Raw genomic sequence first — 72,089 nt, forward strand, 5'->3', positions numbered from 1 at the left:
TTTAGCCATTCCCCAACTGATAGGAAATTAAGAATTTCCAATTCTTAATAGTGGTATTGCTGGGTCAAACGGTGTGCACAGTTTGATAGCACTTTAGGCATAGTTCCAAATTGCTCTCCAGAGTGGTTGGATCAGTTCACAGCTCCACCAACAATGCATTAGTGTTCCAATTTTTTCCACAGCTTCTCTAACATTTAGTATTTTCCTTTTCTGTCATATCAGTCAATCTGATAGGTATGAGGTGGGACCTTAGACTTGTTTTAATTTGCTTTTCTTTAATCAGTAGTGATTTAGAGCATTTTTTCATATGGCAATAGATAGCTTTGATTTCTTCATCAGAAAACTGTCTGTTCATATCCTTTGACCATTTCTCATTTGGAGAATTACTTGCATTCTTATAAATTTGATTAAGTTCCCTATATAAAGGCCCTCATTTTAGAAATGAGGCCTTTATCAGAAATACTGGCTGTAAAAATTGTTTCCCAGCTTTCTGCCTCCCTTCTAATTTTGGATGCATTGCTTCTGTTTGTACAAATACTTTTTTTGTTTTGTTTTGGTTTGGTTTTGGTGAGGCAATTGAGGTTAAGTGACTTGCCCAGGGTCACACAGCTAGTAAGTGTTAAGTGTTTGAGGCCGGATTTGAACTCATGTCCTCCTGACACCAGGGATGGTGCTCTATCCACTGCACCACCTAGCAGCCCCTGTACAAATACTTTTTAATTTAATGTAATGAAATCATTCACTTTGCTTTTCATGATATTCTCTATCATTTGTTTGGTCATAAATTGTTCTCTTCATAGATCTGAGAAGTAAACTATTCCTTCATCTCCTAATTTACCTATGGTATTATCCTTTTCCTAATTTACCTATGGTATCACCCTTTATGTTTAAATCATGTACCCATTTTGAGCTTATTTTAGTATATGGTGTAAGATGTTGGTCTATGCCTAGTTTCTGCCATGCTATCTTCCAGTTTTCTCAGCACTTTGGTCAAATACTGAGTTCCTATACCAGAAGCGGGAGTCTTTGGGTTTATCAAACAGTACATTACTATAGTCATTTACAACAGCGTCTCCTGTGTCTAACTATTCCATTGATCCACCACTCTAATTCTTAGCCAGTACCAATAGTTTTGATGACTGCCGCTTTAGATTTAATACAGCTAGCCCACCTTCGTGTTCATTTTTCTTTTTTTTTCTTTTTTTTTTTTTTTAGATTTTTTTTTTTTGGTGAGGCAATTGGGGTTAAGTGACTTGCCCAGGGTCACACAGCTAGTGTCAAGTGTCTGAGGCTGGATTTGAACTCAGGTCCTCCTGAATCCAGGACTGGTGCTCTATCCACTGCATCACCTAGCTGCCCCTGTTTATCTTTTTTGTTTTTTTGTTTTGTTTTGAGGGGCAATGGGGGTTAAGTGACTTGCCCAGGGTCACACAGCTAGTAAGTGTGAAGTGTCTGAGGCTGGGTTTGAACTCAGGTACTCCTGAATCCAGGGCCGGTGCTCTATCCACTGCGCCACCTAGCTGCCCCCATGTTCATTTTTTAAAATTAGTTCCCTTGATATTCTTGACCTTTTCTTCTTCCAGATGATTCTCTTTTTTGTGAGGCAAGTGGGGTTAAGTGACTTGCCCAGGGTCACACAGCTAGACAGATGACTTCTGTTATTATTTTTTCTTTCTAGCTCTATAAAATAATTTTAGGTAGTCTGATTGGTATGGCACTGAATAAGTAAATTAGGTAGAATTGTCATTTTTATTATATTAGCTTGGCTTATCATGAAAAATTTATATTTTCCCAATTATTTAGATCTGATTTTCTTTGTGTGAAAAGTGTTTTATAATTGTATTCATAGAGTTACTGGGTTTGTCTTGGCAAGTAGACTCCCAAGTATTTTATATTGTCTACTCTAAATGGAATTGCACTTTCTATCCCTGTCTGCTGAGTTTTGTTGGTCATGTATATAAATGCTGATGATTTATGTGGGTTAATTTCATATCCTGCAACTTTGCTAAAGTTGTTAATTGTTTCAAGTAGTTTTTTGTTTGATTCTCTAGGATTCTCTAAGTATACCATATAAAGAGTGATAGTTTTGTTTCCTCCTTGCCTATTCTAATTCCTTTAATTCCTTTTTCTTCTCTGATTGCTAAAGTTAACATTTCTAGTACAATATTAAACAATAGAGGTGATAATGGACATCCCTGTTTCACTCCTGATCTTATTGGGAATGTCTCTAACTTATCCCCATTACATATAATGTTTAGTGATGGTATTAGGTAAATTCTGCTTATTATTTTAAGGAAAGCTCCACTTATTCCTATGCTCTCTAGTGTTTTTAATAGAAATGAGTGCTGGGCCAATACCAGTGGGCAGCAGTGTAGGGGGTGGCTGTGTGGTGGCATGGCAGCTAGCACAGGCCCAGGTGGGGACCTCGAGGAGCAGAGGCTGTGGCGGGAGATGGTGGCCTTCCAGGTGAGCAAGCACAAGCACATCTGATACAACCCACTGCGGGATGAGTAGTTGCTGGTGTCTGCCCACCACATGAAGCACCCCTGGCAGGGGCAAGTAGACCCTGTCCCCACTGATGTCATACCTCAGCATGACTCCCAAAACCCCCTTTGCCCTGGGACAACTCGGGCCAATGGCGAGGTGAATCCCCACTACGAGGGCACCTACCTCTTCAACAATGACTTCCCTGCCCTGCAGCCTGATGCCCCCAGTCCTGGACCCAGTGATCACCCACTGTTCAGAGCTGAAGCTGCCAGAGGGGTTTGTAAGGTCCTGTGTTTCCATCCCTGGTCTGATATCACACTGCTTCTGATGTCTGTACCTGAGATTGGAGCTGTCATTGATACATGGGCCTCAGTCATGGAGAAGTTGGTTGCTCAGTACCCCTGGGTCCAGATATTTGAGAACAAAGGAGCCATGATGGGTTGTTCCAACCCTCACCCCCACTGTCAGGTGTGGGCTAGCAGCTTCTTTCCAGATGTGGCCCAGTAGGAGGAATGATGCCAGCTGGCCTATCAAAAGCAGCATGGAGGCCCCATGCTTTTGGAATATGAGCATCAGGAAGCTGAGAGAAAGGAGTGAGTGGTCCTAGAAAGTGAACCAGCTGGTGCTGGTGCCCTTCTGGGCTGTCTGGCCTTTCCAGATGATGTTGCTGCCACGGAGACATGTGAAGAGACTCCCAGAGCTGAGCTCTGTGGAGCAGGATGATCTGGTCTGCATCATGAAGAAGCTCCTGACCAAATATGACAACCTATTTGAGACTTCCTTCCTGTACTCCATGGGCTGGCATGGTGCCCCTACTGGGGCTGAGGTTGAGGCTGATTATGACCACTGGCAGCTCCATGCCCACTACTATCCACCACTACTTCGATCTGGCACCATCCACAAGTTCATGGTTGGTTATGAGATGCTGGCCCAGGCTCAGAGGGACCTGACCCCAGAGCAGGCAGCAGAGTGTTTAAGGGCACTACCAGAAGATCATTATAGGCTTCAACAGAAGGACTCGTCCTGACTGGCTCTCAGTAGGAGGCCCCAGTTAGGACTGCTTCCAAGCAGCTCTCTACTTGTCCCCCAATTTGCTTCAACCCCTAAATCCTTTGGACCTTTAAAAAAAACAAAAAAGCTCTCTCTGCATCTATTAAGATAATCACATGATTTTGATTAGGTTTGTCATTGATGTGCTTGATTATGTTGATAGTTTTCCTAATGTTGAACCAGCTCTGCATTCCTGGTATAAATCCCACCTCGTCATAGTGTATTATCCTGGTGATGAATTGCTATAATCTTCTTGCTAATATTTTATTTAAGATTTTTGCATCGATATTAATTAGGGAAATCGGTCTGTAATTTCCTTTCTCTGTTTTGGCTCTGCATGTTTTAGGTATCAGCACCATATTTGTCTCATAAAAGAAATTTGGTAGAACTCCTTCTTCACCTATTTTTCCAAATAGTTTTTATAGTATTGGATTTAATTGCCCTTTAAATGTTTGGTAGAATTCACATGTAAAAAAAATTTTTTTAAAAAAGAATTCACTTGTAAACCCATCTGGCCCTGGAGATTTTTTCTTAGGGAGTTTGTTGATGGCTTGTTCAATTTCTTTTGCTAAAATGGGCTTATTTAAGAATTTTATTTCTTCTTCTGTTAATCATGGCAGTTTATATTTTTGTAAATATTCATCCGTTTCATTTAGATTGTCAAATTTATTGGCATAGAGGTAAAATTGGCATGTTGGTAAAACAGCTCCTAATTATTGCTTTAATTTCCACTTCGTTGGTGGTGAATTCACCCCTTTCATTTTTGGTACTAGTAATTTGGTTTTCTTCTTTCTTTTTTTTTTAATCAAATTAACCAAAGGTTTATCTATTTTATTAATTTTTTCATAATACCAGCTCTTAGTTTTATTTATTAGTTCTATAGTTTTCTTACTTTCAGTTTTATTAATCTCTCCTTTGATTTTCAGGATTTCTAATTAATATTTTTGTTTGTTTTTTGTTGTTGTTGTTGTTGTTGTTGTTTTTATGGGGCAATGGGGTTAAGTGACTTGCCCAGGGTCACACAGCTAGTAAGTGTTAAATGTCTGAGGCCGGATTTGAACTCAGGAACTCCTGAATCCAGGGCCGGTGCTTTATCCGCTGTGCCACCTAGCTGCCCCTCTAATTAATATTTAATTGAGGATTTTTTATTTGTTTGTTTTCTAACTTTTTTAGTTGCATGCCCAATTCATTGATCTCCTCTTTCTCCATTTTACTCATGTAAATATTTAGAGATAAAAAATTTCCCCTAAGAACTGTTTTGGTTGTATCCCATAAAGTTTTGGTATGTTTTCTCATTATTGTCATTCTCTTGGATAAAGTTATTGAATGTTTATATTTTTTGTTGTTTGACCCACTCATTCTTTAGGATAAGATTATTCAGTTTCCAATTAATTTTCAGTCTATCTTTCCATGGCTCTTTATTACACGTAATTTTTACTGCATCATGATCTGAGAAGGATGCATTTACTATTTCTGCCTTTCGACATTTGACTGTGAGATTTTTGTGCCCTAATATGTGGTCAATTTTTGAAAATGTGCCATGTACTGCTGAGAAAAAGGTATGTTCCTTTCATTTTTCTCTATATGTCTATCATATCTAGCTTTCATAGCATCCAAATTCTTAGAGAAGTTAAATGAGTTACAAGAGGAAATGGACAGCAAAACAATACTAATGTAGGGTCTTACGCTTCCCTTCTCAGAACCAGATAAATCTAACCACAAAATAAATAATAAAGAAGTTAAAGAAGTGAATAGAATTTTAGAAAAGCTTAGCATTGATATTACTTCATTTTCTATGGTACCTTTTAGCAATATGTAGTTTACTCCCTTATTTATTTTAATTAGATATATTTTTCCTTTTGCTTTATCTGAGATAAGAATTGCTATCCCTACTTTTTTGACTTCCAATATATTCTTTTCCAACCTTTTGCCTTTAATCTGTATGCATCTCTCTGCTTCAAATGTGTGTAGGATTCTGGTTTTTAATCCACTCTGCTATCTGCTTCCATTTTAATGGAAAGTTCATCCCATTCACATTCACAGTTATGAATATTAACTGTTTATTTCTCTCCATCCTATTTTCCCCTTTCGTACTTTTTTTCTTCTTTCAGCCTATTCCTTCTCACCAGCATTTTGCTTCTGATCCCTGCTTACCCCAATCTGCCCTCCCTTTTATCAGCCCCCCTCCCTTTTCTTTACCCTTTCCTCCCCTGCTTCTTCCCTTTCTTCTGTCAGTGCCCCCCACCTTTTCCCTAAAGGGTAAGCTAAATTTATTTATCCAAATGACTATATATGTTAGTCCCTCTTTGAACCAAATCTGATGAGAGTAAGGTTGAAACAATGCTCATCCCTCCCTTCTTTTCCTCTATTGTAATAGGTTTTTTGTGTCTCTTCATATGATATAATTAACCCCATTCCACTTCCCCTTCCTCTTCTTCCCATATGCTCCTTTTTTCACCCCTTAATTTTCTCTATATCACCACATCAAAGACAATTTATACCTATACCTTCTATGTGTACACCTATCTGCCCAAATAGAGATACAGTTTCAAGAGTTATAAATATTATCTTCCAATGTAGCAATGTAAACAGTTTAACCTTATTGAATAACTTTTTTCCTGTTTATCTTTTTATACTCCTGAGTATTATATTTGAAGATAAAATTTTCTGTTCAGTTCTGTTTTCATTTTTCATTTCATCAGGAAATCTTGAAACTCTCCTATTTCATTGAATGTCCATCTTTTCCCCTGAAAGAGAATGTTCAGTTTTGCTGGGTAGTTGACTCTTGGTTGCAGTCCAAGCTCCTTTGACTTCTGGAATATCATATTCCAAGCCTTCTGATACTTGAAGCTGCAAGGTCCTGTGCAATCCTGACTGTGGTTCCATGATATTTAAATTGTTTCTTCCTGGCTGCTTGTACTATGTTCTTCTTCACCTGATAATTCTGGAATTTGGCTACAATATTCCTTGGAGTTTTCCTTTTGGGGTCTCTTTCAGGAGGTGATTGGTGGATTTTCTCAATGACCATTTTATCCTCTGATTCTACAATATCAGGGCATTTCTCCTTGATGGTTTCCTGGAATATGATGTCTAGACTCTTTTTCTGATCATGGCTTTCAGGTAGTCCAATAATTCTCAAATTATCTCTATTTTCCAGGTCAGTTGTCTTTCCGATGAGGTATTTCACATTTTCTTCTATTTTTTCATTCTTTTGATTCTGTTTGACTGATTCATTAGCTTCCATCTGCCCAATTCAAATTTTTAAGGCATTGTTTTCTTCAGTAAGCTTTTGCAGTTCCTTTTCCATTTGGCCAAATGTATTTTTTAAGTAATTGTTTTCTTCAATCAATTTTTGTGCTTCCTTTTCCAAGCTGTTTGTAAAGAATTAATTGTGATTTGAGGTTTTTATGACCCCATCTTTTGACTAGAATTAAAAAAACCACAGTGCACGCACTGGCCCGGGGCTCAGGCACTTCACTTCTTCAATGGCACGGTGCTCTACCCACTGGCTATAGCCATTGCCATGGCACTGGCAGCTCACATCATCACCACTCACCACCGCCTACATGGGCCTAGCAAAATTATAATCACTGGAAGCCCAGTGAGGGCATTCATGTGACTGTCAGTCAGGGCTGCCAGCAATTAGCTTGGGGCTGTGTGTGGACAGCCTGGGGTCTGCTTGGAAGGAGAAGGGAGGAGATTTGCCATTCTGGCATTGGAGCTGGAAAGAGATAGGATGCAGCTGCATGTTCTGCTGAGCCCCAGGTGGTGGTGTGATTCAGGTCATATTATTTTCCTTCCCCATTCCTTTTTTTTCCTTTCCCTTAATTCTACTAATCTTACTTGTGTTTTTAAGTTCATTCTTGTTAATAAACCCTGTTCTGTTTTTGTTTTTGTTTTTTTGGTGAGGCAATTGGGGTTAAGTGATTTGCCCAGGGTCACACAGCCAGTAAATGTCAAGTGTCTGAGGCCGGATTTGAACCCAGGTCCTCCTGAATCCAGGACTGGTGCTCTATCCACTGTGCCACCTAGCTGCCCCAAACCCTGTTCTGTTTTTGAAAGAGGCTGTTAATCTCCTTCCTTGCCCCAATATTGTGGTGAGCCACCTAACACTCCCCAATTAAAATTTGGCCCCTACAGATTGATTCTTTGTGCTTCCTTTTCCAAGGTATTGATTCTTTCTTCATAATTTTCTTGTTTACCTTTCATTTCTCTCATTTCTTTTCCCATTTTTCTTCTACCTCTCTCATTTGATTTTTTTAGATCCTTTCCTTTTTTTTTTTTTTTTTTGGCTTGGCAATGAGGGTTAAGTGACTTGCCCAGGGTCACACAGCTAGTAAGCATCAAGTGTCTAAGGCCAGATTTGAACTCAGGTCCTCCTGAATCCAGGTCTGGTGCTTTATCCACTGTACTACCTAGTTGTCCCCTAAAATCCTTTTTGAGCTCTTCCAAAAAGGCTTTTTGACCAAATTATCTTCCCTCTTGAGGCTTCACATGTAGGAATTTTGACAGTATTGTCCTCATCTGATTTTGTGTTTTGCTCATCTCTGTTGACACAGAAGTTCTCAGTGGTAAGGGCCCTTTTCTGTTTCTTACTCATATTGTAGCCTTTTTTTTTTTTAAATTTAAGTTGAGGTCTGCTCCTAGGACACAGGAGCCACTGTTTCAAGCTTCTTGTGTTGAGGGATAGTGGCCAGGTCACTGGCTTTCTGCTCTGAGGCCTTTGTGACTTGTGGATTCCTCACCACCCTTGGCTTATTCCCTGCACTTGCTCCCTGCACTGGGATGGCTTGGCCTAGTTGCACCTGTCCTGTGGGTGGTTTTCTATCTGGTAATTTGTCCTCTCAGCCAGTGTTGAAGGATCTCCCAACTGGCCTGCTGTGCCACCAGCTTGCTGAGTCAGGATCAAGGGGCCTCAGTTGATGTACTGTGGCCAAGAGTTTCCTGCTGACTTGCCCAGACCCCCTCCATGCTGCACTGCACAGAGCTGAGCTACACTCCCCTTTTGCCCAAGTGAGACCAACCTTTCCTGAAGTCTTAATTATTTCAAATCGGAAGATTGTGTCTCTCTCTCTCTCTTTGTAGGTTCTGTGGTTTCAGAATCTGTTTAGAAGCTTGATTTAATGATGTTTGTGAGGGAAATGAGAGCTCAAGCAACTTCCTGGCTTTTTTCCGCCATCTTGGCTCTGCCTCTCAATGTTTTTTACCTTGCAACTACTAGTGATCTGTGTTATTAATGTTTCACATTGAGTACAGAGTAATTTCAGATTCTATAGCTATACTTACCATGTTAATTTTTTTTACTGAACTGAATAGTTGATCAAACAATTCACAAAATAACAGCCTTTTTAATTTGGAAAGGTCCTTTATCAGACAAAGAAAAAAAATATCCCTCCTATAAAATGTCATTCATCCTCTGCTATCCCACAACAGCTCATTCCTCCTTTGGAGTTTTCTAATTATTAGATCTTCCCTTAGATAAGCTCTAAATTTGTCTTTTTGGAACTTTCAACATTTATCCCTTATTCTTTCCTCTGAAAACAAACAGAACAAATGTAACCCCATGTTTCAACAAATCATCTCTTCCCCAGAAAAAAGCCCAAATAATTCATTTCCTTAAACTGATCTTTGTATGACAGGAATTCAAGGTGCTTCACTCTTTTTTTTTTTACTACCTTTGGAAGATTTTAACCTTATTGATGTCTTTCCTTAAGTGTGGTACCTAGATATAAACAAAGCATTCCACATATACTCTATTATACTCTACTATAGCAAAGTTTAGGGGAACTATCACTTCCTTATTCCTACAAGTTATAACTTATAGCCCAAGATCTCAATAGTTGTTATGTTTCCTGCCATAGCATACTGTTCATTCATACTGAGCTGACAATTAACTAAGTTTCCAGATCTTTGTCACACAAAATGTTATCTAAACAGAAATTCCCCATCTCATTTATGTTAAATACTTTTATGAACTCTAATGTAAGTTCTTACTTTCTATTAAATTTCATCTAATTTATTCAGCCTAATATTTATTCTAGTTCGTGAGGATCTTTTTGGCTTCTGACTCTGACCAAAAGTGCCAACCATCCCTCTGAAGCTGGTGTCATCTAAAACTCTGATTAAATATAATTTGTGCCTTGAGCCAAGTCATTGATAAAAATAATAAATTTTATAAGATCAAGTACACATCCCTAGGGCACTTTACCAGTAATCTTGGCATGGAATGATCATTGATTACATTTTGATTCAAACAGTTCTAAAATCATATAATTTTACTATAACTTGTGGCAGACCTAGGCACTAGAACATCCCCCTGAACTACTTATTTAATGATTTCAGTCTCATATGTGATATAGTCACACTGGCCATTAGCAGTTACTGCTTCTTCATAGAGATATTTATATTTAATAGTGAGCTCAAAAATTTTGCCAAGAATGAAATTCAAGCTCACCAGCTCCTATGTACAGACTCTTATTTTCTTTTTTTGAAAATTCAGGCAAGATTTCTCCTTTGTTAGTTCTGATGTAACTCTCTATAATCCTTCAAATATCACTCATCAGCCTCATCTGTCAGTTCTTTGAGATTCCAGAGATAAAGTTTATCTGGGGCAGGTGATTTGTTTTTTATCAAGGGCACCAAATAATGTCTAACAGCTTCCTTATTTACACTGTGTATCACTATTAGTCTAAATATTTCCCTTTTGCAGAAAGAACCTGCTAAATCTTGTATTATCCTGGCAGTCATTTAATCTCTTTAAGTAAATTATTTAATCTCTCTCAACCTCATATTCTTTATCTACAAAATAGGGATAACAATAACTGCTACTTCAAAGGATTGTTGTGGGGCTCAAATGAGTTAACATGAAAAGTACTTTGTAAACCTTACAGCACTATATACATACTAACTATTATTATTATTGAATTTTATTACTCAACTAATCATTTTAGAATGATGAAATATGGCCCATTTGAATGTTTTGATGTTTCTTCCACCTACTTGGATCATGTCTCTGGTGCTCCAGCTTTCTTTTATTTATGGTTCATCAATTTGAAAATAGAGCAATTTATGAGTTTTTCCACATCTTCATTTTTTTCCTCTTATGCTTTATTGTCTCTCTTCAGATCAGGCAAAATGAAATATGGATGGAAGAAACCAAACCACAGTGACAGAATTCATTTTTCTTGGTTTTTCTGGTGTCCAACAACTAAAGATCACACTCTTTGTGTTGTTCCTTACTGTGTACCTACTCTCCCTCACTGGAAATGCCCTGATCATCATCATTGTCCTCATGGAACCCATGCTCCACACTCCTATGTACATTTTCTTAGGAAATCTTTCCTTTCTGGAGATTTGGTACACCACAGTCACAGTGCCCAAACTATTGGCCACCTGTGTATCACAGATTGTCACTATCCCTGTTGCTGAATGTGTAGCTCAATACTATTTCTTCTTCTCCCTGGGAGCTACTGAGTGTATCCTCCTGGCTGTAATGGCCTATGATCGTTACCTTGCCATTTGTAATCCTCTGCACTATGCAATCCTAATGCGTCCTCAAATCTGCCTTCGGTTTTCAGCTTGCTCCTGGGTAGGTGGTTTTATTGCCCCACTGATGCCTACCATTCTCATCTCCCAGCTCTACTTCTGTAGCCCTCAGAAGATCAATCATTTTTTCTGTGACTCAGATCCCATCTTCAAGCTCTCTTGCTCAGACACCTTCATAGTGGAGGCTGTGGGCTACACTTGTAGTTCTGTGGTGATTTTGAGCTCTTTCCTGCTCACAATGTCTTCCTATGGTCAAATAATAATTACCATCATCAAGATGCCTTCTCAGGAGGCCAAGAAGAAAGCTTTCTCTACCTGTGCCTCTCACCTGACTGTTGTCACCATTTACTATGGTACCATCATATTTACCTATGTGCGTCCCCCAGCTAAATACAATTTCACCATTGGCAAAGTCATATCTGTCTTCTATTGTGTGATTACCCCACTGTTAAATCCACTTATCTATACACTGAGGAATAAAGATGTGAAGAAAGCTCTCAAAAAAGCTCTGACCAGAAATAAGTTGCTTCTGGCCAAAAATATGTAATGTTTTTGAATGCCCAGTTAAAATTTATTCTCATTTCATCATTTGCAAAAAGTGGTGAAATGAGGGAAGATGAAATGATAATTTTAATTCTATATACTATCCTAAAAATTATTTTACATGTCTTAAAAAATCTATGCTTGATTTATGTCCTTTCTTTTTACATTGTAGTAATTTACCCCACCTCCAATTGATTCCCCCTTTGTAACAAAGAAAAACCATTAAATACAACTATCTAATAAAATGACCATATCCAATATGTATATGAAGGTATATATGAAATAATATATGATATATGCATGTGTGACACACATATTTTATATACATGATGATGTACATATAACAAATATACAAATGTCCTAGTAGTCCTCCCCATCTGTCCCTTAATGTGAGGGGTGAAGAACTATTTTTTATCTATTCTTTGGCAACTTAATTAATTCTTCAATTACTCAGAGTCTGACTTATACTTTTATTAATCTTTTCATGTACATCTTAGTCATTATGCATACTGTTATTTGGGTTCTGCTTATTTTCTCTGCATCAGTTGATACAAATCATGCCCTTTTCTGACTTTCTCATATTTGTTATTTATATTGAACAATAATTTCCTTCATATATAATATTTGGTTTTCCCCCATCTATTTCCCAATGAATAGTTACCCAATTTGTTCCAATTCTTTGATGCCACAAAGGAATATTTTGGTACAAATTGGGCTTTTGTTTCTATCCTTGACTCCTTGGGTTACTTATCCAGTAATGGGGTTACTGGTCAAAGGAATATTGCAATGGGAATAATAATAATAGCATTTACTTCATGATGTTGTGAAGTATATAAAGAGATTATATAAGAATATATAAATATATAATATGCATATATAACACATATATGCATGTAACTTGTATGTAAGGACACATATGTATATATGATCATGTGTTTATCTATGTGTATATTGGTTTCAGTCCATGAAGCAGGAACTCAGGAGGCTGTTTCTGGTTATGGGGTGGCATGATGTTGGGTGCCTTTGACATTTTGGTATGACACAGAGCCTGGAGGGTTTCTGAGGACTTCCTGCTACCCTGTGATGTGGTGGGGAGGAGATGGAGGTGAAGCTATGTCATTTAGAATAAGAGATAGCTTCAAGATCAGCCTCTTAGTTTAAATCTCCTATAGGACAAGTAGTCCACTTAATCTTTAGACTCTTTATGAAGGAAGGTGGGGATGGCCAGGAATCTTTTCCTCTAGTCCACCATTGCTTCTATAAGGAGAAAGGACTCAACTAGACAAGCTTCTACTTGGGTCCTTTGTTGTCTTTTCTGCTTTAGGTTGTTCTCATGGAGTTGTTGTTCATTTTCAGAGACCAATGACATCATGAGAGTGAGGTCTTGACTTGTGGGTAAATTGGATTTAAGTGAGACAGTTACACAAAATTGTCAGACTTAATTTCAAAGTCATTGAAATCCAGTGGCAAGACAAAAATCAAGATGCCTGCTGATGGCCCTAGATGCAATGGATGACCTTGAACCCTGTAAGGTCTTTTTAATGACCCTATCTTGCTTGCTTGTCATTGTATTCCAAGAGCTTAGCATAGTGCCTGGCACTAGTAAATAATTTTTTAAAATCTACCTACCAACCAAGTAAAGTGTTAACAAGTAGCACCTGCTAAACATTTGTTCATTTAGGTAAATTAAAAATCCATTTGCAATCTTGTTTACACTGATAAGAAGTCCTTTCTTGACAGAGTTAAAATAAACTTTTTCCTATCCTCATGCTAAATTATTTGGGATCTAAAATTAATGAAGATTTTATTATACACTGATTAGAACAGCCTGAAAAAATAGTTTTCTTTGGGCACCAGCATTTCTAATAACATGAATTCAACAACACAAATAGTTTAACCTTAGTAGAACTTAAAACAAGAGCAGAAGGTAGTAGGTGAGGGGGAGGAAACAGTTGTCTGTATAGGAAGGAGGTTTTAAGTGTAAGAATTAAGCCTAGAAGGTTTTGTGTGTTTGTATTACATCTGAAAAGCGATCTGATTTAAGAACAGCTCACCAAACCACCACCTAAGAAAACTACCAGCAAAGAAAAAAAAAAGAAAAGAAAAATAAAGGTTAGGTGACTTGCTTATGGTTTCACATCTAAGACAGCTGAGCCTTGAATTTAAATATTCTGACTCCTAATCCTTGACTTCTCCACTACATCACACTTCAGTTGATGACTGTTGAGTCCTTTTCTGCACCACCTTAACCTTTCATAATTACTGTGCTATTTCATAGACTGTTTATATTTTACCCTCCTCTCCCATTTGACCCCTACTTGAGTCTTTAGTTCCAGGATTTCTTAGAAGTCCCCCCAACACACACACAACCCTTCCTAATTCATCCTCTCCTTCTACAGAGTTCCCACAGAAAATTCTGAAATTTACTCCTACAGAATAAAAAAAAATAGAATCCAAGATAGCTCTAAGCCAACCACATAACCAGGGAACCGATTTGGTTGTATATGAAGATTTTTTTTTTTTTGGCAGGGCAATGAAGGTTAAGTGACTTGCCCAGGGGAACACAGCTGGTAAGTGTCAAGTGTCTGAGGTTGGATTTGAACTCAGGTCCTCCTGAATCCAGGGCCAGTGCTTTATCCAATGTGCCACCTAGTTGCCCCTCACCTAACCTTTCTAAGGCACGATTTCTAAGGTCACTGAAAAAAGATACTCAATTCAACAGATACCTACTATATAAACACCTACTACATGCAAAGCATTAGGAATACAATGATGAAAATAAAAGTGTCTGCCCTCAAAGACCATACATTTATTTTCCTAGGGTGGGGTTGGGGTAGGGCAAGAAGGCACCTGCAGCTGCACAATATGTATTAAAGGGAATCCATCAGTGCAGAGTTCCCAAGATCTTTCTGGAGAAGAATCCCTTCTACTGTGGTTCATTTGAATGGAGGTCAGTAAATTGAGAGGCAAAAAAGTATCAGCTGATGGGAAGTTACCCATGGGTTTTACACAGTGACCCTAAAGTAGCAAAAGGAGATCATCAGGTAAAGCTGCTCAGCCACTTCCCTTATTTGGGAAACTGAGTAATAGGGATGTCAGGTGATTTGGGGAAGGAAGTGTTCACCTTGGGGGTCTCAAGGATAGCAAACATCAGGTCTGTTCTAGTGCGATAATGCATTTCTTCCAAGAATGGTCTTATCAAAATATCCTGATGGGGCAGGAAGTCTCGAAGACAGTGGAGGCCTCCTTCAGGAGAGAAATAAATAAGGTTTATCCTGTCTTTGCTAGATTTAGGGTGTGTCTCTGTTTATAAAATGCTGTACCTCTGTTTTACCTCTAAGGTTATTTTTTTCCCTAAGGAGACAGTATACTCCCCAAATTCATTGCTCATAGGATTTGTCCATTTCCTCCATAGTACAGAAAAAAGTATGAATGTATATATACATATACATACATATAATAAATACTTATGTACCTATGCATTTATTATGATGAATTATGGACCACCTGGATTTGATGGAGCTGCCTTATTATCCAAAAGGATTTTATGAAACCCTGTATTAATAGGAGCAAAATGACCTTCAACTTCAACTGAACTTGAAACTTGAGAGTGAAATGTGCTCTTTTCAGTAGACAGATACATTATTCAAATCCTGGGGGCTTCTTCTTACCCTCCCCACCATTCTCTTCCTTTTCCTGCTGAACTAGCAGTTACAATTGAGAGAAAACAGTGTTCCTCTTAGATAGGGCAGGCTACATTGTTTAGGTCCCAGGGGCTTCTTGCCCTTCCCAAAATTCTCTTCCTTTTCCTGTTAAGCTAGCAGTCAGCCATCTAAAATACTATATATATCTATATAGATAGATAGATATAATGTTAATATGAATATATGGATCACCTGGATTTGATGGAGGTACCTTATTATCCAAGGGGAGTTTTATAAAACCCTGGATTAATAGGATTAATAGGAGCAAAATGTCCTTCAACTGAACTCCAAACCTGAACCCAGATGGCTAGCAGATAAAAGACCCTACCTAGTGACTTCTTTTCCCTCAGGATAGTAAGTCCCTATCTTATGTAACATCTGAGCTTCCTCATCCTTGCCAAACCCTTTTTTGGAATCCTATAGTCTTATCATGATGCTTCTATATTTCCTCCATACTTGTAATAACTGAAATTGTTAAACTACTTTTTGCTTCTGGGTTGATTTCTGTATCATACTATTGAAACTGACAAAACCCTGTAATCAGTGGACTAAAACCATATATACCCTGAGAAATGGGGAGTCCTCTGAGCTTCTCTCTTAGGAGGGAAGTCTCCACATGATCATGTTTTGTTAACTTTCTTCTTGGGCAATAAAATATTAAGTTGATATTTATGGTTTTTTTCTGTCTCTGATTTATTTTCATAGGAGAAATTAAACATTATTTCTCTGATCTGTAGGAGACAGACAGATATAGCATGTTCTCTGATCTGGTTCATTGTAGGAGATATAAGATGTAATTTCTCTGATCTGTTTATTAATTTGTAGGAGAAATTAAACATTTCTCTGATTTGTTTGTAGGAGGCAGGCAGATACAAAAGCTATATTTTAATATTTGACCATATATACATATGAATATATATATGGTTAAATATATATAATAGTGTTTCTGTTAAGTCGAATTATCAAACTGATTGGTATTTCCTACATTCTCATTATAACTGAAATTGTTTTGTTTTGCTTTTGGGGGGGGGCAATGAGGGTTAAATGACTTTCCCAGGGTCACACAGATAGTAAGTATCAAGTGTCTGAGGCCGGATTTGAACTCAGGTCCTCCTGAATCCAGGGTCAGTGCTTTATCCACTGTGCAACCTACCTGCCCCCTGTAACAGAAATTGTTAAAGCGATTTGCATTACATCCATTCTTGTTATAGTATTTGCTTTTAGGTTCATTTGTATCATGCTAATGACACTGATAACACCCTGTAACCAGTGAGCAAAGAAACCCTTAAGAGAGAGGGAGTCTTCAAGTTCCTTCTTTGGAAGGGGTCTCGGCATGATTCGTGCCTGCTTGTTCTTGGGACAAATAAATTGTACTTATGTTTTTCCCTAGCAGTTTTCTGATCTGTTTTTTTTTCATTGGAGGACAGGTACAGAAACAAAATTTTACTATATATATGTGTATATATTACATGTATAATATCTAGTTATCCTCTTGTCATTGACCATCTTGTTTGATGCAGAAGCTTCCTTTAACACTAGCCAGTTCCAAACCATTGGGACTGAGGACCTCCAGATCTCTTGAATTCACAAGGTCACCTCCAAGTATAGACATGCACACCATAAAGCCCCGTTTAAGAACCCTGTTCTATTAGGCTGAAAGTACAGTGTCTTGTTACACTATGGGAATGGTGATAGCAGGAGCCCCAAAGAGTTAATTCTGCATCAGAAATCTTGGGAATATTTTTCCCCAGTTGATTTGACTGTATTATTGATCAGTGCAAAGTTAGGAGTGAGTTCCTCCTTTTGGGGAAAAGAATCTTCAGTTAGAGTAATTTAGGCCTCAGATTAGACATTTGAAAACTAGTTGTAATGTGATTTGGAAAAGACAGCTCTGATTCAAAGGCTTTTTAAAGAAATTAGGTAGGCAGAGCCACGGATTTAAATCTCAGACCCCTTGGGGAAAATTCTGCAAAGGGGCTCCCCCTCCTTTTTCATCCATTGCCTAGGAAAGCCTCCTTTCTATTTTTAGTCAGCAGTCCTTTCTCTAAACCCCAGACTGTAAAGTGCTTTATCCACTGCGCAACCTAGCTGCCCATATATGAAGATTTTTAAAGAGAAATGAGAATTGAAGGCAGGAAATGGTCTCAGGAGGCAGCACTGCTAAAGCTAAAAAGATGACAATAAGATCTAGCAATGCATAGTCTTCATAGCAGATGTCTCCTAGGAGAAGGGTAATGAATTGCTCTGGGACTGAAACAAGAAAAACCTGATTGTAATGGAATGTCTTTAGGCTATAAAGAAAAGCCTGAAATTTTCCATGATTGAGCAGTACCATTTGAACATCATAGTCACATGGGTAAGGGCAATCTTATATAGGCTATGTATGTAAGGTAAGTATTCTTAGCAATGATGGCAGAGAGGGAGCCTTCCTGCCAGTTCAGCAATGTGAAAGAGAACATTGTTAGAATTGGAGGCAAAAAAGGTTAATTGTGTCAGTCATGGAAGTACCAGCACACTGGCTCCAGAGGTTGCAGCTAGAAAAAAAAAGAAGTTAGATGCCCAGTACAACAATAACAAATGCTGGATCAAACTGTTATAGGGGAAATTGATGGGAGTGTTGGGGTTGGGAGGCCTTAGGAACTCTCACACACAAATCCAATTAGAATAAAATATTTTATTTAGGTGCTAGAGAAAGAAAACCTTGAAACAAGTCTCAAGGGGAGGTAGATTCAGGGATGGGGTTCTCTGAGATATCTATCTCCTCAAGCAGGAGAAAGGCAAATACTTTTGTGGAGGACCAATGGTGGAGGAACGATCATCTGACTGTGGAAAGTTCCCTTATTGGGGACATCACCCACTGGTGGTGGATGGGGGAAGTTGGATGAGAGGCAGCTCTGATCTCTCAAGCTATCTCCATTCCCCTGACTCAGCCAGGCTTAGCTCCCTGAGGGGTGGGGGAGACTGGAATGAAGGGTGGTGGTCCTGGAATTAACTCAGTGCATCTTATCTCTTTAGGTGTGTCTGTCCTTTGGTTTAGATGCTCAAGATGGTTCCCTTAGTTCCCCCAGAAAACTTCTAAGGTACCCCAGATCCATAACAAAACCAATTATTTGAAATCAATATCTAGAAATGATATGGGGACAATAAATACTGTGAGTGTTTAGACCTCATTGCTAAATGTTTTCATCTTTGCTGTCTTCTTGAACTTCTCATGCAGAAAGGATGTTTGGATTCTGATTTCTAAGCTTATTATCGTCTTCTTATAAGAAATATTTATGTTCTCAGTTTCATTAAAAATCCATTTTATTCCTTATAAAATTCTTAATTTTAGTGGGTATTATATATGTATATATATATATATATTTTGCTGTAAACTAGATTGTTTCCTTTCTGAAATATTGTCTTTTAAGCTCCCTGGTTTTTATATTGACAATTATTAAATCATGTTGACTGCCATGTTGACTCCACCTACTTTTTTTTCTTTTTCTTTCTTTCTTTCTTTTTCTTTTTTTTTTTTGCAACAAACATTTATTTTATTTTTTCCAGTTACATGTAAGGGTAGTTTTCAACATTCATTTTCATAAGATTTAGAGTTCCAAATTTTTCTCCCTCCCTTTCCTCCCTGCTCCACAAGACAGGAACCAGGTAATGTATGTACAATCCACAGGTGCTTTTTTAAAAATCAGTCCTTTCTATGGGTGTGGATAGTAAGCTTCATTAAGTCATTCACAATTACTCACTGAACAATACTGCTGTCATCATGTACACTGTCCTCCCTGCTCTGCTCACTTCACTCAGTTCATGAGTCTTTCCAGGTTTTTCTGGGATCATCCTGTTTGTCATTTCCTATAGCACAATACTATTCCACCACAATCATATACCACAGCTTCTTCTGTCATTCCTCAATTGATGTGTCCATCAATTCCCTCGATTCTCAATTCTTAGCTGCCACAAAGAGTTGCTATAAATATTTTTTGTACAATTTTTCCCCCTTTTCTCTTTTTCATGATTACTATTGTTAACCATTCCCCTTCCATCCTCTTCCCTTCCCCATGATATTTACTTTATTATCCATCTTCTTTCATCCTATCCCTCTTCAAAAGGGATTTGCTTCTGTCTGTCCCCTCCCCCAATCTGCCTTTCCATCTTTTGTCCCTCTCCCTCTATCCCCTTACCCTCCTATTTACTGCAGGGTTAGAGAGATTACTCTACCCAAGGTTTTGAGCCAATTCTGATGACTGTTAGGCTCATTTATTGCCCAGATTAAAGAGATTACTCCACCCAGTTGGGTGTGTTGATCCCTCCTTGAGGAAACTCTTATGAGTTTAAGGTCTTTGAGCCTTTTCTGATGAGTGTAAAATTCATTTACTTCCCTGCTCCTCCCCCATCTATTCCCCCACTCCATAAGCCTTTTCCTGTTTCTTTCATGTAGGATTTCACCCCTACCTCTGTCCTTCCCCTTCCCCTTCCCCTTCCCCCAGTGCATTCCCCTCACTCCTCAATTTAACCCTAAAGATGTCATCATGGGGCAGCTAGGTGACACAGTGGACAAAGCATCCACCCTGGACCCAGGGGGATCCCAACCAAAACCTGTCCTCAGACACAAGACAATCACGCACTGTATGACCCTAGGTATGTCCTCCAGCTCCAATGTTTTATGGTTCTCTACGGTCTTGTATTTGAAAGTCAAATTTGCCATTCAGTTCAGGTCTTTTCATCACAAATACCTGAAAGTCCTTTTTTTTTTTTCATTAAAGTCCCATTTTTTCCTCTGCAAGATTATGATGAGTTTTGCTGGGTAGGTGATTCCTGGTTGTAATCCCAATTCCTTTTACCTCTGGAATATCATATTCCATGCCCTCTGGTCCTTTAATGTGGAAGCTGCTAGATCTTGTTCTATTCTGACTGGGGCTCCACAGTACTTAAATTCTTTCTTTTTGACAGCTTGCAATATTTTCTTCTTGATCTGAGAGCTCTGGAATTTGGCTATAATATTCCTAGGAGTTTTCCTTTTGGGATCTCTTTCTGGATGTGATTGGTAGATTCTTTCAATTTCTATTTTATCTTCTGCTTCTAGAATATTAGGGCAATTTTCCCTGAGAATATCTTGGAAGATGATGTCTAAGCCCTTTCTTGATCATGGTTTTCAGGTCGTCCAATAATTTTCGAATTATCTCTCCTGGACCTATTTTCCAGGTCAACAGTTTTCCCCAGAAGATATTTCACATTGCCTTCTATTTTTTTATTCATTTGGATTTGCTTTATTGTGTCTTGGTTTCTCATAAAGTCACTAGCTTCCATTTGTTCAATCCTCATTCTTAGGCAATTATTTTCATCAGAGAGCTTTTGTACCTCCTTTTCCATTTGGCCAATTTGACTTTTCAAGCTGTTGACTTTTTTCTCATGTCTTTCCTGCATCACCCTCATTTCTCTTTCCATTTTTTCCTCTACCTCTCTAACTTTATCTTCAAAGTCCTTTTTGAGTGCCTCTATGGCCTGAGACCAATTCATATTTTTCTTGGAAGCTTTAGATATAGGGGCCCTGACATTGACATCTTCCTCTGAGGGTGCACCTCGATCTTCCTTGTCACTGAAGAAACTTTCTATGGTCCTCACCTTTCTCTGTCTGCTCAACTTGCCTTTCTTTTACTTGGCTTTTAGCTCCTTTAAGTGGGGCACTATTTCCAGGCTGCAGTATCCCAAGCTTCAAAAGTCCCAGGTGGTATGATTTAAAGGTTCTTCACTCACCTGGCCTGTTCCCTGGTCTGTAGATGACACCAGACCAGCTGGCTAATCAACCAGCTTTGTGTATTGTGGTTGTTAGCTCCGATGAGCCTGTGCCCCTTCCCCACCTGTGCCACTGCTACTCAAGCCTACCTCCTGGTTCCCAGCAGGGGTAAAAAATCCAAGTTCTGCCTCAGCACCAGCATAGACCCCTGGAGTCTCCCCACTGCCAAGGTCTCAGCCCTCTCACCAGACTGTGAATCACAGACAACACTGGCACTTCAGCTTATTCAGAGGCTCTGGGGGGGTCTCCTTCTCTGGTTAGGTCTTCCTGAGACTGGATCTGTGTCAGGGTGACTTTGGGGTTGGGCTCCACTCCTGTCTCAGCACAGCAGCTCCCTCCTTATGACCTTCCAAGCCATTCTTGGTTAGAAGATGATTTCAGCACATTCTTCTGTGGGTTTTGCTACTCCAGACATTGTCCTATGGCATTATTTGGTTGTTTTTTGGAGCAATTGTGTTGTGAGTTTGAGAGCTCCTCTGCCATCTGGGCTCTGCCCTGGAAGTTGACTCCACCTACTTTTTGTTTCAATACATGGTACCAGATGTGCATATAGTAGAAATAGAAATGTAACCAAAGAAATCAAAGATAGAGAAAGCACCTGGACTAAACCCAGTATGCAAAGGTGGAGGTCCACTCTGGAGGTGACACAATATTGAAATATATCTGAGAGAGTATAATTAAAAATACATATGTAAAATTCTTCAATTACATAACACTTATTAAGAGTACTTTATGGGGCAGCTAGGTGGCACAATGGATAAAGCACCAGCCCTGGATTCAGGAGGATCTGAGTTCAAAATCTGGCCTCAGACACTTGACACTTACTAGTTGTGTGACCCTGGGCAAATCACTTAGCCCCAATTGCCATGCTTAAAAACAATAACAACAAAAAAAGAGTAATTTACACATGCTTATCAAGAGCATCCTCAATGATGGTAAAAGGGAGAAGAAAGATTTCTACAGTAGACCACTAATTTACTATGACACAGTTCACAATAAGATGTCAAAGTACAAGACACCCTACACCCTGTGCTTATTGTTTGTTGGGTATTGTTTTTTAAAGCACTTGGCTCAGGGAAGGTAGATGGCACAGTGGATAAAGCACTGGCCCTGGATTCAGGAGGACCTGAGTTCATTTCCGGCCTCAGACACTTGACAGTTACTAGCTGTGTGACCCTGGACAAGTCACTTAAGCTCACTGTCCCATTAAAAAAAGCACTTGGCTCAGTAGAGAAAATAAGGGTTTACCCATGCATATTTAAATTATGCAAGATTCCTTGAAATATATAACAGATAACTATTTCAGCAAACTATTTCAGCAACTTTCTATTCATTACACTTTCAAGTGAAACATAAAACATGGAGTCACTCATTTATCAGATCCAGTTCAGAATCCAGTGACATCTTCTAGATACTACTTTGGTGAGGTCTTCCAGATATTACTCTTTCCAGATAATGATGACACCTTAGTGGACAACCAAAAAAACTCATCCATCAGGCATCAAAATGAAGAAAAGGATGAAGGCAAACTGGATTGTCTTTGAGAGATTTTCACAGTCCCTTTAATGACACCAAACCTCTCTAAAGCTCCTCTTTTAAACAGAAATACTTTCATCTGGAAGAACAAAAGCTCAAGAATATTTCATACTGGCTAAGAAATATAGTGGTGGATTGGTGGAATAGGTTAGACACAAAACATAGCAGTCTCCTGTTTGAATGAATGAATATTTTAATTTGAATGAATATAGCAGTCTCCTGTTTTATAAACCTGAAGATTCAAGCCTTCAGGATAAGAACTCACTATTTGAAAAAAATTTCTGGGAAAACTGGAAAATAGTATGGTAGAAACTAGGCATAGATGTTTCTTACACCATACACTAAAGTAACATCAAAATGAGTACATGATCTACACATAAAGGGTGATACCATAGGCAAACTAGAAAAGGAAGTGTGGGGACCAATTTTTAATTGGGGAGTGTTAGCTAAGCGGCTTGCCACAATACTGGGGCAAGGAAGGAGACCAGCAGCCTCCCTCAAAACAGAACAGGATTTATTTTAACAAGAACAAACTTAAAAAAAAAAAACAAACAAACCACAAACAGGATCAGTAGGATCAAGGGAAAGGAAATAAAATGGGGAAAGGGAAATTATACAACCTCAATAGATACCACCACCCAGGACTCAGCTGAGAATATGCAGCAGAACTCCTGTCGTTCCAGCATCCAGCTCAATGACCAATTCTCCTCCCCCAATCCCAGAAAAACCCCACACAGCCCGAGCCAATGGGATGCCCACTCTGACAGTCACATGACTCCCTTCAGTAGGTTTCCAATCATTATAATTTTGCCAGGTCCACATAGGCGTTGGCGAGTGGTGATGATGTGAGGTGCCAGCACCATGGCAACGGCTAGAACCAGTGGGTGGAGCACTGTGTGGTTTGCAGAGCCTCAGGCTAGTGTGCACCGAGGCATAAAAACCTCAAATAACAATTAATTCTTTACAGAAGGAATAGTTTACTTGTCAGGTTTTTGGGGAAGGGAAGAATTTATGACCAAAGATGAAATTTTGCATAATGAAATGCAAAATGGATCATTTTGATTGCATTAGATTAAAAAGTTTTTGCAGAAACAAAACCCATGATTAGAGGGAATGCGTTTCTAAAATATATAGAGAACTGAATCAAATATATAAGAATACAACCCAATTGGGGAATGGTCAAAGGATATTCAGATGAAAAAAATAAGTTATATAGTGATTGAGAAATCACTACTGATTAGAGAAATGCAAATTAAAACTACTTTGAGGCACAAACGCACACCTATTCAATTGGCTAATATGACAAAAAAGGAAAATGATAAATTTTGGAGATGTGGGAAAATTGGAACACTAATGTACTGTTAGTGGAGTTATGAACTGATCCAACCATTCTAGAGAGCAGTTTGGAACCATGCCCCACAGACTGTAAAACTGTGCATACCCTTTGACCCAGTAATAACTACTACAGATCATAAAAAAGGGAAAAGGACCCACATGTACAAAAATGTTTTTGTGGTGGCAAAGAATCAGAAATTGAGGGGATGTGCATAAATTGTGGATTTGTGATAAATGAATGTAATGGAATACTATTGTGCTGTAAGACATGATGAGTAGGCAGATTTCAGAAAAGCCTGGAAAGACCTACATGAATTGATGCTAAGTGAAATGAACAGAACCAAGAGAACATTGTGTCAGCAACACTGTGTGATGATCAGCTGTGATAGACTTAGCTCTTCTCATCAATAAAATGGTCCAAAACAATACCAAAAGATTAATGGTGGAAAATGCTCTCCACATTCAGAAAAAGAACTATGAAGTCTGAATGCAGCTTGAAGCATACTGTTTTCATTTATGTTGTTGTTTTTTAATTGTTGTTTCTTCCTTGTGTTTTTTTTTCCTTTTGTTCTGATTCTTCTCTCACAACATGACTAATGTGGGAATATGTTTAAGATGATTGTAATGTATAATCTATATCAGATTGCTTGCTGACTTTGGGAGTGGGGAGAGAAGAGAGGGTGGGAGAAAAATTTGGAACTCCAAATCTTACAAAAATGAATTTTGAAAACTATCTTTACATGTAGTTGTGGAAAAATAAAAAAGAAAACTAGAAAAAATAAATAGCTATTATATAGCTATTATATAGTTGTGAGTCATGAAACACTATAGTCTTTGTTCTTTATTCTTTATTTTCTTAATTCAATTTTATTTTTTATAGGTCTACATTCCCCCTTTTCCCTATATCTTGCCTTGTTACAAATGTGTGTATATATATTCAAGCAAAATATATATATATATATTCAAGCAAATGTATATATATATTCAAGCAAAACAGATTTTCAAATTAGCTGAGTCCACAAAAATTATGCTCAATTTGAATTGTAAATTCATGACTGATCTATTAGGAGGTGACATGTTTCATTTTGAGTCCTCTGGAATGTTGGTCATTGGAACACTATAATCTTTAAAGATCTGAAATTTAAAAATTATCCATTATCAATAACATAAAAATTGTCCAAGTCCATTGATTGGGTACTGCTACCAATTATCAAGTTATTACACAGAGTTAGTTATCGGAAGATTTTATTTATACTCAGAATGAAAGTAAGAGAGCCTAAAACATGAACTTCAGCAATCTTATATAGAATGGGAATATATAAGCAGCAGAGAAAAGTTGGATTTTATAGAAAGCAGGAAGGGAAAATAAGGATATACATGTCTAGGAACAAATAACAGAAAATCTGCCACCTAGTCAAAACAGGAATTATTCCTTCTTGCTTAGCTTTGATTTTGCAGGTGTTGTGTAACCTTTGAGCTTTCAGGAACAATGTCAGAACAAACTCAGAAGAGAGTGGAGAAGTGTCCTCTTTTAGTTGTGGCAAGGAATCTGAACCAGAGTTCCTTTCTCATTATAGTCTCTTTCTTATCACAGTGGCAGCAAGAAACCTGAGCCAGAAATTTTCTTCTCTTTGTTTGAAGATCACATATGTGTGATAATATGTGTAACTATATTAACATATATCTAATCATTTTCTTCTTGTGATACATTTTATATGTTTTCTGGGAGGTATTACAAGTGTTAAGAAACACTATAACACAGTAAAAGAAAAATAATAACAGTTGATAGTATCATAAAAAAGGGTTTTTAAAACTGCCTCAAGCCATCCTAATGCTTGCAACCAACTCCAGATGTCCCTTTATCCCTTATCCCTTCATGTCTAATATACTCCAGACCTTTCCATAACTTTCCAATGCAACTCTGGTACTGGGGAATATTTAGAGTTTGTTCAAACAGTTACCATCCATTTAAACAGCAAATTTTTTTCTGTCATCTTGAATTTAGCTGTCTACTTCATGAAGTTGTCTGCTTCTGGGAAACATTTTCCCTTGGAAATTCTGAATCAAAGGCATCTGTCCTTAACAACTGTCCATAAATTATCTAGTGTGATCAAGTCAAACTCAGAGCCTTGCACTTCAGGCTCAACATCTCAAAGTCTATAATTGTGCTGTTAGTTTTTTGAGGTTTTTTTTGTGTGTGAGAGGAAATTGGGGTTAAGTGACTTGCCTAGAGTCACACAGCTAGTGTTAAGTGTCTGAGGCCAAATTTGAACTCAGGTCCTCCTGACTCCAGGACCAGTGATCTATCCACTGTGCCACCTAGCTGCCCCTGTGCTGTTAGTTTTTAACAGTACCTGAAATAACCTTTTTTCACCTTGTTTTCAAGATAGGTTTGTATTTCCTTAACCACTTTCCAGGATCCAGGTCTCTTGTAGAGACCTGGTAATATTGTCTAGATTTTATCTACGTAAACCTTTGTAATTTTACCTAGATCTAGGTAATGTTGTCTATAAACTGATATTGATAAGACAATTTAATTTAGTAAGGTTCAATAAAATCTCTTTATAATTGGTCTTCCAATAATTAATCCATGTGGTAAAAACAATACAAGTCTTATGGAGTTAATACTATAAATATCAATATGAAGAAAATAGTATTAGGTCACCTGAAAGTTTAGAGAACTTTTTCTTTATATCTTTACTAGAAATTTCTATGCAGTGTGGTTAATGGTATTTATACACCAGAGAAAATGTTTTTCAAAAAAGGTATCGATAGGGAGCAACTAGGTGGCACATTGGATAAAGCACTGGCCCTGGATTCAGGAGGACCTGAGTTCAAATCCGGCCTCAGACACTTGACATTTACTAGCTGTGTGACCCTGGGCAAGTCTCTTAATCCTCATTGTCCCGCAAAATAAAATAAAATAAAATAAAATTTTTACAAAGGTATCCATAAGGACCTGACAACATAGCCCTTCTTCTGTCTCTTGATGTTGAGAGAGAGAGAGAGAGAGAGAGAGAGAGAGAGAGAGAGAGAGGAGGTAAACACAGTTGTATGAAAATCAAGACTCTACCTTCAAACCTAAGCCAAAAGTCCAACTGACCCATAATACACATACCAGTGGAAAATTCCCTTAGCTCTGTGTGATTTTAGGTAAAAGTCATAGATACCTTTTAGAATAGCCAGTCCGACAACAGATTTATTATATATATGTGTGTGTGTGTGTGTGTGTGTGTGTGTGTGTTATTTGTCTCACACACACACACACACATATCACCCACTGGTTATAAATGTATAATAGTAACAGGTATGTATGTTGTATATGCATGTTATTATTAGGTGATATTTATGTTATCACTTATATATCTATATATAATATATATATATGCTATGTATGTGTGTATGAATAACATGTATATAACTTAATAGTAATATATATGTGTATATACATGTGTGTATATATGTATATGTATGTATGCGTGTGTATATATATATAAACATATATGGGATGATAGGAGGGAGGGGGGGGAGGAAAGCATTCTAAATGTTCCATTGGGGAACAGTCAGCGATGTACATATACATAAATGTAGACATAGATATACATCACATATGCATACTATATGTTATATGTGGCATATCACATATTATTTGTAACATAGATGTGGGTATAGTCTCCAATCAGGAGGAAATAATTTTACTTTATTCAGCCTTCAGACTGAAAGTTTATTTGGACCATTTTCTATTTAGCTACTGAGAAGGGAAATGACTTGCATGGTTAGTGAATATCTAAGGTGAGAATGATGTCCAAATTCCCTTACTTCAAGTAAGGCACTCTTTCTACTTTGCCACATTGTCACTCTGGTGAGGAAACTGAAGGTTCAAAAAAGTGAATTGACTTACCAAAGGTCAGACAGCTTGTTCCTGAGAGAACTATCTTATCCCTTCTGACTCTACATGCAGTTCTCTCTCTCTGCCTCTCTAACTCTCTCTCTCTCCCTCCCTCCCTCTCTCCCTCTGTCTTTTTCTCTCTCTGTCTCTCTCTCTGTCGCTCTGTCTGTCTGTCTGTATCATCATCATCATCATCATCATCCCTTTCTAGGGATGAGGGAGATGAGATTCAGAATAGGTTAAATAATTTGTTCAAAGTCATACAAATGTGCTGGACTTGTGATGTCCTTGCAATTGCCTTTTGTCATGCCTTGACAATTTATTTTTCAAAATTTCTTACCACCTTTTTAAAAAATCACTTTTAGCAACACTTTTTAAAATTGTTGAGCCACTATAATTCTTCTAAACTTTACTAAATGGTCCCCTGTTTAATTCCTGGACCACATCCAGATCCTGATACCAGTTGTTTCAGAGCTCCTTTCACATCTTTGTTCCTCAGAGTATAGATGAGTGGGTTTAGCATTGGTGTCACCACAGTGTAGAAGAGAGCAACAAACTTCCCCTGTTCATGTGAACTACTCTTAGCTGGTTGAAGATACATAAAGATAATGCTCCCATAAAACAGGAACACTACCATCAAGTGGGAGGAGCAGGTGTTAAATGCCTTGTACCTCCCCTCAGTGGATTTGATCCTCAGGACAGCCAGAGCAATCTGACTGTAGGAAACCAGAATGAATCCCAAAGGCAATACCACAAAGATGAAGCTGGCTACATACATCTCTACCTCATTGAGACTGGTGTCCACACAGGCCAGCTGCATGATTAGGGGCATCTCACAGAAGAAGTGGTCAATACGGTTGTGACCACACAAAGGCAGTTGTACTGTGAGTGTTGAGCCTAGCAAGGAGGTAGAAAGTCCACCAAGCCATGCAGTTGCAGCTAGGCCCCAGCAGACCAATGAATTCATGATGATAGTATAGTGGAGGGGCTTGCAGATGGCAACATAACGATCATAGGACATGACTGAGAGGAGGACACACTCAGTGGCCCCTAACCAATGGGAAATATAAAACTGGATGACACAACCTGCACGGCTAATCGTTTTCTCTGGTCCCCAGAGGTTGACCAGCATTTGAGGGACAATACTAGTAGTGAAGCTGATATCTAAGAAAGAGAGATTGGTGAGGAAGAAGTACATGGGAGTGTGAAGCCTGGCATCTAAGTGAGATAACAGCATGATGGCAGAATTTCCCAAAAGTGTAAACACATAGAAAATTGAGACAAATATGAAAATAATCATCTCTAGTAATGGCCGGTCAGAGAAGCCCAATAATAGAAAGCCTTCTGGGATGCTTATGTTCACTTTTTCCATTATTCATAAATGGAAGGAATACTGGGAAGAGAAAAGGAAAACATGATCAAAACTCTTAATTCATATCTGGGTGCACAGAGCCACAAGTGATGAGGAAGTCATATGATAGGCTCACCATTTCTGGTCATACAGATCAGGTGTCTCCGATGACATCTTTTACAAAGTTTTCATTTGGTGACCGATATTTCTTTACAGTCTACACACTACTACTCCTCTCCATGGCTTTTGAAATGACCTGCAGCTTTAATTCTTCAGAGACTGAGACCTATAGAATTCCCATATATGACATTCCATCTCCTATTTCATGCCTTTGCACAGACTCTCTAGTCATCCCATGACTTAAATGTACTCCTTATTTACTTACCTCTTAGCACCAGTGAGGTCCTAACTTCCTTCAAGAATCAGTTTCAGTGCCACATCAAAAAAGTATATTCTGATCCCTCAAGTGGATAGTGCCCTTGTCCCCTCCTATTACTTTAAATTTACTTTATATTTTGGAAATACTTTGGGGGTACATGTTTCTTCTTCCATTAGAATGTAAGCTTCTTGTTGGACTTAATCGTTTTATTTTTATCTTTTTTTATCCCCCAGCACAGAACATAGTATCTGGCACACATTAATGAATCAACATTTAATATGCACCCACTATGTGCCAAATATAAGTGCTAGGGAATAGGGGCAGCTAGGTGGTGCAGTGGATAAAGCACCGGTGTATTACAAATGTAATTGGAGACAAAGGATTTGTATATTTGAGAGATATTACAAAAATAGAATCAACAAACTTTGGCAACACATTGGATATGAAGGGTGAGGGAGTGAGGAATCAAGGACAATAGCCAGTTTGTAAGCCTGAGTGACAGGGTGGTATCCTTGACAGTAGTAGAGGAGTTAGAAAGAAGGGTGGGTTTATAGGGAAAGATATTTCAGTTTGGACATATTGAGCTTTTAGATGTCCATGAGATATCCAATCTGAGATTAATAATAAGAAGTTGGAAATTTGAGATTAGAGGTGAACAGAGAGGCTAGAATTGGATAAGCAGATTAGTGAATCATCAACATGATTCATTAGAATGAATCCATTAGAAGCTGAAAGAATCACCAAATGAAATAGGAGAGAAGGCTGCTGTAATCAACAGATGAATGGATGAATACCATTTAAGAGCAGTGTCACAAAAACCTAGAGAGAAGAAAGTATCAAGGAGAAGAGAGTAACAACAAATGATCTGTCAGGATTCTATTAGAAACTTTTCAAGTTGGGTAGGACCAGCCAGAATTCTGATGGCATAGCCTTTAACAACTACGGATAACTTCTGTGCTATAAAGAGGCATGTAAATAGGTATTTAGTGTAGAACTTAAGTCATAATGATGTTCTATCCATTATACCACCAGGTTTCATCTTCTGTATACATCTTGGACTCCAAGCTCTATTACTTCCTATTTGTTTATAACACTTGACCTCATCTGGAAAATGGGGAGAATAAACTAGATGACCTATAGGTCATTCAAGTTTAATCCTCTATGGAAGGGAGCATGCATACGCCAGTTTGGGGAGCCAAGGTTTGGGGCTGATGTTTTGGGGCTATCTCAGAAACATCTGGAAAAAATTTACTAGGGACCTTATATGGGAAAACAATGAGGTTATTCTCCTTTATATCTAAAAGGTACATAGGTATAGGGTTTTGTGGAGCAAAGAATTGCAAACTAAAATAGTCAGGATTTGTACTTTACAAGCTACAGGGATAAACTTCAGCATGTAATGGAAAGAACATTGAACTTGGATTCAGAAGACTTAGGTCCAAGTAGCCATGTGACTACTGACTAGTACTGGTTTAATCTCCAAAAGCTTCAGTTTTGTCATTTATAAAATGAGAATAGTAGTAGGTGCACTTAATATGCCTCGTGGCTTTGAAGATCAAATAGATATGACAATGTTTTGTAAATTGTAATGTAATATGTAATACAAATGTAAAACATGAGAATCTGTCATCTTATATTGCAGAAACAGAGTTGAAGCTTCTAGAACAGTTTCTTAACTCAGTATCAATGAAATAATTTTTCATAGATTATAGATAGCTAGATAACTGTTTTATAGTCCTAAGTATTTTATTTTGTGCATTTTTAAACATTATTCTGAGATGGGATCCATAGTCTTTACCAGACTGCCTGGGGGCCCAATGACCAAAGAAAAAGTTTAGGATCTTCATTATAAACTTTGAAGCAAAGATCACATTTCCAAAACCACCATTCTGGTCACTTGACTCTGTCTGGTTCTATGTACAACATCCAAATTGATCAATGGATCATCTGGATAGTGTATTAAGATAATTAAATAGGATAATGCTTTCATATCTATGTTATCTCAGGAGTTGTCCCTCCCTTGTCTTTGGATCTAAATATCAATTTACCATAGAAATTAGGTTGACTATAATTTGTCATTTGGTGTCTTCTACTCCTTGTCAAGAAATCTGTTCTACACCCTACTGGTAGGGATGTAAAATGTTAGATCTGGAAAGCATCTTAGAACTCTAATCCAATTCACAGATTGAAAAGATGAAGAAACTGAGGGTAAGAGTAGAGAGGTGATTTGTCCAAAGTCATGTTGACAATCCATGGAAGAACCAAGCCTAAATCCAGTCCAAGGTCCTATCCGTGAATATCTTCAAAATACAGAATAGGAATTTTTACTCCCAGAGTCACCTGAAGTTATCATAAATGAAATTCTTATTTCATACATTAAATCTATATTGACTATCTCACATGGGCACAGATGGAAGTAATGGCAAAGCCCTTAGGACCTGGCATCAATATCTAGGTGATTCAGTTACATAGTCTAATGTATGGCTATACACTACATTCCTGAAAATGACCTTGGAAATCCATTACCACTTATAAGTTACAGAAAGACTGGATGAGATCTGAGTGAGATAATTCTATACAAATTTAACTGTATGACACTTAATTAAAACAGACAAAAACCCCTCAAAAAGATGGCGCAGTGGATAGAGCACAGGCCCTGGAGTCAGGAGTACCCGAGTTCAAATCCGGCCTCAGTCACTTAACACTTACTAGCTGTGTGAACCTGGGCAAGTCACTTAACCCCAATTGCCTCACTAAAAAAAAAAAAAAGATGTTGTAGCAATGCTACATCCATAGCATCATTTTCCCATATATAGCATGGAATTAGAATTATCATTGTTCTGATGTTCAAGACATCCTTCACTGTTCTCAGGATGATTAAGACAAAAGCTCCAACCCATCACTTGTATGCCTTCTTCAAAAGGAAGAGATAGAAAATAAACTCCTCAAATGTGTCTCAAGTACAACTGAGCAGAAGAGAATGAGGATATATTTGGCCAATATCTCTCCTCAAAGTGAGGTGCTGTCAGTAACAGGAAAGTGTTTTAGAAAGAAAGAAATCTGACACCAAAGGAACAAAGCTAAGATAATTTTTTAAAGCCCTTCTGAACAGGACATATGTGTTATATTACTTGGAATCTGGGGGATGAAATCAGATTGAAAGGAGAGGAGGGGTAAAGAAGACTTGGATTCAGGAGTAGGATTCCCCTATGAGATAATTATAATTTAATTCTGAACTGCTGGAAAGACAGGGTGGGTATCAGTCGGGGTTCTTCTGATGGCAATGGGGATTGGTGTGAGGCAGGATAGGATATAGAAAATTAGGGGGAAATTCCCCATTAATGGAAGCAATATCACTTGATTTATTAAACAAAAGATCACTCAGGGTGATGGGTCAATAGGCTTGTAAGGTTCTATCTATATCTATCCTGTTAATTTTTCTAAATAGATTATACAGACAGCCCCTCTACTAATCACCCTGATTCATAGCCCTGATTGTCTTCTAACTTCAGATTCTAGTAACTTTATTCTCCTATTTCATCTTCACAATGCAAAACAATATGCCTATTTAATCTTTGTATAGTGATACTAACAACACTTACATCAAGGATCTGAAGCCCAAGTGCTGATCTCCTTCTAGCACTGATCAACTTCCTCTATAATTCATGGTTGCTTTTGCCAACCTGGTGATAATACATGTATGCCTATATAAATAGACATGTCTGTATATGTGAATCTATGTAGCCAGAGAGAAGCTCTGACAAGCAAGCTACATAACTATAAGAGTATGCAGAAAACACCATTATTATATGAAGTTCCTTTATTTTTTTCTCAAAAAAAAAATCCAAAGCTGAGTTCAAAGTTAAATCTCTGAGGTGTAGCTCAGAAAATGTAAAGAACTCTTAAATTGTTTTGATTAAAAGTTTCTTGCTGCCTTGGGGAGAGTGGAACATGCCAGTTTGTTTAATATATCCCCAAGTAACTAAATACCTAATTAAATGTTCTATTCCTTTCTGTAAACTGAATGATCATCTACTTTTTCCCCTAATTAACTAATGAAAAACAGTAGGCCAGAAGAGTTCATGTGACTCCATGGTATGACATCAGGAAAAGTCTTCTTACTTGCTCTGTTCTTAGCAGATGATGACTTGTAGAATGTTTTTCGATTAGCTGATGTTTAAATGACAATAGCATGAATAATTGCTTTCTTTCTTTGTGCTGTAGTGATAATGTCTGTTGTAGTTATGAATTTAGTTATGGTCTCTTAACTTCTTCCCAAAACATGAATTTTCTGCCAGTTCCAACCCACCAAAAGCTCAGAGCTCTCAAAACCCTACCTTTTCTATTTCTTTTTTCCCTAAACTAGTGGTTTCTTCTTCTTGAATATTTCTATTTTAAGTAACACCATCCATCTAGTTGACAGAATTGGTATAATTCTTTATTCACCTTCAGCTCCTCATATACAAACAGTTACCAAGTTTTGTTGATTCTACCACCACAATGTCTCTTGTATATGTCCCCTTTTCTCTATTAACTCAATCACCATCATAGTTCAAGGACCTCCCACCTAGACTACTATAAAACCTTTTAATTATGCTCCTGACTCTAGTCTCACTCCTTTCCAAACCATTTCCCAAATAGATGTGAAAGTGATATCCCTATGTCTGATGACTTCATCCTCTTGCTCAAAAATGAGCTCCAGTATGTTCCTATTGCCTTTTGAATATAAACTCCTCTATGAGTGTGTATATGACAGTAAATGCTGTGTGTATTTTGTGTAAAGTATGAAATTCCCTACTCACCTTTGTTGATAGAGTCACAGAAGCCCCCCTGCCCATATAGTCACACAGTACAAATAAGATGCTAAGTAGTCTTCCCAACCCTAAAACAATGCGTGAATAAGTTCCTTAATAAATTTGAGATGAGGGGCAGCTAGGTGGCACAGTGGATAGAGAACCAGACCTGGATTCAGGAGGACCTGAGTTCAAATCCAACCTCAGACACATGACACTTACTAGCTGTGTGAACCTGGGCAAGTCACTTAACCCTCATTGCCCTGCAAAAAACAAAATAAAAAACAAAACAAATAAATTTGAGATGATAAGAGCCTGGCCATTAGATAAAGACAATTGACAAACACATGAAAGATCTTCTCTTTGGCTGAAAGAATTATTAACACCTATATATAAAACAAAGAAGCCTCTTAGGATTCCAGGCTCAAGAGTGCTTTGAAGAAATAGATCCATCCATCTATGTCTTTTTAAAACTATTTTTAATTAGAAATATTAATTATTTTTCAATTACATGTAAAGATAATTTTTAACATTCATTTAGAAAAATTTTATATTACAATTTTCTTTTCTTCCTTCTCCCCATTCCCTAAAATGGCAAGCAATTTGATATACATAATATATGTGCAATCATGTAAAACATATTACTGTATTAGTCATGTTGTAAAAGAAGAAACAGACCAAAAGGAAAAAAAAACACAAAAAATAAAGAAAGTGGAATTATATGCTTTGATCTGTATTCAGAGTCATGAGTTCTTTTGGATTGAGAAAAGATGAGTCATTCATAGTTGATCATCACACAATGTTGTAGTTACTGTGTACAATGTTTTTCTTGGTTCTGCTCATTTCACTCAGAATCAGTTCATGTAAGTCTTTCTGTTTTTCTGAAATCTATCTTCTTGTCATAATAGTATTCCATTATATTCATATAGCACAACTTGTTCAGCCATTCCCCAATTGATAGGCATCCCCCCAATTTCCAATTCTTTGCCATCACAAAAAAGCTTTTATAACCATCTCTGCACATGTAAGCACTTTCCCCTTGTATGCACAGTTTGATTGCCCTTTGGGCCTATGCCCAAACTGCTCTCCAGAATGGTTGGCCCAATTTTCCCACATCCTCTTCAACATTTGTCATTTTCCTTTTCTGTCATATTAGCCAATCTGATGGGTGTGAGGTGGTACCTCAGAGTTTTTTAATTTGCATTTCTCTAGTCAACAGTAATTGAGAGCCTTTTTCATATGACTATATATAGCGTTGATTCTTCATCTGAAAAACTGTCTGTTCACAGCCTCTGACCATTTGTCAACTGAGGAATGAATTGTATTCTTATAAATTTGACTCAGTTTCCTATATATTTGAGAAATGAGAGAATTGATGGCTTGGTAAAGAGTTAAAAACATACTAAAAAATAATACCTTAAAAATTGAATTGTCTAATGGTAAAAGAGGCACAAAAAACACTAATAAAAAGAACTCTGTAAAAAGCAAAAATTGGGCAAGTAGAGGTACAAAAGTTCACTGAAAAAAATTTCTTAAAAATTAGAACTGGAAGGGCAGCTAGGTGGCATAGTGGATAGAGCACCAGCCCTGGATTCAGGAGTAACTGAGTTCAAATCCGGCCTCAGACACTTAACACTTACTAGCTGTGTGACCCTGGGCAAGTCACTTAACCCCAATTGCCTCACCAAAAAAAAAGAATTAGAACTGGGTAAGTGGAAGCTATGAGACATCAAGAAACAATAGCAAAAGGTCAAGAGAATAAAAAAATAGAAAATGTGAAATATTTAATCAGAAAAAAAACTGACCTAGAAAATACATTGAGGGGAGATTATTTAAGAATTATTTAACAATGTGAAAACTGTGATTTTAAAAAATGAGCATAGACATCATATTTTTGGAAATGATCAAGGGAAATTGTGAGATATTTTGGATCCAGAGCAAAATTAAAATTGAAAGACTCTACTGATGACCTTCTGAAAGAGATCCCAAAATGAAAGCTACCAGAAATATTATGACCAAATTCTTAATCTTTCAGGTCAAAACAAAAATATTGCTTAAATATCATGGAACCACAGTCATGGTCACATAAGATTTAATATCTTCCATATAAGGGAGTGAACATCCTGGAATGTGATATTTCAGAAGTCAAAAAAGGTAGGATTACAACCAATAATAACCCAATCTTTCAGGGGTATAAAAGGACATTTAATGAAATAGGGGACTTTCAAGTACTACTGATGAAAAGACCAGAAATTAAATTTTAACATTTTGTATTTACTTTTTCTCTTGAGTTGTTTCTGAATGTCACTGAAAAACATAAAGGATTCAATAAAGTTAAACTCTATATATAAATCCCTATATAAGAAGATGACACATGTAATTTCTAATAATTTTATCAAGGAGTCTACATAGACAGAAGGCATGAAACTTTCTCAAAGGCATGCAAGAGCTTTTATAGTGAAGGGGGAAATAATGGGGAGGCAATGCTTGAACAGAATTGGCTTAAAAAGGAAAGTGTATAGACATAGAGATATACAGATATATTTACATATATAGATAGATTGTGTATATGTGTGTATATGTGTGTATGTGTATGTGTATACACACAGAGTTGGGTAAATAAATCAATCTTATCCAATAGGGAAAGAGGAGGAGAAAGGTATAGGAGATATAGGAGGGGGAAATGACAAAAGGGAAGGTGGATTAGGAGAGTCGGCAGTCAGAAGCAAAAGAAAAAGGATAAACAGGAAAAATGTGTTTGAGGAAAATTCACAGTTCGTTAATACAAATAGGATAAGCTCACCCATAAAATGGAAGTAAATTGTAAAATGGATGAGAAGCCAGAATCTAATGATATGTTGTTTATAGGAGACAAATTTGAAAGAGAAAGACACACGTAGAGTTAAAATAAAGGACCAGAACAGAATCTATTATACTTCAGCTGAAGTTTTAAAAAAAGCCAGGGGCATCAATCATGATCTCAAACAAAGCAAAAGCAAAACTAGATCTAATTAAAAGAAATTAAACAGGGAAACTACATTTTGCTAAAAGGTACCATAAATAATGAAGTAATATCAAAAAAGTAAAGGGGCAAGTTTCTCTGAAGGCGTCATTTTACTCAAATATATAGAGAAAGAACTAAGCCAAATTTATGTATTTATTTTTTAACATATTGTAGTAAACATTTTTATTTATAATTTTGGTTTCCAATTTTTATCCCTCTTTCCCTCCCCTGTCCCTTCTCTAAGGTGGCAAGCAATCTATTACCATAGTTGTCATTTTGTAAAAGAAAACAATTAAAATTTTTAAATGAAAAAGTGAAAAGTAGCATTTTTCAGTCTGTTCCATCAATGTATCAGTTCTTTCTTTGGAGGTGGATAGTATGTTTCATCAATAGTCCTTTGGGATTGTCTTGGACCATGGTATTGTTGAGAATGGTCAAGTCGTTCACAGTTCTTCATTAAAAAATATTGCTGTCCCTGTGCACAATGTTCTCTTGGTTCTGCTCACTTCACTATACATCTTTCATAAAAGCCTTTCTGGTCATCCTGCTTGTCATTTCTTATAGCACAATAATATTCTATCACCATGATATACCACAGTTTGTTTAGCCATTCCCCAATTGATGGGCATTCCTTTGATTTCCAATTTTTTGCCAGCACAAAAAGAGTTGCTATAAATATTTTTTTGTTCAAATAGGTCTTTTTCTCTTTTGGGGGAAGTTTTTGGGATATAAATCTAGCAGTGGTATTGCTGGATCAAAGGGTATGCATAGTTCTATAACCCTTTGGTCATAGTTCCAAATTGTTCTCCAGAATGATTGGATCTTTTCACAACTCCACCAACTGTGGATTAGCATCCCAGTTTTCCCACATCTTCTCCAACATCCAATATTTTCCATTTTTGTTATATTTGCCAGTCTGATAGGTGTGAGGTGATACCTCAGAGTTGTTTTAATTTGCATTTCTCTGATCAATAGTGATCTAGACAATTTTTTCATATGATTATATATAGCTTTGATTTCTTTGTTTGAAAACTGCCTGTTCATATCCTTTGGCCATTTATCAATTGGGGAATGACTTGTATTTTTATGAATTTGACTCAGTTCCCTATATATTTGAGAAACGAGGCCTTTATCAGAGATATTTGTTTCAAAACTTCTTCCCCAGTTTTCTACTTCCCTTGTAATCTTGGTTATGAGTCTTGCTTGTGCAAAGGCTTTTTCATTTTATATAATCAAAAATATCTATTTAAAATTTTATTTCCTCTGCCCATAAATCTGACAGATAAATGATTCCATACTTTCTTAATTTGCTTATGGTAACATCCTTTATGTGTAAATCATGTACCCATTTTGAGCTTATTTTAGTATACAGTGTCAGATGTTGGTCTATACCTAGTTTCTGCCATACTGTTTTCTAGTTTTCCCAGAAGTTTTTGTCAAATAATGAGTTTTCATTCCAAAAACTTGGATCTTTGGGTTTACCATATACTATATTAATATAGTGTAATTTCTCTCTATTCTATTCCACTGATCTACCTCTGTTTCTTAGCCAGTACTAGATTGTTTTGATAATTACTGTTTTATGGTACAGTTTGAGATCTGGTACTGCTGGCACCGTTTTTTTGTATTTTTTCATTGATTCCCAAGATATCCTTGAACTTTTGTTTTTTCCAGATGAATTTTGTTATTATTTTTTCTAGCTCTATAAAATATTTTTGATAGTTTTATTGGTATAGCACTAAATAAATAAATTAACTTAGATAGGGTTGTCATTTTTATTATATTGGCTCTGCCTACCCATGAGCAATTAATATTTTTCTAATTGTCTACATCTGACTTTATTTCTGTGAAAAGTGTTTTGTAGTTCTGGTCATATAGTTATTGTGTTTGTCTTGGGAGGTAGACTCCCAAGTATTTAAATACCTGGCTGCAGGTATTTTAAATGGAATTTCTTTTTCTGTTGTTACTGGACTTTATTGGTCATATATAGAAATGCTGATGATTTATGTGGGTTTATTTTGTATCCTGAAACTTTGCTAAAGTTGTTAATAATTTCAAGTAGCTTTTTAGTAGGATTTTCTAAGTATAACATCATATCATCTGCAAAGAGTGATAGTTTTGTTTCCTCATTACTTATTCTAATTCCTCAAATTTCTTTTTCTTCTCTTATTGCTATAGCTAACATTTATAATGCAATATTAAATAATAGAGGTGGTAATGGGCATCCTTGCTTCACCCCTGATTGTATTAGGAAGGTTTTTAGATTATGTCCATTACAGATAGTGCTTGCTGATGGTTTTGGATAAATAGTACTTATCATTTTAAGGTAAATTCCTTTTATTCCCATGCTTCCCAGTGTTTTTAATAGGAATGGGTGCTGCATTTTGTCAAAGGCCTTTTCTGCATCTATTGAGATTTCTGTTGCTTTTGTTATTGATATGGTCAATTATGCTGATAGTTTTCCTAATATTCAACCAGCCCTGCATTCCTGATATAAATCCCACCTGGTCATAGTGTATGATCCTTGTGATATATTTCTATAATCTCTCTGCTAGCATTTTATTTAAATTTTTGCATCAATATTCATTAGCAAGATTGGTCTATGATTTTATTTCTCTGATTTGGCTCTTCCTGGTTTGGGTAACAGCACCATACTCGTCTCATAAAAGGAATTTGGTAGGTCTCTACTTATTTTTTCAAATAATTTATATAGTATTGGGATTAATTCTTCTTTAAATGTTTCGTAGAATTCAATTGTGAATCCATCTGGTCCTGGGGACTTTTTCTAAGGAAGTACGTGGATGGCTTGTTCAATTTCTTTTTCTAAAATTAGGTTATTTAAATATTTTATTTCTTCTTCTGCCAATATGGGTAATTTATATTTTTGTAGATATTCATCCATTTCATTTAGACTGTCAAATTTATTGGTATATAAATTGGACAAAATAGTTCCTTAAAATTGCCTTAATTTCCTCTTCATTAGTGGTGAGCTCACTACTTTAATTCTTGATACTAGTAATTTGGTTTTCTTCTTTCCTTTTTCTGATCAAATTAACTAGTGGTTTATCTATTTTATTCATTTTTCATAAAGTCAGCTTCTAGTTTTATTTATTAATTCAGAAAATACTTTTCTTACTTTCAATTTTATTAATCTCTCCTTTGATTTTCAGGATTTCTAATTTGGTGTTTAGTTGGGGATTTTTAATTTTTTAATTTTCTAGTTTTTTTAGTTGCATGCCTGATTGATCTGCTTTTTCTCTATTTTATTCATGTAAGCTGATAGGGATATAAGTTTTCCCCTAAGAACTGCTTTGGCTGTATCTCATAAATTTTAATATATTGTTTCATTGTCATTTTTTTAAGGAAATCATAGATTGCTTCTATGATTTGTTCTTTGACCCACTTGTTTTTTAGGAACAGATTATTTAATTTCCAATTGGTTTTTAATCTCTCTTTCAATTGTCCATTATTGAATGTAATTTTTATTGGATCATAATCTGAAAAGGATGTCTTTATTATTTCTGCTTCTCTGCATCTGGTTGTAAGGTTTTTATACCCTAATACATGGTCAATTTTCATGTAGGTCCTATGTATTCCTGGAAAGACTTGTATGAACTGATGTATAGTGAAGTAAATAGAACCAGGAGAACATTGTGCACAGTGACAGCCATATTGTTTGATGAAGAATTGTGAATGACTTGACTATTCTCAGCAATACAACGATCCAAGACAATCTGAAAGGATTAATGATGAAGCATACTATCCACCTCCAAAGAAAGATAATTGATATTGATTGAACCCAGACTGAAGAATGCTATTTTCACTTTCTTTCTTTTTTTCTTTTATTCAAGTTTTCTTATACAAAATGACCAATGTTTTACATAATTGCACATGTATAACCTATATCTGATTGCTTACTGCTTTAGGGAGGGGGTGAGTGGGAAGGAGGGATAAAATATCGAATTCAAAACTTTAAATAAAATCAGAATTGATGTGGTATTGCAGGATAAAAAGTTTTTGGAAACCACGATGAAGTCCAGAAGAGCAATGAGGTGGGAAATGATGATGGAATAACTATATTCAAATATTTTAAGGGCCATCATATGGAAAAGAGGTTAGACATTTTTTTCTGTTTGGCCTCAGATAATGGAACTAAGAACAATGGTGAAAATTGTACAAAGGCAGAGTTCAACTTAATGTAAGGGAAAACTTCCAAACAATTAGAGTCAAACAAAAGTCAAAAGGATATTTCAGCAGTTAGTAAGTTTATTTTCAGTAGAGTTCTTCAAGTAAATATTGGATGCCATATGTAAACAGTTTAACCTTTTAATGTCCCTCATGATTTCTTTTTCCTGTTTACCTTTTTGTGCTTCTCCAGGGTCTTGTATTTGAAAGTCAAATTTTCTACTCAGTTCAGGTCTTTTCATCACAAATGCCCAAAAGTCCTCTTTTTCATTGAAGTCCCATTTTTTCTATGAAAGATTTTACACAGTTTTGCTGGGTATGTGATTCTTGGCTGTAGTCCCATTTCCTTTGCCCTCATATTCCATGCCCTCCAGTCCTTTAATGTAGATGCTGCTAGATCTTGTTTTATCCTTATTAGAGCCCCACAGTATTTTAATTCCTTTTTTCTAGCTGCTTGCAATATTTTCTCTTAGACCTGGGAGTTCTGGAATTTGGCTATAATATTCCTGGAGGTTTTCCTTTTGGGATCTGTTTCAGGTGATCAGTGGATTCTTTGAATTTATATTTTGCCTTCTGCTTCTAGAATATCAGGGCAATTTTCCCTGACAATCTCTTGGAAGATGGTGTCTAAGCTCTTATTTTGGTCATGGTTTTCAGGTAGTCCAATGATTTTCAAATTATCTCTCCTAGATTTATTTTCTAGGTCAGCTGTTTTTCCAAGGAGATATTTCACATTGCCCTCTATTTTTTTGTTCATTTGGATTTGCTTTACTGTGTCTTGATTTCTCATAAAGTCACTAGCTTCCATTTGTTCAACCCTAATTCTTTTTTTTTTTGCAGGGCTATGGGGGTCAAGTGACTTGCCCAGGGTCACACAGCTAGTAAGTGTCAAGTGTCTGAGGCTGGATTTGAACTCAGGTACTCCTGAATCCAGGGCCAGTGCTTTATCCACTGCACCACCTAGCCCAATCCTAATTCTTAGGCAATAATTTTCCTCAGACAATTTAAGCTGTTGACTTTTTTCTCATGACTCTCCTGCATTGCTCTCATTTCTCTTTCCATTGTTTCCTCCACCTCTCTAAATCTTCCTTCTATCTCTCCTACTTTCTCTTCAAAGTCCCTTTTGAGCACTTCCATGGCCTGAGACCAATTCATATTTTTCTTGGAATCTTTGGATGTAGGGGCCCTGAGGTTGTTATCCTCTTCTGAGGGTGCACCTTGATCTTCCTTGTCACTGAAGAAACTTTCTATAATTTTCAACTTTCTTTGCTTGCTCATCTTTCCATCTCTAAATGCTTACATGAATAAAAAAGAGAAAGAGGAGATTAATGAATTGGGCATGCAACTTAAAAAGTTAGAAAAAGAACAAATTAGAAATCCCCAATTAGACACTAAATTAGAGATCCTGAAAATTAAAGGAGAAATTAATAAGATTGAAAGCAAAAAAACTATAGAATTAATCAATAAAACTAAGAGCTGGTTTTATGAAAAAACCAATAAAATAGATAAAATATTGGTTAATTTGATTAAAAAAAAGAAAGAAGAAAACCAAATTACCAGTATCAAAAATGAAAAGGGTGATGTTACCACCAATGAAGTGGAAATTAAATCAATAATTAGGAATTATTTTGCCCAATTGTATGCCAATAAATTTGACAATCTAAATGAAATGGATGAATATTTACAAAAATACAAACTGCCCAGGTTAACTGAAGAGGAAATAAAATCCTTATATAAACCCATATTAGAAAAAGAAATTGAACAAGCCATTAATGAACTCCCTAAGAAAAAATCCCCAGGGCCAGATGGGTTTACAGGTGAATTTTGACAAACATTTAAAGAACAATTAATTCCAATATTATACAAATTATATGGAAAAATAGGTGAAGAAGGAGTTCTACCAAATTCGTTTTATGACACAAATATGGTGGTGATACCAAAACCAGGCAGAGCAAAAACAGAGAAAGAAAATTATAGACCAATTTCCCTAATGAATATTGATGCTAAAATCTTAAATAAGATATTAGCAAGGAGATTACAGCAAGTGATCATCAGGATAATACACTATGACCAGGTGGGATTTATACCAGGAATGCAGGGCTGGTTCAACATTAGGAAAACTATAAACATAATCAACCACATCAATAAGAAAACCAACCAAAATCATATGATTATCTCAATAGATGCAGAGAAAGCTTTTGACAAAATACAACACCCATTCCTAATAAAAAAACAGTAGAGAGTTTAGGAATAGGGGGAGCTTTCCTTAAAATAATAAACAGTATCTACCTAAAGCCATCAGCAAGTATTATATGCAATGGAGATAAATTAGAGGCCTTCCCAATAAGATCGGGTGAAACAGGGATGTCCATTATCACCCCTGTTATTTAATATTGTCCTAGAAATGTTAGCTTTAGCAATCAGAGAAGAGAAATGAATTAAAGGAATTAGAATAGGCAAGGAGGAAACAAAACTATCATTCTTTGCAGATGATATGATGGTATACTTAAAGAATCCTAGAGAATCAACTCAAAAATTACTTGAAACAATTAACAACTTTAGCAAAGTAGCAGGATATAAAATAAATCCACATAAATCATCAGCATTTCTATACATGACCAACAAAGTCCAGCAGCAAGAGATAGAAAGAGAAATTCCATTTAAAGTAACGGTAGATAATATAAAATACTTGGGAGTCTACTTGCCAAGACAAACCCAGGAACTCTATGAACACAACTACAAAACACTCTTCACACAAATCAAATCAGATCTAAATAATTGGAAAGATATCAATTGCTCATGGATAATATAGTAAAAATGACAATACTGCCAATCAGACTACCTACAAATTATTTTATAGAGCTAGAAAAAATAATAACAAAATTCATCTGGAGAAACAAAAAATCAAGAATATCCAGGGAAATAATGAAAAAAATTCACAGGAAGGTGGGTTAGCGGTACTAAACCTGGAGCTTTACTATAAAGCGGCAGTCATCAAAACTATCTGGTACTGGCTAAAAAATAGAGTGGTAGATCAATGGAACACACTAGGCTCAGTAAATGCAGTAGTAAATGACACTAGTAATGTAGTGTTTGATAAACCCAAATACTCCAGCTTCTGGGATAGGAACTCAGTATTTGACAAAAACTGCTGGGAAAACTGGAAGATAGTATGGCAGAAATTAGGCATAGACGAACATCTTACACCTTATATTAAAATAAGGTCAAAATGGATACACGATTGAGACATAAGAGGTGATACCATAGGTAAATTAGGAGAGAAAGGAATAGTCTACCTATCAGATCTTTGGAAAGGAAAACAGTTTTTGACCAAACAAGAGATAGAGTATATTATAAAATGCAAAATGGATGATTTTGATTATATTAAATTAAAAACTTTCTGTACAAACAGAAGCAATGCATCCAAATTTAGAAGGGAGGCAGAAAGCTGGGAAACAATTTTTGAGGCCAGTGCTTCTGATAAAGGCTTCATCTCTAAAATATATAGGGAACTAAATCAAATTTATAAGAATCCAAGTCATTCCCCAATTGAGAAATGGTCAAAGGATATGAACAGGCAGTTTTCTGATGAAGAAACCAAAGCTATCTGTTCCCATATGAAAAAATGCTCTAAATCTCTAATGATTAGAGAGATGCAAATTAAAACAACTCTGAGGTACCACCTGACACCTATCAGATTGGCTAAAATGACAAAAAAGGAAAATAATAAATGTTGGAGAAGCTGTGGGAAAATTGGAACACTAATTCATTGTTGGTGGAGCTGTGAACTGATCCAACCATTCTGGAGAGCAATTTGGAATTATGCCCAAAGGGCAATAAAGCTGTGCATACCCTTTGACCCAGCAATTCCACTAAAAAGACCTAAGTCTTTTTCCCAAAGAAATCATGGAAAAGGGAAAGGGACCCACATGTACAAAAATATTTATAGCTGCTCTTTACATGGTAGCAAGGAATTGGAAGTTGAGGGGGTGCCCATCAATTGGGGAATGGCTGGACAAGTTGTGGTATATGAATACAATGGAATACTATTGTGCTGTAAGAAATGATGAGCAGGAGTTCAGAGAAACCTGGAGGGTCTTACGTGAGCTGATGATGAGTGAGATGAGCAGAACCAGAAGAACATTGTACACAGTATCATCAACATTGAGTGTTGACCTACTGTGATGGACTATATTCTTCTCACCAATGCAATCGTACAGAAGAGTTCCAGGGAACTCATGATAGAAGAGGATCTCCAAATCCAAGAAAAAAAAAAAAAGAACTGTGGAGTATAGATGCTGATTGAACCATACTATTTCTTTTGTTTTGGGTGCTGTTGGTTTTTTTTTTTCTATTTTGAGGTTTTGCATTACTGCTCTGATTTTTTCTCTTATAACAGGATTAATGCAGAAATAGGATTAATGTTATTATGTGTATATATATGTGTGTGTGTGTATAGATATATATGTATATGGATATAGATATAGATATATAGATAAATAGATATAACCTATATCAGATTACCTGCTGTCTAGGGGAGGGGGGAGGGAGGGAAGGGAGGGAGAAAAATCTGAAATTGTAAAGCTTGTATAAACAAAAGTTGAGAACTATCTTTACATGTAATGGAAAAAATAAAATACCTTATATGTAAAAAAAATCTGTTTATGGCTGGAAAAGAATCTCATCCATATTTTTGTAGGTTTTTCTGTTCATGGGGTTCTTTTATTGCTGTTTTGGGGGTAATTGTATCAGGAGCTCTGTGCATTTAATGTCTTTCCTCTGCCATCTTCTCCTTTCCTCCTACATGTGTGCTAAGATAACCGATGATTTATGATACATTTGTATCTTCATATTTACATATTTCTCTCTTCAGTTTGTCTTTCATCCCTCACTGGAATTATTTTTATTTGTGTCTTTGGAATTTTGTTTCTTAATAACTTTACATAACTGCTATACTGTTTTAGCCTACAGAATGTTAAGCTTTTAGATCCTATTTCTGCTTTCTTTGAACTTCTTGAAATCTGTTCTCCTATACAGTGACACATATTTAAGATTATGATATGTAATTTCTATCTCTTCTATCACAGTTCTAAAATGGAGTTATCACTTGCTTGTCCATGGATCCCATTAATTCTATATTAATAATCAGTTTGTCCTTCTTTGTCAGAATCAGGTACAGAATAATATGTTTCCTAGTTAACTTTTTCTATCTTCAAATAATGAAATCATCAGTAAGGCAAATCAATTAATTAACTTCTCTGTTTTTGACAAAGAGGGAGTTCCATCTATATATGCATATAACTGAAATCTCCAATCACTCCAATGTCCTATCTGCTTAGCAAGATAGTCATAGATACATTGCCTGAACTTATTTAGTCCCTCTTTTTGTCCAGGTGATATACATTTAATTCCATAATAATGTTATTTGTTTTTCCCTACTCTGATCCTTCATACTCCCTAAGGTTTTTAAATTTTCTCATCACTATGTCTTCTTAAAATACTACATTACTTGACTGCCCCTCATATCTGTACCTTTTAAATAAGACATACCCTTCTAGAATAATGTTCCTTCACCACCCCATTAACTCTCCCTTCCAGCACTCACTAAAAGGCAGAAACCTTATTATTTAACAATTGGAATACTGGACTAAGGTCAGGACACAAGTTTGAATGACATTTCTTCCATCTACAAGCCATAAGACTTTTCCCATTGTCTTTCCACTATTACTTCCTATTACCCACCTTCAAATATTCATTTTTTCAATCAATTTGTTCTAGTAGCAGTTCCTCATATACTACATCTTCTCTCTGGCTTCTTTGTACAAGTGGTACACAATATCTGAAATGCACATTCTTCCCCACTTCTGCGTCTTTGAATTCCTAGTTTCCTTCAAAGAACAGCTCAGAGGTCATTTTCTAATGATGAATACTTTCTGAACCCCCAAGTTGTTAGTAGTTCTTGTTTCTCTCTCTCTCTCTCTCTCTCTCTCTCTCTCTCTCTCTCTCTCTCTCTCTCTCTCTCTCTCTCTTTCTCTCTTACACACACACATACACACATCTCATTTCTCATTTGTATAAAAACTTTGAATTCTAGGTGTCTAGTGCATTGCACATGCTTAATAAATGTTAGTTTCATGTTTGTTCAATTTCACCTGTCTTTAATTCCTAACTTGTAAAACAGGAAAATGTAAGACACTTTTTAATATCTCATAGTGTTGTGAGGAAAGTGCTTTAAAAATGACTAAATGCCATAGAAATCAGAGTTATTATTTGGGAAGATGACTGAATGAGAGACTTTTGAAAAGTAGTAATGGAAAAAATGTAGTATAGCACTAGACACCAGAGTACAAGGAACTTACCAAACCCAAGACTCATCAAAATGTTTAAAATGGGAAGTAAAGACATGGCAGAAAAGACAAAATATTGGTGCTCCTGGCCACAGATCTTCTGTCATGATCTATAAATTGTGGTCAGCCATATTAAAATAGTAAGGGTTCCATGTGGTGGCCTGTGATTTTTTTGCATTTTCCTATACTGAGTCAGGTACTGCAAGAGACAGAGTATGTAATAGTTTTGTTTGTGTTTTTAAAGTATACTAGGAGTCCATATGTAGATTTCAAGCCCTGACTTTGCTACTAACTAACTATGTGACCCTGGACAAGTAACTTTACCTTCATTTTTCATAATTCATAAAGTTAGAGCTGGAAGAGACACCAGAGGTCATGTAGTTCAAGCCCACATTTCACAAATGAGAAGGCCAAGGTGCAGAGATGTTAAAATGAAAGGCAATAATGGACAGAGGTAGGCCTTGAACCCAGGTCCTTCTTTATCTTCAAAATAAAGAATTTGAACTAGAATGATCTTTTTGTGAGCTCCTTCCTATAAGTCTATATGTATCATATAACTTCCCAATTTCATATGTGTAAGTCATATATTTACAGCAAAGTGATGGACTTTTTGAGTACAGGGACTGTATTTTCTATTTTTGCTATCCTTTCCAGTGCCCAGTATATTTATTCAAAGAATTCTTGATTTTACTTACGAAGTGCTCATCACAGTCACAACAGAGGGGAAGTTTAATTAAAAAAAAAAAACTTATCTATGACCCTGGGCATTCAGATGCCTAGTAGGGGAATGAGCTAATGAAATAATTTCTTCTTAACTTCAAATGATATATGTGCCTCTTGTATATAGTTGGAATGGGTATATGCAACTGAAAATCAAGGATTTGGTTTAATATAGTTCAGCCTTCTTTGAGGAGGTTGACTTCTACAATTAGTGCTGCTGAATGCATGGCTATGCTAAGGAAATTAAGATCACACATGATTGCTGTGTAAGCCTGTTAGCACCATCTTTCCAAGACTCATCTTCCATCTGTAACACCATCTAAAAGGAGAACTTTGTGAGAGTATAAATGGCTGGTATACTTGGTGCAAAGCCAGCTTCATATTATAAAGGCAGCCCAAACTATATATATATACATACATACACATATATGTATATACATATATGTATGCTAATCCATATATCCATATGCACTGTGTGCATGTATGAACACACACATATGTATGTATGTACACATATATGTGTGTATGCCTTGTTCATGGTAAGTAAGGAATTTCATCATAATATAGAAAGACTATACATCATTATTATTTCTAATGAAACACTCCAGCAGACAATGTGACCCATAAGAACTCTGTTTAAAAAGGAACAAAAAGGAAAATGTTTATCTTCACATTGCTCCTGTTTCCTGTTCCAAGCCCAGGAATTTTTTCATTGCCCCTTTAACATCCTTGTTCCTTAGGGTATAGATAAGGGGGTTTATGCTAGGGGTTACAATTGTGTAGAAGAGGGTGAGGAACTTTCCCTGATCCTGGGAGTAACTATTAGCAGGTTGAAGATACATATAGATTATGGTCCCATAGAAGAGGGAAACCACTATAAGGTGAGAAGAGCAGGTGTTAAAGGCCTTCCTACGTCCTGCTGCAGATTTGATCCTTAGCACAGCCACAGCAATCATGCCATATGAGGTAAGAATCAGGGATAGGGGCACGAGAAGGAGGATCACACCAAGGACAAAGGCAAAGGCCTCAACCAGTGTGGTATCTTCACAGGCCATGGCAATAAGGGCTGGCATCTCACAAAGAAAGTGGTCTACTTGATGTTGTCCACAACGTGCCAACTGCATGGTCTGGGGGCACATGACAAAAGAGTTGAGGAAGCCACATAACCAGGACACAGACATCAGTTCCAGGCAAAGTCTCGAGTTCATGACAACAGTATAGTGTAAAGGTCTACAGACAGCAACATATCGGTCATAGGACATAACACACAAGAGCACACACTCAGTAGAACCCAGTACCATATAAATATAGAGCTGGGCCACACAACCATTGTAGCTAATAGTCTTCTTGGGACCCCAGAGATTCCACAGCAACTGGGGGACAATGCTGGTAGTAAAGCAGAGGTCCAGGAAGGAGAGGTTGCCTAGGAAGAAGTACATAGGTGTGTGTAGTCGTGAATCTGCAATTGACAACACAATAATTGTAATGTTGCCAAAAAGAGTCAAGATGTAGAAGACTAATACAAAAGCAAAGAGAATCATCTCTAGCCAAGGCCGGTCAGAAAAACCAATTAGGATAAATCCCCCTAGTGAGCTGTCATTGTCCCTTCCCATCACTTTCACGACCTATCAAAGGAGAAAAAGAAAAAATTATGGTGAAATAAAAAAAGTGATTCAGACCAAGCCCCCTTTTCTTCAGAACATTAAATACATGTATTTCACCATTCATATGTTAGTGCTTTATTGATTTACTTCCTAAGGTAATAAAAGTTTCTGGCTCATCTCATTCAGTGTAGTTCTCAAAGTATGGTTCGGGTATGCTTAGAGTTCCTCAAGACCCTTTCAGAAGGTCATCAAGATCAAAACAATTTTCATTATAAAACTAAGATGTTTTATTTTCTAATATAATAAATATCAATTGATATATCAATTTGGGTTACAACACACGTAAACAAAAGCTCTTTGAGGAGTCCTCAATAATTTTTAAGAGTGTAACAGGGCCTTGGGGCAGCTAGTTGGCACAGTGGATAGAGCACTGGCCCTGGAGCCAGGAGGACCTGAGTTCAAAACTGGCCTCAGACACTTGACACTTACTAGCTATGTGACCCTGGGCAAGTCACTTAACCCCAATTGCCTCACAAAAAACCCCAAAACAAACAAACAAAAAAAGAGTGGAACAGGGCCTTGAGACCAAAAGGTTTGAGAAGCCAAGATGGCAGAGAGAAGCCAGGAAGTTGCTTGAGCTCTCCCAAATTTCCCTTGGAAACAATGTTAAATTAAGCCTCTAAATTGATTCTGGAGCTACAGAGGTAGAGTGAAACAGTCTTCCAGCTTAATTTTGATTACCTGGGAAAAAGGGAATACAGCTCAGCACAGAGGGTTCCTGGGCAAACCAGCAGAAGACTCTTGGCCACAGCACAAATCAGCAGCTGAGATCCCTCAAGCATAGCTCAGCAGGCCCCCAGCTTCAATGCAGAAGACAATCTGTCAACTGGGGTATCTACTACACAACAGGCACAACTAGTGCAGTGAACAAACTGCAAGCTACTGAGTCCTAAGAGCAGAAAGCTAGTGATCAAGCCCCTGGCCCCCATCAAAAGAAGCTTGGAACAGGGTATTGTGTACTCCAGGAGCAGAACTCAACCTTAAAAGGCATGAAATAGGCTAAAATATGAATAAGAAACAGAATAGAACCCTCACCATAGAAAACTACTATGGTCAGAAGGAAGGCCAAAACACAAATTCAGAAGAGGACAATGTCAAAACACCTTTATTAGAACCCTCAAGGGTCTCAAGACCAAAAGGCCCTCTTGGAAGATCTCAAAAAGGATTTTATAAATCAAATAAGAGGTAGAAGAAAAATTGCAAAAAGAAATGAGTTATGAAAAAGAGAGTCAATAGCTGACTGAGGAAAACAACTTATTAAAAAATATAATTGGCCAAATGTAAAAGGAGGTACAAAAACTGACTGGTGAAATATAATTCCTTAAGAATCAGAATTGGGCAGATAAAAACTAATGACTCAATGAGACATTAGGCAGGAAGTAAAGCAGGATCAAAAGAATACAAAAGTAGAACATAAAATACCTCTTCAGAAAAACAACAGAGCTGGAAAATTGATCCAGGAGGGACAATTTAAAAATAATTGGATGACTTGAGGGTCCATGATCAAAAAAAAGCCAAGACAGCATATTTCTTGACACTAGAATCAGAGAAAAAAATAGTCATTGAAACAATCCACTGACCAGCTTCTGAAAGAGACCCAAAAAAGAAAATGCCAAGGAATATTATAGCCAAATTCCAAAATTATCAGGTGAAGGAGAAAATACTGCAAGCAACCAGAAAGAAACAATTTAAATATCAAGGAACAATAATCAGGATCTGGCAGCTTCAACATTAAAGAATTGGAGAGCTTGGAATATGATATTACAGAGGGCAAAGGAACTTGGATTACAACCAATAATGTACTACCCAGCAAAATCATTCATAATCTTTCAGGGGAAATAATGGGCATTCAACAAAATAGGGGATTTTAAAACTTTCGTAATGAAAAGCCTAGAAATGAACAGAAAATTCAATCTTCAAATACAAGATTCAAGAAAAACACAAAAATTGGCGGGGGCGGGGGAGACAAAACATATTATTCAATAAGGTTAAAATGTTTAAGTCCCTACATAGGAAGAAGATACTTGTAACTCTTGAGAATTGTATCTCTGTTAAGACGTATAGGAGTACACATAGACAGAGGGTGTGGATATAAGTTGATTTTGATGTTATGATATAAAAAAATTTAAGGGATGACAAAAAGGATTATACTGGCAGAAGAGGAAAGGGAAGGCAAGAGTAGGGTAAATCACATCACATGATGAGGCATAAAAGACCTATTGCAATAGCGGGAAAGAAGGGAGGGGTGAGCATCATTTCAACCTTACTCTCATCTTATTTGGCTCAAAGATAGAATACCATACACACTCAGTGGGGCCAAAAAGTTTATTTTACCCTATAGGGAAGTAGAAGAGGAAAGAAAAGGGAGGTGGGGCTCATAGAAGAGAGGTAGATTGAGGGAAATGGTGGTCAGAAGCAAAACAAGAAGGGACAAGGGAGAGAGAAAAGTATAACCAAGAGGGAAAATAGGATCCAGGGAAATACATAGAATGTGAATGGAGTGAAATCTCCCATAAAATTGGAGTGAAGAGCAGAGTAGATTAAAAACCAGAATCATTGTTGTTTACAAGAAACACATCTGAAGCAGAGAAATACACAAAGAGTAAAGGTAAAAGGGTGGAGCAGAATATATTATGCTTCAGCTGAAATTTAAAAAAAAAAAAGCAGGGGTAGCAATCCTGATCTCAGACAAAGCAAAAATAGATATAATTAAAAGAGATAAAGGAAATGACATCTTTCTAAAAGGTACCATGGACAATGAAGTAACATCAAAATTCTTAGAAAAGAAGTGAGTTATGGAAAGAAATAGAAACAAAACTATACTAGTGGGGGAACTCAACCTCTCCCTCTCAGAACTAGATAAATATAACCACAAAATTAATAAGAAAGAAGTTAAGGAGGTGAATAGAATTTTAGAAAAATTAACTATGATAGACCTCTGGGGAAAACTGAATAGAAAGAATTATACCGGGGCAGCTAGGTGGCGCAGTGGATAGAGCACTGGCCCTGGAGTCAGGAGTACCTGAGTTCAGGTCCAGCCTCAGACACTTAACACTTACTAGCTGTGTGACCTTGGGCAAGTCACTTGACCCCAAGTGCCTCACTAAAAAAAAAAAAAAGAATTATACCTTTTTCTCAGTGGTCCATGTCACCTACACAAAAATTGGCCATATATTAGGTCATAAAAACCTCAAAGTCAAATGCAGAAAGGCAGAAATAGTAAATGTATCCTTTCCAGATCATGGTGCAAGAAAAATTATGTGTAATAAAGGGCCATGAAAAGATAGACCAACAATTTTTGGAAACTAAATAATCTTATCCTAAAGAATGAGTAGGTCAAATAACAAATCATAGAAAAACACAGCAATTTCATCAAAGAGAATGAAAAGAATGAACATACCAAAATTTATGGGACGCAGCCAAAGCAGTTCTTAGGGAAAATTTTATATTTCTAAAAACCTACATGAATGAAATAGAGAAAGAGGATATTAATGAATTGGGCATGTAACTAAAAACTAGAAAAAATACAAATAAAAATCTCCAATTAAATACCAAATTCAAAATTCTGAAAAATCAAAGGAGAATTTAATAAAATTGAAAGTAAGAAAAATATAGAATTAATAAATAAAACTAAGAGCTGATTTTAGGAAAAAACAATAAAATATATAAGCTTTTGGTTAATTTGAAACAAATTGCCAGTATCAAAAATGAAAAAGGCGAATTCACCAAGAGGAAATTAAAGAAATAATTAGGAGTTGTTTTGCCCAACTGTATGCCAATATGTCTGGCAATCTAAATTAATCAGATGAATATTTTTAAAAATATGAACTGCCCAGATTAACAAAAAGGGGGGGAAATCCTTAAATAAACTCTTTTTAGAAAAGGAGATTGAGCAAGCCATAAGAACTCCCTAAGTAATCAACTAAAAAACTACTTGAAACAATAAACAAGTTTCAGGATATAAAATAAACCAACATAAATCATCAGCATTTCTATATATGACCCACAAAGTCCAGCACCAAGAGATAGAAAGAAAAATTCCATTTACAATAACTGTAGACAATATAAAATATTTGGGAGTCTACCTGCCAAGACAAATCCAGGAACTATAGTTACAATTACACCATTACAAAACACTTTTCATGCACACAAAAATCAGGTCTAAACAAATGGAAAGATACCATTTGTTCATGGGTAGGCTGAGGTAATACAATAAAAATGACAATTCTAACTAAGTTAATTTACTTATTCAGTGCTATACCAATCACACTACCAAAATAATTTTATAGAGCAAGAAAAAATTAATAACAAAGTTAATCTGAAAGTACAAAGGTCAAGAATATCAAGGGAATTAAAGAAAAATAAATCAAAGGAAGGTGAACTAGGCTGTACCAGATCTAAAACTGTATTATAAAGTAGCAACCATCAAAACTTTTTGGTACTTGGCTAAGAAATAGAGTGGTTGATCACTGGAATAGGTTAAGCACACAAAACATAGCAGTAAATGAATATAGCAATCTCTTATTTGATAAACCCAAAGACTCAAGACTTTGGGATAAGAACTCACTATTTGATAAAAACTGCTTGGTCAAACTGGAAAATAGTTTGGCAGAAACTAGGTATAGATGAACATTTTACACCACATACCAAAGTAAAGTCAAAATGGGTACATGATTTAGACATAAAGAATGATACCCTGGGCAAATTACAAAAAGAAGGAATAATTTACTTATCAGATCTATGGGAAGGGGAAGAATTTATGACCAAAGACCAGATAGAGAACATTATGAAAAGTAAAATGGATCATTTTGATTACATTAAATTTAAAAGTTTTTTCACAAACAAAACCAAGAGAACCAAGATTAGAAGGAAAGCAGAATGCTGGGAAACAATTTTTACAGCCAGTGTTTCTGATAAAGGTCTCAATTCTAAAATATATAGAAAACTGAATCAAATATATAAGAATACAAGCCAATTGAGGAATGGTCAAAGGATATGAATGGGAAGTTTTCAGATGAAGAAACTAAAGCTATTTACAGCCATATGAAAAAAGTGTTCTCAATCACTACTGATTAGAGAAATGCAAATTAAAACTACTCTGAGGTACTACCTCACACCTATCCAACTGGGTACCATGACAAAAAAAAAAAAAAAAGAAAATGATAAATGTTGGAGAAGATGTGGAAAAATTGGAACAGTAATGTACCATGGAGCTGTGAACAGATCCAACCATTCTGGAGAGCGATTTGGAACCATGCTCAAAAGGCTATAAAACCTTTGATCCAGCAATACCTTTACTAGGTCTATATTCCAAAGAGATCATTAAAAAGGGAAAAGGACCCACGTAAAAAAATATTTGTAGGGGCAGAGCCAAGATGGCAGAAAGGAATCAGCAAACTGCCTGAGTTCTCCTGTTCCCTCAAAAAGAACATTAAATCAAGCCTCTGGACAGATGCTGAAACTACAGAACCTGCAAAGAGACAGAGAGACACAGTCTTCCAACCAGAGATAAGGAAATAATATAATGATTAGAAGACAAGAAAAAAGATGGCTAGGATAGGTTGGGAGAAAGAAGGGAAAAAATTAAATAATTTTAAAAGATGAGAGAAAGAAAAGCAAAAATGAGAAATAAAAATGGGGAAAATTACTAAAAGCTGAATAGGAGTGAAAAAATAAAAAGAGAGAAGGGACAGAAAAGTGGGGGAAGAGGGGAAGAACACAAAAATTGAGAGGAATATAATGTTAGACAAAGATAGAAAGAAAAGAGATGAAGGAAAAAATAAGCAGAAAAAGGAGAAAGATGTAATTCAGCTACTTGAGAAAAAACTAAAACCTAGACTTAGGGACTACTGTGAGGAAACCTTGTGGACAAAGCTATTATTTTAAATATTTTAAAATAATACTTATTTTAAATGTGGCCTTTTCCATTGTGAAATTCTTCCCAGAACCTCCATTTTGGGAAATGGCCACAGACCATCTATCCTTCATTCTTGGGGCTTAGCTTTCATGCTCTTGCCTGGATGCCTCTCCCTGCCCCCCAAGGCTTTTCAGCTCCCCTTTCATTTATTATTTTCCCTCCTTAGATTCTTGAGGGCAGGGACTATTTTTCTTTTCACTTAATTTATATCTTCAGCACTTAGCATAGTGCCTGGCAGATAGTGATTAAAAAATAAATAAATATTAATAAATAATTAATAAATTAATACATGCTTTTGGACTGACATTTCAATTTTTTCTATAGTGGGGAAAAAACCTTTAAAATTGTCTATTAAGAGGAATTTGTTTGATTTTAAAAGTTCTCTAGCACATGCTAAAGAATTAGCATATTCCCAAAGTCATGGGCAAGCAACCATTAATGTAGTCCCAAAAGAGAGCTGGGGCAAATAGGTAAAGAACTATAAGGATTCAGGTACCCTGTATTTCCAGTTCATGCCTAATTCTCCTTTATTGAGGAACAGAGAGATGGTATGACATTTGCACCACTTAAGTTAGATAATACAAGCTATGTAATTATTTTGGAAATAAAGATTTTTACTTAGAAAGGCAAGAATCAAGGAACCTGGATTCTAGTCACAGTTTTGCTACAGATTATCTATGTGACCAGGGTAAATTATTTTACCTTTCTGGGTCCCATTTTCCTGATATGGTTAAAAAAAAACACACACCTGTAACTTTTTTTTTTTTTGGCGGGGCAATGGGGGTTAAGTGACTTGACCAGGGTCACACAGCTAGTAAGTGTCAAGTGTCTGAGGCCGGATTTGAACTCAGGTACTCCTGACTCCAGGGCTGGTGCTTTATCCACTGTGCCACCTAGCCGCCCCCACCTGTAACTTCTGAGGAGTTTTTGTTCAGATTCCTGTTTCTCAAGAAGAGAGCAAAGTATGTACTCTGGTGTCAAAAGTAAGATTACCATCCAGCGGTATTTTCTGCAAACTATACATACAAAATCTTGGAGCCAGGAACCTCCTAAGAAAAAAGTTATGATTAGACAAATAAACTCAGAAACACACAGCCTTAAGAGTGTAAAGGGAACTTAGAGATAATCTGGTATATCATAGGCATGATGGGGAATACAAAACTAATCCCTGAACACAAGGATAAGCAAAAGTAGACGAAACAAAAAAATTAACTAAACCAAAAACAGAGAAGAGAAAGATCAAAGTGAGTACCTGGCAGTGGTTGGAAATTGAGATCATGGGGAAAGAAAGGATAGCGAGACAGAGACAGAGTGAGAGAATGAGAATGGAGTCAAAGAAAATGAAGGAAAAGGGGGGGAAAGGGAAGAAGAAGGAAAGGCAGAAAAAAAATCAAGAAAATAGTTCAAGTGATAATGGGCAAGAAGGGTGAGAAATAAGGGGGGCAGTAAAAAAGATAAAAAATAAGGGCCAGGGGGCAGCTAGGTGGCACAGTGGATAGAGCACCGGCCCTGGAGTCAGGAGTACCTGACTTCAAATCCAGACTCAGACACTTAACACTTACTAGCTGTGTGACCCTGGGCAAGTCACTTGACCCCAATTGCCTCACTTAAAAAAAAAAGGGGGGGGGCCCTCTTTCTCTCTTTTCCTAAGAAAGGAATTCTGTTTGGAAAGAAATAAAAGCAGAAAGGAAAAGGAAGAAAAAATGGGAAGAAAAAACCCCACCAAATATAGGGAGGAGAGCAAAACAGAAGGGAAAACAAGATAACAAGTAATAAGGAAAAATGAAACAGAACAGATAATATTGTGTATGCTCTGATCCCATTCCTTCAGAGCTAGGTAGGCTCTATCACCTGTAACAATTGGAATGATGCCACATGCTGGAGACTTACTGAAGAAAAGCTCCGCCATGAGGAGAAGGCCTCTGTTAAGGGCTAAAATTCTAGCTAGTCTGTCTAAAATATCTAATGAGTGGTCGCCAATAAATTATAAGCTTTAGCAAGAGTTAGACTTTTAAGCATTTATTAAGGAGAATAAGAATTTGGTAAAGAGAAAGAAAGGCCTAGATTCCTATCTATTTAAAGGGAGAGCACATTTCTAGCTCCGCTCTCCGCCCAAGTCCAGAGGAAAGAGCGCGCGAGACTGAGCGCCAGTCTCTTCCTTCCTCCTCCCACTAGCCCGCGTCACTTCCTGACTCCTGGTCTTGCCCTCAAAGACCTTCCCTTCATGGGCAGAACTCCTCTACAGTAAGTATCCAGCAGGTGGCGGTATTCCAATCGTTACAGTCCCCCCTGTTGTTCCTCAAGAAACAAAATGTTTCCTTGACGGAACAGTAAAAACAATATGATAACTATTGCTAACTAATAATATGTGAACAACAATATAGAAAAGGAAGAGAGGAAAGTTTTGTCCAGAGGGGCGATTTTTTTTGTCCTCATGAACCGACGCTTTGACATTAGTCTTGCAAAGGGAGGGCCTCTGCAGAGAATACATGTTACAGATGGTGTATATTATAACAGAAAGAGAAAAAAACCAACAAAAAGAACAAATCAAAACTGTTCATTTAAAGTCTCTGAAAGTCTTTTCTCAGATGTCCTCTAGGTGTAGTCGTGGGGTTGATGTGTGGATGCTGGTAATCAGCCAGGAAAATTTCCTACAAAATTGAGCTTAACACAACTTTAAAATAGCTTTGTCAATAATCAAATCAAACAATGAAAGTTCTCAAAAACATGTCTAAGGGAATTCAGAATCTTAGTTGTTACACATGAAACATATAATAAAACAAAAATTGAACCATTCTTTAAAATTATATTATTATTATAGTCCCCCCTTATGGGGAGTAATTGAGAAGACAATTGCTGCGATATTAATTTTTTATTTTATTTTATTATTTTATTATTATTATTTTATTAATTTATTAATTTTTTAAAAATAATTTTTATCTTTGTTTCATCACTTTTTGCATCATCTGCCTAATTATCCTCATGCCATTATGAGAAATTAGAAAATCTAATATAATTGGTAAGAGGTGTCAAGGCCAAATTCAACACTGTTATTTATCATGACACCTGAGATAATTATGGGGGTTACCATAAAAGAACAGAGAAATGATGGGATATGAGCATTCCCACACTTGAGCAATATGTACTGCCCATACAGTATGCCAGGCTTAAAATAGGTGGATGGAATATATGTCCATGCCACCGAACATATTGGAAGAAACTGAGTCAGACTTAATCAGATGCATGGGATTGAGATGTCCATGGCATCAGGCATATAGGAGGGAGCATAGAAGCCAGGTGTAGAAGTGAGATGGGTGGGATGAATACTTCCAGCCATCTGTACAATATTGTGGGGAAAAAGAGAATAAAATATTAAACCAAGAGAATCCAACCTCAACATTTGTCAAAAGCCGTTCCCTCGGCCATACCTTGACTTCATGCATGTCTCCCCTCATGTGACAGTTCAGTGTCTGCTCTTGCATGTATTCCTCTTGTGATTGGATGGCATCTTGGCCAACTGGCATCTGATAACTCAGAATAAAGGCAATTAATGTCTTAAATGATAAGTTCCCATAATCCAAGTCTCATATGGATTTAAAATTGAGGATAATAAATGATTGCAAAAAATGTGAATACATCTTGACTCAAAATATAATATATAATTATGCAACAATTTCAAATAATACCCCTTTTTTTTAACTTAGTATACAATTACTTTTTTGAAAAATCAGAACATATTTAAATACAAGTTAAAGCACAACACAATCTCAAAGAAAACTTTTACAAATGTTCCCCTCTTTTTTTTTTTTTTTGGAATATGCTTATCAAAAATAATACTTCTAGAATCAATTTACACTTGCCATGGCAAACAATTTGCCAGGGAAATGCTTTAAAGAGTTTGATCAAATAATCAGTTGAGAAAAAATAACAAAAACAAACAACTCAGAATATGGGAGCACAATACTCCTAGAATTAACATTGTATTATGAAATCAAAACCATGTTTCAAAATTAGATAGATGAATGAATAGAAGAAAATACACGTGGAATAATAAAAGACAATGAAATTCAAACTAGGGAAATCTAAATGAATATGAACTTAATATTAATAAGAGTATTACAAAATATAAACTTGATCGCATGACTATAAAAAGCTTTTACAAATATTCTCCTTGTTTTAGAAACTAAGTATAAGACACAATCTCAAAAGCATTAAAATCTCTATGAAAATAAACCTATACCATTAATTCCAAAATGTATATGTAATAGCATAGAAATCCTATGTAACCTCTGAACTGACATTAATAATCTGAGTGAATTCAGAACACTCTTGATTCCGATATCTAAAATCCCCAATACTCATATCAGTACCTTGCTGCTTACTTCTACATTTCTGTAAAATATATACCCTTCCATGGCAAAAGAAGCAGAGTCTTGAACTATGTTGATTGTCATTCTTATTCAGCTTAAGTTTTTCTTCTTTAACCCCTCTATATTGTCTGTCGGGCTTTTCACCATACAAATGCTTTATAAGATTACTAATTAAAGACAAAAGTAGGTTAGCAAAATTATGAACAAAACGAACATATCTGGAATTTAAAGAGTTTTCTAAGATTGTCTCAAAAGCACAGCCAGGCCGGGGAAGGGCTGAGCCTGAAGCTGCAAATGCAGGTAGAAAAAGTTGAGCATGCGCATCAGATCTCTGGACTTCCCAGGCAGGGGAAGCTATGGGTTTGGCCATAGGAGGAGTAGAGGGTGGGGTCTGGAGAGGAGGGGAGGGACCAGAGCAATTTGAATCAGACTTGATTTTGAACTCAGGCCTGGATTCCTCTTCCCCCACTTTGCCTCCAGGTGCTAGGGGATTAAAAGCTTCTAGGGGGTGGGTCATTGCCTCCAGGCATGCAAAATTAGAGCAACAATTAGTGTTAGAACTGGGAAAAGCTGTGGGAATCTCTTCAGGTTTCTCTGAAAAAGCATGGTTGGGAGAGGGAGAGATATTTCCTTGTGTGAGTAAGTTGCTGGCTCTTTTAACAAAAATAAAAAGAAAAATAGAAAATCCACAAAAACAAAGCATTAACATGATCTTATCTCCCATTTGTCTGGTTAAACAGACCAAAATCAAAAATAGGATAATTAGGGAGTTTAAAAGGTCCATTTGAAAAAATTTAAAGGGAAAACACCAGGCAATTCAGCAGTACTTAAGATTTAAAGGGTTAGGGTAGGGAAAATTTCTTACCCAACCGGAAGATCAGAAGTGAGGTTCAGCTTTCCTCTTCGTGGTCAGCCATCTGTTAAGGGCTAAAATTCTAGCTAGTCTGTCTAAAATATCTAATGAGTGGTCGCCAATAAATTATAAGCTTTAGCAAGAGTTAGACTTTTAAGCATTTATTAAGGAGAATAAGAATTTGGTAAAGAGAGAGAAAGGCCTAGATTCCTATCTATTTAAAGGGAGAGCACATTTCTAGCTCTGCTCTCCGCCCAAGTCCAGAGGAAAGAGCGCACGAGACTGAGCGCCAGTCTCTTCCTTCCTCCTCCCACTAGCCCGCGTCACTTCCTGACTCCTGGTCTTGCCCTCAAAGACCTTCCCTTCATGGGCAGAACTCCTCTACAGTAAGTATCCAGCAGGTGGCGGTATTCCAATCGTTACACCTCTAAGGGCAAGCCATGCAGTCAAGGTCCTTGGCATCAGGAAGTGACGTTTACTTGTGGGTACTGTCTATCAAGGCTACCAGCCAATCAACTTGAGGAGCCTCCCATTTCTGAGAGGAGGACACGAGGGAGCAAGTGGACACTGGTGGGACTGTGCTTCCTCTTTGGCTGTGAGACATCAGCATGGTGGCAGGGAACTTCAGAAGTGGGAGATTAGGAAAGCTAGGATTGCCAAGTTATAAGAAATCTCTTCTCAATCTTTCTCTTTCTTTTACTATCTTTCAATAAACCCTTAAAAAAAAATTCTAAACTCGTTTATCAGTGATTTTAGTCACTTTCCTCCCAAAACTGGGGGAGAGGGAGGGACATATTAGAACCAACATTTAGAATTTTAAATTACACAGTTTGGCTGATCAAGAAGAGGAAAGGTGATCCTCGATCTTCTGATCTTCCAGTTTGGTAAGAATTTTTTTTTTTCCCTTATTTGCACATGTGCCTTTCTCTTTAAATTGGGTTTCTCTTAAAGGCTAAGTACCTAGGTTAAGTATATATTTTAATCCTTAAGTACTCTTAGCCTCCTATTTTCAAGTCTTGCTCCCTTTTACAAAATGGACCAGGGATTGTGGGACCAAAGAGGACTAAGCCTAGCTTTTCAACCAGGCCAGGATTGACCTTCTGTTTAAGTTTGGTCCTTATGAATTCAAATGTTCTATTCCTATTTTAATTTTAATTTTTACTTTTCTTTGTGTTATAGTGAGGAAATTTTTGAATTACAAAAAGGGGGTGGAAGATAGTACATTTTATATCATTCAGGACTCCCCCCTTGGGAAAATAATTGCAGCTTGGGACACTTACAAACTACCAATTCAGCCAGACATGACAAAAGCAAGGCTTATCAAACTGTGTTTTATGTGGCATAAGAAATATTCTAGGGGCAGCTAGGTGGTGCAGTGGATAGAGCACCAGCCCTGGATTCGGGAGTACCTGAGTTCAAATCTGGCCTCAGACACTTAACACTTACTAGCTGTGTGACCCTGGGCAAGTCACTTAACCCCAATTGCCTCACTAAAAAAACAAAAAGAAAAAAAAAAAGAAAAAAAAGAAATATTCTAGCTTACTGGGAAACAAATGGTTAGAGGATGGATCTTTTGATCACTTAACACTAAAAACTCTACAAATGATCCTTCATTTTGAGTCCCCCAAAGATGTAACTTATTGGAACCTCTGGAATGTAGCAAGTGAGGAATTGACTGAAAAGGGAGAAAAGGAGGAAGGCTTTGGGTCTGAATGTGAATGTAAATCTGCCTCTCAGGCTGACACATCAACAAAGGAAACAAAAAAGAAAAAAAAAGAGAAAATTCATGTTTAGAGGAAACAGAAAGGATAAAAATCGTCCCCCTTCATGAGATCCCCTCCCATGGTAAGGATGATGTTGTAGTAAGTTTTAGAAGATATATACCATTTAGCCCCAAAGATTTAGGTATATGGAAACAAGAAATTCCTAAATTTGATGAGGACCCCACAGGGGTTATTGGCCATTTTAGGACAATTTTCAGAGGATATCAGCCCATTTGGAATGATGTTAATGAGCTTATGGAAGCAATATTATCCCCAGGGGAAAGAGCAGACATAATAGCTGCAGTTAATGGCCTGGAAGCCACAGGAAAGGTTGCTATTGGGTGGTCTATTGAAGACCCTGAATGGAACCCCAATAACCCTAGGCATTTTGATCTGTTGAAAGAGGCGAGAGACACATTGCTGAAGGCAATGGAATACTGTTCTAGAAGGACTGATAACTGGGAAAATTTTATAGATACAGTTCAGAGTCCTGATGAGAGACCTAATAGATTCTATGATAAGTTATGTAAGCATGCCAAGCAACATGCTGGGCTAGACCCATTGAACCCTAGAAATCCCCATATTATCTGCTCTTATTTTGTATACCAGTCCTTACCAGAAATTTGGAAATACTTTAAAAGGCAGTGTCCAGATTGGAACAGGTTGAGTCCTGATAGACTTAAAGAAATAACAACATATACTTATGAAGAAAATGAGAGGGAGGAAAAGAACAGACAAGGCATTTTAGCTCCAGTACAGGAAATAATGAAGCAGTGAAGCTGGGCAGTTGAGAATCACTACCAACCCCAGAATCACTACCAACCCCAGAATCACTGCCAACCCTAGAATCATTACCAACCTCAGAATCAATTTCAAATGCCTAAATTTTGTCAGTATTGTCATAAACAAGGACATTTTATATGATTTTGTAGGATTTTGAAATGAGACATAAACGAAAATAGATATAATTCCTATCAGAGGAATACAGATGGGCAGAACCAAAACAGAGATAGATCTTTCCATGGGGGTGCAGGATGGGGACAAAACAGACCTATTCAGAGAGACACAGGTGTGCAGAATTAAAACAGTTACAGGCACTCTCAAAGGGGTGCAGAACAGAGAGATATAGAAGATTGATGGTGTATGGGGCGGGGAGAAGGACAGAAGATTTTATGTTCCCAGACCCTGCACAATCCTTAACCCAGCAACAATACTCCCTAACTTACCACTTTTCGGGGAGCCATTGCATGACTGTGCTTCTTTAGTTGATATGGCTGAGAAACCCCATGATGATCTTTTTGATACACCTTTAGAAAACCCTGATCTTGTCCTCTATACAGATGGTTCTTCATTTATGAGAGAGGGGACCCATTTCACTGGAGCTGCTGTAGTTTCTGATTATGACACTGGGTAGCTTCTCTGCCTTCCCATTTTGGTGCACAAGCTGCTGAATTTGTGGCTCTCACACAAGCTTGTAATATAGCCAAAGGAAAGAGTGCCACCATTTTTACTGACTCAAAATATTGTTTTGGAATATGTCACTCAGTGGGCATGCTTTGGCTACAAAGAGGCTTTTTAACATCCTTGGGCAAGATTATTGCCAATGGGGACCTTATCAAGGACCTCCTAGATGCCTTGAAACTGCCCTCTGCCCTAGCCATTGTACATTGCCCTGTCCACACAGGGAATAATGATCCTGTTTCAAAAGGGAATGCACGAGCTGATTCTGCAGCCAAGCTTGCTGCATTAGAAGCTCCTGAAATTGTATTTAACCTCTCACTTCCTGAGGATATTCCTCTCAACCTAACCTATGATGATTCTGAAGTAGAAAGGTGGAAAAAGAGATTTAAGGCAAAACAGATCAATGGAGTCTGGATATCTCTGGAGGTAAAACCACTTCTTCCCCAGAAATTCTATCACCAGGTATGTCTCTCTATTCACAGAAAAGGTCATTTTGGCACACAAGCCATCGTGGACTCTATTAAGAGAACCTGGATAGCACCAGGTGTGACTAAAACAGCATTTCCAATCTGCTCGGGCTGCTCCACATGTCAATCTTATAATCAACATGCTTTCAAAACCAAAGCTTATGGAGGATGCCCTCTAGCATATACACCCTTTGAGCACTTGCAAATTGACTATATTACAATGCCAAAAGCAGAACATTATAAATTTTGCCTTCTTATAGTTGACCAACTCACTCAGTGGGTGGAGGCATTTCCCAGCCCCCGAGCTACAGCTGCCTTTGTTGCCAAGACTCTTCTTCTTCTTCTTCTTCTTCTTCTTCTTCTTCTTCTTCTTCTTCTTCTTCTTCTTTTTTTAGTGAGGCAATTGGGGTTAAGTGACTTGCCCAGGGTCACACAGCTAGTAAGTGTTAAGTGTCTGAGACCAGATTTGAACTCAAGTCTTCCTGACTCCAGGGCTGGTGCTCTATCCACTGCACCACCTAGTTGCCCCAGCCAAGACTCTTCTTTTTTTTTTTTTTTGGCGGGGCAATGGGGGTTAAGTGACTTGCCCAGGGTCACACAGCTAGTAAGTGTCAAGTGTCTGAGGCCAGATTTGAACTCAGGTACTCCTGAATCCAGGGCCGGTGCTTTTATCCACTGCGCCACCTAGCTGCCCCCCAAGACTCTTCTTAAAGAGATAGTTCCTCACTTTGGCCCACCAGCCCACATTGATTCTGACAAAGGCACACATTTTCCTGATTCTGTTTTATCCTAAATCTACTCTTTTTTGGGAGTAACTCCAAAATTCCATACACCCTACCACTCACAAAGTTCAGGCCAGGTTGAACATATGAATAAAGAGCTTAAGATTATGATTGGCAAATTATGTACTGAAACCCATTTGAAATGACCTGATGTTCTACCATTGGCATTATTCTATCTACACAGTAGACCAAGAGGAGAATTTCATATATCTCATTATGAGATGCTTTTTGGTTACCCTCCTACCCAAGCTAAAACTTTTTCCCCAGTTTATACATCACTGGTGGGAGGTGATACTTCTGTTGCCTCCTATATACAGGAATTACAGACTAGGCTACATGAACTCCATGAAGCAGGAGCTTCTGTATAAGCTGTTCCTTTAGATTTTTCCTTGCATGATTTAAGTCCTGGAGACAATGTATATATATATATATATATATATATATATATATATATATATATATATATATATATATATATATTAAGAATTTTCAGCGAACCAGTGGAACATAGCCCACTAGGGAGGGACCTTTTCAGGTATTATTGATGACTCCTACTGCTATTAAAATTAGAGAAAAAGACTCTTGGATTCATTGCTCTCATGTAAAGCCTGCACCATTTATAGGTAAAGAAACTTCAAATAAAACTCAAGTAGACACTAAAGAGCATAAAACCCTAACAATAGTACCTGTTAAAGAACAGAGAACCCTAACAGAGCCCAGGGTCAATAGGGAGTTCCCATTTGATACTAATCAGTTACATACCTTGGGACTGAGTCTTCGTAAAGTATTGGGAGATGAAAATTGCCTTTTTAGGGCTCTGGGGGATCAGCTGGAAGGCCACCCTAGAAATCATCTCAGACACAGACAAGAATCTGCTTCTTATATCCTTATGCATAGAACTGATTTTGAGTCTTCTACAGTGAATGACTCCCCTTTTGAAGAATATGTTGGTGAATTGAGACAATGTGGTACATGGGATGGCAATGATATGATTGTAGCTTTTGCTAAACATCACCAGCTGAATATAATCCGTGGCACAGACAAAGCTGATGCTAAAGAACTCCACATTTTCTACCATAGAGAACATTATGACAGCATTAGAAAAATCAATGACAATTCAGAAACCCCTGCCACTTTGGCATGCAGAGAATTGGGGAACCAGTTAAAACAATGTGGTGTACCCCAAGTTCTAGCAGCTTAAATAATTTAATTTTAACAAGCTTTTCCTTCTGCAGGTAAACTACTGAAGCACATGGCCCTATTTTCTGGCCTCCCATTTTGACTTTTGTTTCTTTTGCTTTCTTTTTAACTCAATTTTGTAAATTAAGTGACTTTTCAAAGACATTTTAAGTATATGCTGCAGGCCATTGGACCTCAGAAGCTATCACAATTCTTTTTTTTTTTGAGAGAACCATAAGTTTAATGATTTTTGTTTATGGGATTCTGTTTAAAAAAGAGAGAGATAAAAAGAAAAAGGCTTATTGAAGCCTATTGCTTGATCTATCAATGGACATATTGAATATTGAGTTTTGCTGATTGGAGTTTTATTTCTTTTTGATAAATTGATTATCCATTTAAGTATCTGTTACTGTTATACTAGATAGAGAATTCATGTATAAGATAATGTGTTTACTTGCTCAAAGAAGATTATGTAATAGTGTCTAATATTATCAGCTATTTATGTTCATTTATCATTTATATGTCATTATACTCTGGATATGGTTTGGAATTATTGTATATATTACAAGTATATCCTCAGTTATGCAGCATAGCACACATTTTTACTATCATACTCTCTTTGGTGAAATTAATATGAGATTTATGAATTATGGAAACATCATTTCAGAGACTAACTGCTCTTACTATGAGCTTTAATGCAGGCCCTGGAGAGAACATATGTGCAACAAGAGGAGAGACAGATACATGTAAGTTCATGGTTTGCTTATGATGGTGACTATATAGACCACAATTGCTAGACACAGTCCAGTTTTGACCTCTCTCCCTCCTAAAATAACCTAATCTAACTTACCTTGTTTTCTTTTTCTCTCACTCAGTCTAATGCCATGGTCAGAATCCATCCACCTGTGGTCTAGCACAGCACCTGTGGCTGTCTCGAAACCATGACATGTGGGATGATAACCTTTCTATAACATTTTCAGGTGTCATGAACACATTATTAAATTTGGCTTTGATCCAGGCACATGGTGGTAAGAAGTGTCATAGGTTGCATAACTACCTCAACCCTATAGTATATGAAGGAGGGGAATGTAATGGAATGTATTAATTTGATCACTGACAATGCTATGCTAAGGATTAGTAAAAATCCAGCAGTTCAACAGCTAAAGAAGTGAATCCAGCTTTCCATACCAGAGTCCAGACCAGAGTCCAGCTTACCAGACCAGAGTCCAGTTTGCTCCTGATGACCACTCCAAGAAGACAAGGGCTCAGAGACTTTATATGAACAGTTTTGTTGTTGCTTTTTTTCTCCTCCTTCTGTTATAATATACACTATCTGTAACATGTACTCTCTGCAGAGGCCCTCCCTTTGCAAGACCAATGTCAAAGCATTGCGTTCATGAGGGACCGCCCCTCTGGACAAGACTTTCCTCTCTCCCTTTTCTATATTGTTATTAACATATTGTTAGTTAGCATAGGGTATTATATTCTGTTATTTTTAACTGTTTCATCAAGGAAACACCCTGTGTTTCTTGAAGAAACAAAGGTGGGGATTGTAACGATTGGAATGATGCCACCTGCTGGAGACTTACTGTAGAAAAGCTCCGCCATGAGGAGAAGGTCTCTGAGGGCAAGCCATGCGGTCAAGGTCCTTGGCATCAGGAAGTGACGTTTACTCATGGATACTGTCTATCAAGGCTACCAGCCAATCAACTTGAGGAGCCTCCCATTTCTGAGAGGAGGACACGAGGGAGCAAGTGGACACTGTTGGGACTGTGCTTCCTCTTTGGCTGTGAGATATCAGAATGGTGGCAGGGAACTTCAGAAGTGGGAGATTAGGAAGGCTAGGATTGCCGGGTTATAAGAAATCTCTTCTCAATCTTTCTCTTTTACTATCTTTCAATAAACCCTTAAAAAAATTCTAAACTCATTTATCAGTGATTTTAGTCAGTTTCCCCCCCAAAACTGGGGGGGGGGACAGATTAGAACCCACATTTAGAATTTTAAATTACACACACTCTTATGAGTTCTAGAGTTAGCTGGAGAGATAGAAGTATCTCTTCTTTCTACTAACAAATTGATCCCTACTGGCAGTTTCTTATTTCTTAGTGGGGCAGTGACTAGCATCCCGGTTCCAAAGACAGAGCAAGATACTGTATAATGCTACACACACACACACACACACACCACACATGTGCACACACATGCACATGCAGACAGATGCACACACACAATGCATGTACAAGATAGAGCAATATGCATTAACACTTTTCCCCAACATCTTGGGGAGTATAATTTTTCCTCCCCCCCAACACCTTGGTTTTTGGGGAGGATTAAACTCTTAACAGCTAATTTTTTACATAGCATTAGTTCTATTAAGGTCATATCCAGCCACAATGTGACCTCTGAGTCATCCACTAGGCTGAAGTCATGTTGAGGACAAAAGACAGTGTAGACCCCTTACTTGTGACAGAGGGAAAGCTAGAATGATAAAAGATTATAATTGGATAAAAGCATTTTGTTTTTGTTTTTGTTTTTTTAATTTTTGCGGGGCAGTGAGGGTTAAGTGACTTGCCCAGGGTCACACAGCTAGTTAAGTGTCAAGTGTCTGAGGCTGGATTTGAACTCGGGTACTCCTGAATCCAAGGCCAGTGCTTTATCCACTGCGCCACCTACCTGCCCCCGGATAAAGGCATTTTGGAGTACATGGAAGAAGAAAAGAAAATTCACTGAAAATAGCTATAGAATATATAAAATATATGGGGATCAAAACAATTTGGCATTGGTTAAAAATAGAAGAGTTGATTATTGAGTTAAGTAGAAAGGACCTAGAATCAGTTGAACATTATTCAAAACCCAAGTACTACAATTATTTGGTTACTTCTAACTATACAGACCCTTTTCAGAAATCTTGAAAGTGGTTCAGCAAAACAATCATACCATATACCACAATAAGTTCCAAGTAGATATCACACATCATTAATAAATTAAAGCTTCTGAGAAGTATATGCTATACCTTTCACAACTCTGGATAGGGGAAGAATTAATTTTTTTTGTTTTTTTGTTTTTGCGGGGCAATGGGGGTTAAGTGACTTGCCCAGGGTCACACAGCTAGTAAGTATCAAGTGTCTGAGGCCGGATTTGAACTCAGGTACTCCTGAATCCAGGGCCGGTGCTTTATCCACTGCGCCACCTAGCTGCCCCCCAACTCTGGACAGGGGAAGAATTCTTGACAGAGAGTAAATGAGATAAAATGTCTAATTTTGAATGTGTAAAATTTCATTTTTTGCACAAACCAAATTAAAATAGTTAAAATTAAAAGGAAAACTATTAACTAGGGGGAAATATTTGTAGAAAATTTCATTGATAAAAGTTTAATATCCAACATATGAAGGGAATATATATCTTGGAACAAAAGCCACTTCCCAATAAATTAAATGATCAAAAGATATGAATGAGTGGTGCTCAAAATAAGAAAGGCAAACTATCAATAATCATGTGAAAAAACATCCACATCACTAAAAACAACTAATAAAGTATTTATCTCACATCAATCTAATCGGCAAAGATAACAAATAAAAGAAGAAAAATTTTGGAGTGATATGGCAGGACAAACATAGTACGTTGTTGATGGAATCATGAAGTAGACAAATCATTCTGGAAACAACTTGAAACTCTCTTAAAATTCACTAACTTGTATATTACTATGTTCAGTTCTACAAGACTGATGATAAATCGTGCTTCCCACTTATTAAAAGTGAGGGACTAGAGGTGCAGAATGAGATATCTATTTTCAGACATTAAACAATGTGTGGATTTATTTTGTCTTACTATACTAAGTCACAGAAGTCTTTTATTTCCTTTTTGGTGAGAGAGTTGGAGAAAGTGGGAAAGTAATGATAATGATACTGAAAAATGAAAGATGAGAAAGAAAAGAGAACCTATCAGTAATAGAAAATAAATACAATAGAGAAGAAAGATATTTTAAAGAGGATGCTGACAAGCAGGTCAGTTAAATTTGAAATATATGAAACAAAACATAACAAAACAAACCACAACCCAACAACCTATATGTAATAGAGATTCATGGCTTCACGTCCAATTTTTGCTGTTCTTTGTATAGAGGGATTTCCCATGTTTGTCAAGTTTACAATAATAAGAAAGAAATGTAAAAACACATTTTATAACACAAGGCCAAAACCAGGTAAATGAAATACTCTATTAGAAACCTTCTAACTTAAATTTAATCATTAGTGATACTCTAGATGTGTTATTCAACCAGTTCTGAATTTACATAGCTTACCTCACATAGCTTAGCCCATATCTCTACATCTGTTAATAAAAACAGTGTGGGATAATTTGTCTAATCCTTTGCTAAAATACGGGTAAACTATGTCTATACCATTTTCCTGATCTCTAATAACTCTAATAACTTTGTCAAAAAGGAAATTAGGTTAAACTGTTATACTATGCTTGATCTTTTTGATCTCTGCTTTCTTTTGTAATTCTTCACTAACCATCTAAAAATATGTTCTAAACTTTTGCCAGGAATTGAAGTCAAACTCACTTGTATACCATTTGCTTTCCTTCCTTCCTCTCTTTTTCTTTTTTTAATTGTTTTTTCTCTAAATGTGAGATTCTTGTCCAATGAATGGACATATTTGAGAAGGAGCTGGATCATATCAATATTAACATTCTTTTTTTTTTTTTTTGAGAGGCAATTGGGGTTAAGTGACTTGCCCAGGGCCACACAGCTAGTAAGTGTCAAGTGTCTAAGGCCATATTTGAACTTAGGTCCTCCTGACTCCAGGGCTGGTGCTCTATCCACTGTGCTACCTAGCAAGAATTAACATTCTTGCTGTTAATGAAACTAGGAGAAAGAAGGTAATTGTTGCTAAGTTGAAGGATAGTACATAGGCATTTCTTGGAGAGGCAAATTTGGCTTTTATCATTTTCTTTCTTTTTTTTTTTTTTTAGTGA

The 72,089-nt window shown here is 36.9% G+C and overlaps 3 protein-coding genes and 1 pseudogene across 3 annotated transcripts; 2 read left to right on the plus strand and 2 right to left on the minus strand.

Moving 5' to 3' along the window:
• Positions 1–2,451: 2,451 nt before the first annotated feature.
• Positions 2,452–3,514, plus strand: LOC122753780 (annotated as a pseudogene).
• A 7,164-nt stretch (positions 3,515–10,678) lies between these two features.
• On the plus strand, positions 10,679–11,629 carry LOC122754894 (olfactory receptor 6F1-like). The gene has a single exon (XM_044003332.1). The coding sequence runs from the start codon at positions 10,679–10,681 to the stop codon at positions 11,627–11,629; it is 951 nt and encodes a 316-aa protein (XP_043859267.1).
• A 16,660-nt stretch (positions 11,630–28,289) lies between these two features.
• On the minus strand, positions 28,290–29,252 carry LOC122754895 (olfactory receptor 2C3-like). Its single transcript, XM_044003333.1, has one exon. It carries the CDS (start codon positions 29,247–29,249, stop codon positions 28,290–28,292), a length of 960 nt encoding a protein of 319 aa, XP_043859268.1. The 5' UTR covers positions 29,250–29,252.
• Positions 29,253–49,324: 20,072 nt separating this feature from the next.
• Positions 49,325–50,272, minus strand: LOC122753801 (putative olfactory receptor 2W6). Its single transcript, XM_044001498.1, has one exon. It carries the CDS (start codon positions 50,267–50,269, stop codon positions 49,325–49,327), a length of 945 nt encoding a protein of 314 aa, XP_043857433.1. The 5' UTR covers positions 50,270–50,272.
• Positions 50,273–72,089: the final 21,817 nt, after the last annotated feature.

Source organism: Dromiciops gliroides, chromosome 4, assembly GCF_019393635.1.
Source record: "Dromiciops gliroides isolate mDroGli1 chromosome 4, mDroGli1.pri, whole genome shotgun sequence".
Classification (NCBI taxonomy): Eukaryota; Metazoa; Chordata; class Mammalia; order Microbiotheria; family Microbiotheriidae; genus Dromiciops; species Dromiciops gliroides.

Excerpts from the sequence above, each read along its gene's own strand:
- LOC122754894 (XM_044003332.1), top strand. The coding sequence starts at position 10,679 with ATGGATGGAAGAAACCAAACCACAGTGACAGAATTCATTTTTCTTGGT.
- LOC122753801 (XM_044001498.1), bottom strand. The coding sequence starts at position 50,269 with ATGGGAAGGGACAATGACAGCTCACTAGGGGGATTTATCCTAATTGGT.
- LOC122754895 (XM_044003333.1), bottom strand. The coding sequence starts at position 29,249 with ATGGAAAAAGTGAACATAAGCATCCCAGAAGGCTTTCTATTATTGGGC.